Source organism: Primulina tabacum, chromosome 2, assembly GCF_025594145.1.
Source record: "Primulina tabacum isolate GXHZ01 chromosome 2, ASM2559414v2, whole genome shotgun sequence".
Classification (NCBI taxonomy): Eukaryota; Viridiplantae; Streptophyta; class Magnoliopsida; order Lamiales; family Gesneriaceae; genus Primulina; species Primulina tabacum.
This window is the reverse complement of record NC_134551.1, coordinates 49,743,620-49,812,221: the sequence shown is the minus strand read 5'-3', so window position 1 is coordinate 49,812,221 and position 68,602 is coordinate 49,743,620. Positions and strand designations below refer to the sequence as shown.

The 68,602-nt window shown below is 34.8% G+C and overlaps 9 protein-coding genes and 1 pseudogene across 19 annotated transcripts; 6 read left to right on the top strand and 4 right to left on the bottom strand.

Annotated features, from left to right (window-relative positions):
- Window positions 1-4,108: 4,108 nt before the first annotated feature.
- LOC142535067 (E3 ubiquitin-protein ligase BOI-like) lies at window positions 4,109-5,549 on the top strand. The gene is made up of 3 exons (XM_075641669.1): window positions 4,109-4,294; window positions 4,373-4,742; window positions 4,867-5,549. The coding sequence occupies exons 1-3, from the start codon at window positions 4,239-4,241 to the stop codon at window positions 5,404-5,406; spliced, it is 966 nt and encodes a 321-aa protein (XP_075497784.1). The 5' UTR covers window positions 4,109-4,238; the 3' UTR covers window positions 5,407-5,549.
- An 11,901-nt stretch (window positions 5,550-17,450) lies between these two features.
- On the top strand, window positions 17,451-19,065 carry LOC142535040 (fe(2+) transport protein 1-like). Of its 2 annotated transcripts, none has more exons than XM_075641667.1 (3): window positions 17,451-18,304; window positions 18,390-18,539; window positions 18,635-19,065. In XM_075641667.1, exons 1-3 carry the CDS (start codon window positions 17,693-17,695, stop codon window positions 18,938-18,940), a joined length of 1,068 nt encoding a protein of 355 aa, XP_075497782.1. In that variant the 5' UTR covers window positions 17,451-17,692; the 3' UTR covers window positions 18,941-19,065. The 2 variants fall into 2 exon arrangements, with proteins under 2 accessions (XP_075497782.1, XP_075497783.1); XM_075641668.1 differs by having other exon boundaries at window positions 18,390-18,510; window positions 18,635-19,029.
- A 2,714-nt stretch (window positions 19,066-21,779) lies between these two features.
- LOC142537833 (uncharacterized) lies at window positions 21,780-26,192 on the top strand. Its single transcript, XM_075643319.1, has 5 exons — window positions 21,780-21,995; window positions 22,042-22,097; window positions 22,392-23,815; window positions 24,867-25,078; window positions 25,482-26,192. Exons 1-5 carry the CDS (start codon window positions 21,780-21,782, stop codon window positions 26,190-26,192), a joined length of 2,619 nt encoding a protein of 872 aa, XP_075499434.1.
- Window positions 26,193-28,789: 2,597 nt separating this feature from the next.
- On the top strand, window positions 28,790-30,178 carry LOC142535024 (protein argonaute 2-like; annotated as a pseudogene).
- A 1,247-nt stretch (window positions 30,179-31,425) lies between these two features.
- On the bottom strand, window positions 31,426-35,491 carry LOC142535008 (putative E3 ubiquitin-protein ligase LIN). 2 transcript variants are annotated; one of them, XM_075641662.1, is made up of 7 exons: window positions 34,069-35,491; window positions 33,863-33,983; window positions 32,791-33,767; window positions 32,561-32,705; window positions 32,233-32,484; window positions 31,839-32,148; window positions 31,426-31,739 (listed from the first exon to the last, which is right to left on the bottom strand). In XM_075641662.1, the coding sequence occupies exons 1-7, from the start codon at window positions 35,133-35,135 to the stop codon at window positions 31,606-31,608; spliced, it is 3,006 nt and encodes a 1,001-aa protein (XP_075497777.1). In that variant the 5' UTR covers window positions 35,136-35,491; the 3' UTR covers window positions 31,426-31,605. The 2 variants fall into 2 exon arrangements, with proteins under 2 accessions (XP_075497777.1, XP_075497774.1); XM_075641659.1 differs by having other exon boundaries at window positions 31,427-31,739; window positions 32,561-32,708; window positions 34,069-35,490.
- Window positions 35,492-44,327: 8,836 nt separating this feature from the next.
- LOC142534984 (BTB/POZ domain and ankyrin repeat-containing protein NPR1-like) lies at window positions 44,328-47,537 on the top strand. Of its 4 annotated transcripts, none has more exons than XM_075641648.1 (5): window positions 44,328-44,556; window positions 44,779-45,444; window positions 45,663-46,416; window positions 46,523-46,717; window positions 47,018-47,537. In XM_075641648.1, the coding sequence occupies exons 2-5, from the start codon at window positions 44,917-44,919 to the stop codon at window positions 47,260-47,262; spliced, it is 1,722 nt and encodes a 573-aa protein (XP_075497763.1). In that variant the 5' UTR covers window positions 44,328-44,556; window positions 44,779-44,916; the 3' UTR covers window positions 47,263-47,537. The 4 variants fall into 4 exon arrangements, with proteins under 4 accessions (XP_075497763.1, XP_075497768.1, XP_075497758.1 ...); XM_075641653.1 differs by having other exon boundaries at window positions 44,336-44,560; XM_075641643.1 differs by having other exon boundaries at window positions 44,336-44,625.
- On the bottom strand, window positions 47,357-49,823 carry LOC142534975 (transcription termination factor MTEF18, mitochondrial-like). Its single transcript, XM_075641627.1, has 2 exons — window positions 49,633-49,823; window positions 47,357-49,507 (listed from the first exon to the last, which is right to left on the bottom strand). Exon 2 carries the CDS (start codon window positions 49,477-49,479, stop codon window positions 47,695-47,697), a length of 1,785 nt encoding a protein of 594 aa, XP_075497742.1. The 5' UTR covers window positions 49,480-49,507; window positions 49,633-49,823; the 3' UTR covers window positions 47,357-47,694.
- Window positions 49,824-53,231: 3,408 nt separating this feature from the next.
- LOC142534939 (uncharacterized) lies at window positions 53,232-57,155 on the top strand. Of its 3 annotated transcripts, none has more exons than XM_075641590.1 (9): window positions 53,232-53,335; window positions 54,442-54,640; window positions 54,920-55,008; window positions 55,169-55,307; window positions 55,817-55,891; window positions 56,202-56,323; window positions 56,412-56,487; window positions 56,588-56,647; window positions 56,841-57,155. In XM_075641590.1, the coding sequence occupies exons 2-9, from the start codon at window positions 54,503-54,505 to the stop codon at window positions 56,967-56,969; spliced, it is 828 nt and encodes a 275-aa protein (XP_075497705.1). In that variant the 5' UTR covers window positions 53,232-53,335; window positions 54,442-54,502; the 3' UTR covers window positions 56,970-57,155. The 3 variants fall into 3 exon arrangements, with proteins under 3 accessions (XP_075497705.1, XP_075497697.1, XP_075497711.1); XM_075641582.1 differs by having other exon boundaries at window positions 53,256-53,734; XM_075641596.1 differs by lacking the exon at window positions 53,232-53,335 and adding an exon at window positions 53,747-54,110.
- A 163-nt stretch (window positions 57,156-57,318) lies between these two features.
- LOC142534961 (ras-related protein RABF2b-like) lies at window positions 57,319-60,850 on the bottom strand. Of its 4 annotated transcripts, XM_075641617.1 has the most exons (8): window positions 60,586-60,850; window positions 59,511-59,588; window positions 59,241-59,408; window positions 58,736-58,784; window positions 58,516-58,589; window positions 58,085-58,178; window positions 57,722-57,729; window positions 57,353-57,573 (listed from the first exon to the last, which is right to left on the bottom strand). In XM_075641617.1, the coding sequence occupies exons 1-8, from the start codon at window positions 60,622-60,624 to the stop codon at window positions 57,481-57,483; spliced, it is 603 nt and encodes a 200-aa protein (XP_075497732.1). In that variant the 5' UTR covers window positions 60,625-60,850; the 3' UTR covers window positions 57,353-57,480. The 4 variants fall into 4 exon arrangements, 2 of the variants coding, with proteins under 2 accessions (XP_075497723.1, XP_075497732.1); XM_075641608.1 differs by lacking the exon at window positions 57,722-57,729 and having other exon boundaries at window positions 57,319-57,580; window positions 59,293-60,850; XR_012817302.1 differs by lacking the exons at window positions 57,353-57,573; window positions 57,722-57,729 and having other exon boundaries at window positions 58,162-58,178; window positions 58,901-60,850.
- Window positions 60,851-63,505: 2,655 nt separating this feature from the next.
- Window positions 63,506-65,207, bottom strand: LOC142538010 (uncharacterized). The gene is made up of 2 exons (XM_075643457.1): window positions 64,305-65,207; window positions 63,506-64,110 (listed from the first exon to the last, which is right to left on the bottom strand). Exons 1-2 carry the CDS (start codon window positions 64,960-64,962, stop codon window positions 63,758-63,760), a joined length of 1,011 nt encoding a protein of 336 aa, XP_075499572.1. The 5' UTR covers window positions 64,963-65,207; the 3' UTR covers window positions 63,506-63,757.
- Window positions 65,208-68,602: the final 3,395 nt, after the last annotated feature.

Sequence of the window (68,602 nt, the reverse complement as noted above, 5' to 3'; positions counted from 1 at the left end):
AAATTATTAAACAATTATGAGTCATTGAGAGATGGATCTATCGAATTAAAATATTGCCTGCCACATTAGAATCAAAGCTTAGCGAGAATTAGATGTAGATGAACGTGTAAAGATGCGCACAAGGGAGTGCACACGTACCACGATCTCTTTTTATTCTTTAAATATAAAAGTTGTTCTAAAAAAAATTGGTACTGTTATAATTATTTTATTCTATTATTGTTGATTTGTTCTTAACATAAACACAAATTTATTTTTGAAGTAAATTTAGTAAATACACAGATAAATCGTTTAATTAGAAAAATGAATACACAAGCGCGTACAAAAGATGATTAAATTTTAAAATAAAACTAGTTTAATTAATACCAATATAACATCACAAAAGATCAAACTCCGAACCGAATCAATTTATGAAGAAGTATTATTTATCATAGCAGATATGTATCGATTTGACCCGTAAAATCGTTTCAAAAAAACCCTATTTTTATATATAAGCTCGCAATATTTTATTTCGACAGGGAGAAGTTCCTTAATAAGGGATATAATTTTATATGACTGACAGGTTTCCCTTTTGCTTATCATGCATGTATATAAATAATTGAATGGATCCTATATATGAAAATGTAAATTAAAAAAAAGTAAGGCGCCTGTCGGCAATTCATTGGCAAACATGTGAATATTGTAGAGAGAACAAAGGTTGCAAAAACTAAAAGCCAACTTGATATATACATAAATATAAATATATATATATATATATATATATAAAAGATATATGTAATATGCTTATAATTATTAATAAAAAAATCGGGAATCCAGAAAATTTACATTATGAAAATATTAAAGTCAGATAAAAAAAAATACATAGATAAAATCATAATGTTGTAATTACTTATTTCTTATTATAAACAGATTGTGAATTTTCTGTATAAAATTGATTTGATTTTAGTTGTATGCTCATTATTAAATTTTGTCGCATTTTGCTTTCCTAGTGGGGACTGTGTGGACAAAAACCATCAGTCTTGATCAATTTATTCTCATCGCGCTGTATGTATAGACAGGTACATATAGACAAAAATTGTGTGAGACGGTCTCACGTGTTGTATTTTGTGAGACGGGTCTCTTATCTGGGTAATTCACGAAAAAATATTATTTTTTATACTAAATTATTACTTTTTATTGTGAATATTCGGCTACAACAAATGTTACTTAATGTTTCTGATGCCTATTTGTTATTATATGCAAACATTTACAATTCCCATGCTATTAATTTCACCGAGAATCGCATTTTCCGGTGCTCTGTCATTATTTATCGAAATCATGTCAGCATTTCAGTAAAAAATAATTAAATTAATAAATTAAAATCGTGAATCGACGGATAACATCGTAGTCTAAAAAAGAGACAGATAAATGACATATGGCCTACTCAGATAAACAGACAAATTGTCGTCGAATAAGCTGGAGTCTCCGGAGCTAGCTATGCGTCACACATAATATTGCCGATTTACGAGAATTGTTGAAGCGGTTGAGTTTGTCCATGATCTGAAAGCTTTTCGTTGAAAAATAAAACCAAACTTTGTTTTGATCCGTAAATTACTTTATATTTTATATACGAAGAATTGATAGGTGGAGAGCGACGAGAGGCGTAGGCGTGACACACAGCACAAGAGGGTCACGTAATTTTATGTTTATTTATTTCTAATCTCCCCTCTCTCTCTCTCTCTCTCTCTCTCTCTCTCTCTCTCTCTCTCTCTCTCTCTCTCTCTCTCGGAACAGAACAAATCAGTGTAGTTTTCACACAAGGAGAATAGGCAACTTGTTAGCATCATCTATTTGGCTGCTTGCAATTTGCATGCCAAATATTAGATATATAATATCCACGCTGCTAATTAAAGGATCAATCCTAATTAATTATTATAATAACAATAGTTGATATTATTATTTGATTTTTTCTATGTAATATATTAATTATAAGAAATGTTTTTGGCCAAATATTCCCCACAAATCAAGGAAAAAGAAAAAGGAACCAAACCATGATGTAAATTTCCTAGTGTTTTCCTTAAAAGGGCAGGGCTAAACTTGGGGCGTGGATAAAAAAGTAAGCAAAAGGAGATTTTGATTGTGACTTGGGAGGGAAGGTTTGATTGATTAACGTTGAATTAAATCAAGGAATGATAATTAAAATTAAAGCCTCAAATCATGGGACTTAGGGATAAGCATGCCACCATTATTTTACTCTAATTATTGAGCTGCGGTGTCATTAATATACTTTAAATCATCCATGCTTCAGGATTTGCGCTTTAATCACCGCATCGTATGATGAAGATTCCCAAAATTAATTGGGTGATTTTCTTTAATTAATTAAAATATTTTATATATATTAACCTTTTTTTGAGAATATATGCGATTAATATATAATGCAACCAAAATTGCTTTTAATTGTATATGGCACACCCATTTTTATGGTACCAAAATACAATATATAATTATGTGGCACGTACGGTTTTTTGGGAAAGAAACAAATCATATACACGGTAACTTCACTCATTAATGGTTTAACATGAAATTTTTGGGAAACAATTTCAATGTTAATTTTGTGAGATAAATCTATAATTTGATTTAACTTATGAAATAAAATTACTTTTAATTTTAAATATCAATTGGATTAACTCATCTCACAAAAATATATCAGAAGATCAACCAATCCATCGAAAATTGGAAAATTTAAATTCAGAATATACAAGTTTTGCGAGGTAGAGTGTCACATAAGTTTTGGCCAATTGACGGTGAAAAAAAGAGGGAAAAAAAGAAAAAAAAAAAAGGGCAAAAAAAGTATATTGAAGATAGGTGTACAGGTAAATAATATAGAGCAGCGTAACATGAGATAACTGCCCATGTGATGGGAGGTTGTCCGTGGCCAGACCCACCAGTTAAGGAATGGGGACAAGGAAGCAAAACCGGGAAAACCGCATATGAAAAGAAAAGAAGTGAGAGGGCCCCACGTATTTGTGAAGAAGAGCGGGGCCCAGAACCTTAAAATAATCGAGCGTCAACACACCTCACACGTGCTGCGCGTGGGTCCCTTCGCGGAATACCAACCACAACTCGTAACAATTTATGATGGGGTGGTTTTCCATTTCATCTTTTAAGTTAAAAAAACTAAACTATTTAAAAGGTACCTTTGAATTGACCCAACTGTCGCGTACGGTGGGCTCCACTAACCTGCTGATGCAACGTGGCCCAGACCCACCCTGTCAGTTATTGTATCAAAACTCTATGCCACGTCACCCTCACATATAATAATAAAATTAAATACTAGTAATAATTATTAAGGAATAAATCAAATTGAAAAAGGATTACTTGGCGTAAGTGCGGATATGTTTTATTTTTTATTTATTTTTCTATGTTGATCTCTCAAGATTGAATTTTTTATTTTTATTTTGTAAAAAAGAGATAATTTGATTTTTAAAAAAAGCGAGTTTAATTCGGCAAAAATAAAGTAGAGAATAAATTGCAAGAGAAAATTAAAAAAAATTATTTAAAAAGTACCATAAAAGCTTGTTGAAGAAATTACAGTCCCTTCTACCTTAACATACCAAATCAAAAGTGTTTTTAAAAAAAGGTAATTGCATAAAAAAAGGGTAAAATATAAGTATTATGTCATCGAAAACCAAAATAGATTAATTAAGGATATCATTATTCTTTTACTTTCTTTTTTAATTATTATTTTATTTATTTATTTTTTATCACCAACATATATAGTATTATTTGTTTTTTGATTTTTAGATTAATTATACTCTTTCCGAATTAGTGGTAGAAGCCAGGCCGTTACGCAATGGGAAACCGCGAATCGTGCTTTAATTAGACTGACTTAGGTGTCATTATATGCCGGAGGACTTGAAAATCGTAACAAATGTCAATTAAATCACCATTTTTATCTCCAGAATTTAATCGCCAAAATTTACTTTATAAAATCACCAATCCGTATTTCGCTTTAACTCAATGCAAAATATCCAACTTCTCGCGTTAGACTCTCTCTTTTTCTCTCGAATTTTGGTATTGATTTGACTTTCCCAATTTATTTATGTTAAATTAAAACGCTTAATATATATATATATATATATAAACTCAATCGCCACCTCTCTATTGTATAATTCTGTTCCTTTACTTTCAAACCTATTCCCTCTCCACCCTTTTCTCTCCTCCATTTCCCTGCCCTTTCCATATTCTATCCGTTCATCCTAATGTCAGTTGAAGCAAGCAATCTCAAGATTTTCCCTTCGCAGCTAGTACAAGACAGGTACTGATCTTTCTCTTTGCAATCGGTTTTCTTCGTTTGTTTTGCTTGACGCTCACGTTTGAGAATTCATATTTGCAGGGGTTTGGTGATGCCATGTGTTAATCAATCGGGGATGGCTGGTTCTTTGTACAACTCGCAGCCGATGGGTTTTTCCGGGATCCCTTTTTCAGCAACATTGCCAACCAATAATTCCTTTTATCCACAGCCGGTGTGCGATTCGGCGCAGGCCAAAACCTCCATGAATACGGATAGTGGGCTCACCTACAATATTTCCACCACAAGAAAGCGCTCCAGGGACCCCGTTAATCAAATGTACAGTGCTGCACCGCGTTTCACGGTAGCCGTGAAGAACGACGGTGCCTCTCAGTTCCCTTCTTTTTTCGGCGATGATATCATGCCTCAAATCCAGCAATACCAGATGGACATCGACACCATTATCTCCCAGCATGTGAGTTTATACTATTCCTTTATATGATATCTGCATGCATGCGGCTGTCGTGTTGATTCGGAGTTGTTTCCTTTCATGTTTAATCTGTAAATTCTGATTTGGTTTCGTTCTGGTTGATTTGTAGACTAAGAGAATTCGGTTGGAGTTAGAAGAGAGGCAAAAGAAACAAGCAAGATTTCTGGTGGCGGCAATTGGAGAAGGGGTGACGAAGAAATTGAAGGAGAAGGACGATCATATTCAGAGAGTGGGCAAATTAAATTTTTTCCTTCAAGAAAGAGTGAAGAGTCTCTACGTAGAAAACCAACTGTGGAGAGAAATGGCCCAGACGAACGAGGCCACAGCCAATTCCCTCCGCAGCGATCTGGAACAAATCCTAGCCCACGTCGGAGGTGAGGACCGGCCGTCCGCCGGAGCGGCCTTTGAAGACGACGTGCAGTCCTGTTGTGGCAGTAGTAATCACAACGAGAAAGATCACGCTGAAGAAGCGTTGTCTCAGAGTAGAAATTGCAAACGATGCGGCGAGAGGGAATCATGCGTGTTGCTTCTTCCTTGCAGACACCTTTGCCTCTGCAACGTATGCGGGAGTGGGTCGCACCAACTCCAAGCATGCCCCGTCTGTAAAGCCGCCATGAACGCCACCCTCCACGTTAACATGTCTTCTTAATCCATCAATCAATAGACACACGGTTTTTACTAGAGAAAGACGGCCAGACATTTTTGTTATACATTTTTTTTTGGGTAAAAAAATTTGTAGCTTTATTGTAAATCCTTCTCTCAGCAAATCAATCGTTTATTCTTTCTTTCTAACCTTGTTCGAATTTTAATTTTAATTTCCCAGTTAATTCCATTTCCAGTTTAGTTTCTTTTAACAGATAACTTTAGTTTCTCGTCACTTGGGAAAAAAATTTGGGTAGCTTCCTGGTATACAATATTCTGCCACTCTTTTTTCTTTATAAACCTTTAGACATGACTTTTTCTTTTTACAGTAGATTAACAGTAAATTGTTGTTGGGTTCCCACAATCCCACTTCCAATCCTTTTAATGGTCAGTGCCACACGGTCAACTTTTGCGTCAAACAAATTTCTCTACTTTTCTTTGAAATTGAAAGAAAATTAAATTTCTCATGGTCCCTATTCTTTTGATTGTCTGGTTAAATTTCATTACGAAGCATGAGCGTTTGTGCTCATTAATTAAGCCATGTCGTATACAATAAAAATCAAACAAGGTGGCCTCAATCTGCCCCTGTATTCATTTATTTCTGATATTATTGATTTGCTTGGACTGGGGAGTACTGCACAGTTGGTGATACGTCAAGAATGCTGATAAAGTTTCATTGTTTTGGTAGTATTTTTTTAATTCTTTGGGAGCATGAACCCACCCTTCACTCGTTAAAGAATTCGGGTGCCAGCTTACACAAAATTCACGATGCGCAGTGGTTTTAATATCTGTCAAATACTTGGTTTTTATCGATTTAATAGAAGACAAAAACTTGGTGTAAGACTGTCATACGGATAATATTTCGACAAAAGAATTTCTTATTTGGGTCATCCATGAAAAAATATTACTTTTTATGCTAAGAGTATTACTTTTTATTGTTAATATCGGTAGGATAGACTCGTCTCATACATAAAAATTTGTGAAATCGTCTCACAAGAGACCTATTCATTAATAGAAAATCAGAGACAATCAAAAGAGAAACGAGTAAATTAAAATTTGACAAGATTGAGACAACAAAATCAATAAATATGTAAAACCAAAAATACTAGCGTCACAATATTTTAAATAAGGTAGAGTTAGATTAGGCCACCTAAAAACTTGACACTGCAATATTTTGTCCGTTGTTTTTTTTTTTGTTTGTACCGTTTCATAAATATTGGTGGTAAAATAGTATTTATCCAATTGCATAGTTTGATGTATTTATCATTTATGTGCGTCGCGTAGGGTTTTGGTTTATTTATTAGAGGCAGGTAACTGATAGCCACGTCACGCACTCCAATTACCAATGAATTCATATGTATGTATCGGAAAATTTCAGGAATGTGGGGGCACTGGGACAAGTTTGTCGTAGTAATTTACACTATTAAAAGAGGAAGTGCGTGCCATAGATATATACCAGATTTTCTTTCTGTTACAATGATTTTCTACCATATCCGATTTTGATTTCGGATGGATTATACTTTATGGATACCATCTCTTCGTAATAAATTAACTAAATAAAGCCGAAAAATTATGGAGGAAAAAATCAAATCCGACCTAATTACATCCATGTATATACAAAAAAAATTCTATTCTCTACGGTATACCAATACCTTATACATGAATCACCGGTATCTAACTCAACACGCAGCTGAAAAGTTGGTGCAATTTCTTTGGGTTCTTGCTGTTTTATCTGGAAATCCGAATATTTTGTTCGAGAGCGGTACATAATATAATATCTATGGAACAAAATTTTTTGACTCATCATATCCCCGTCCCCAACATGTGCTCGTTATTCGTGCTTATTTTTATTAGTTTCGTTCTTTTCAACAATCATTTGATCAAGAGGATCAGATTTCGAGTCTGATTACACATATCAGATCATAGTAAAAATGTCCAGTAGTATCGCCACATGAATCTTTAGGTATCACTGATCGTGCTTACAAAAACATTAAGTTATAATTAACATACAGTACAGTCTCTTAAAATCATATATTCTGATCAAATCTACAATTGTTGATATATCGAGAGTTACGAATGAATTCGATAACGATATGATATATATTTGAGTAATAATAATGACATCATATGTATAACTATGAAACACATTTCCTTAAAGCATATGTCTTGCTCTGGTCAAAAACTCATTGTACTATTAACTTAGAAGATCACATACGATATCTTCACTAGTAGGCGAGCGTTGCATCCCTAACTAGAATGTATTGGCTCATATGTATTTCAAAACTACACTCAATCTCGGCACTTGATTACTCTAAGTAAAGTCGGTAGACATATCAAAGTGTATGCTAATACGAGAGCCTCCACGTTGTCCGAGTCAGATGGCTAATGGTGTACAACCATAAACGCGGCTTATTCCAATTTATAAGTGAAAACCACTTGGAAAGTGTAAGGGAGAGTTGTTCAGTGCATAATCAAATGATCATTTGTTTCCATGAATGGACATCTTCATGCATTTACCATTTAAACGTGACGTTTACATCACATAAAGATAGTCTCAAGCTCAAGCAACATTTATAATTATTTTAGATGGTTGAATCGCCTAGAAACCTACTAAGAATATACGATACGTTTACCTAATGAGTTTCATGATCTTACTTTGCAAGATAGAATTGATGATACTTATTGTATATTCAATAATTTTATCTATGCGGATTGCATAGATATACATATAAAGTGAATGTTATAATTTGATAAAATCATAAAATATAATTAAAATAAAGATTGTCTTTGTCTGAGAATCAATAAAACCCAAATCACAAGTTGACAAAATATAGATTCGCGGAGGCGTATGTTGCTCCACCAGAAAATAAACTTAGATTGGATGTCAATGCAACCTATAATAAGAGTATTAACTGCTATGCAATTGGAGAAGTGATAAATAATCACGAGGGCCCACCGGCAGTGATCTTTGGACGGGATGTCGATAAGCCTTAGTCCATTACGTGTTTCGAGCTTCTTGCAATTGAAAGTGGCTTAAAGACTACTAAAGTGTGTAACCTACGTATTCATCAAGTTACATCAGATTCTCTTCTCGTTTCACGTATATGATCGGAAGAGATCCTTAGTTTTATAGGATCCATTGCTATATATATCAAACTTTTTCTGAATTCTCAGAGTAACATTATCCTTAAACATGTTCGACGATCGGTAAATGCGTCGTTTTTGCTATTTCCTCGCCGTCCCAATTTGTGTGGGAGATTAGGTATTTTCATTCATGATTGATTCGTATTACAACAAAGTACTTCTTGGATTTTCAATAAAATACAATAACTTGGCAATAAAAAAATACTCTGTATAAATATTTATGATACAATTAAAGAGCTATGTTTGCATTTAATACCACATAAAACATCACTGGCTGGTTGTTGATGAATTTACATCAACTCCCTTTTCATTTCCTCGAAATTACCTATATAAAAAAATTAACTATTTTGACCGAAGAAACGAATATGGTATCATAAAACATGAATAAATATAAAATGAAATAAAATCATTTTCCTTTTAGGAGGGAGCGTTTGCTAAAAATAATTTACGACACAAACATATCTGCTAAGGTTTTATGCAATTTTTTTAAATATATATAAATCATGCAAAAATTTCATTTAAAAGGCCTTTAAAACAAAAAAAGAAACTCTACTATCCAATAATTATCTCCCGGACCTCTTTTGCCAATATATATTCTCGAATATGACCAAAAATTGGCATAAAGAGGGGGAAATGGGCATTAATTGCTTTATGGTGTTATCCGAAACAATAAAGACAAAAATGTCAGTAGAAATGTAAGCAAAATTCACAATTTCCCTTGTACCCACCCGTTTCTTCTTCAATTCTGGTGGCTTTTCTTTTCCCAAAAACAATTATGACGGCCACCACAAGTCTAAACTTTTCTTCATGGGAATTAATTTCCTCGTCTCGCATTCGCATATTTCCTTTCCATCTCTCCATCAAACTCCTTTCTGGATTCTTCCTGCTTTTCAAATGCTAATGATAAAGGAACATTGTTCAAAACGACGAGTATTCATAGATGACCTAAATAAAATATCTGTTTCACGAAATACGACATGTCTCACACAAATTTTTGCTTTTATATATATATATATATAGACATATGTAAACGACATAATTGGGGAATCTCTCCTCGAACCTTGCATATGAATTACCTTATCTATACACATACAGATATATAATTTTAATATATTTGTTGAAATCGATGAAAATATATCTTTTAGATTATCTATTTCCTTATAAATATGTTAGGGAAACGTGGATAAAGGTTGGTTTTATTATTAAGAATTTAGTTTATGAAATTGTAACGACACGATTATCATTTATTGTAAAAAATTGGAAAAAAAAATTGTCCTTACTATTTTATTATATTATATGAAAATATAATATCTTTTACCGTAAGATTTGATTATTATTATTATTTTTTATATAAAAAAGCTCATCCTCTGGAAACAATAACACTAGAAAATTATATTATCGTCGCTAATATTAATAAAAGTCGCCTTTTTAAATAAGGAAATGTGGTGGAAAGAGGTATTTGGATTTGTCAAAACCTAGTGGCTGGCGACTTCTTTTAATTATTGAGCTCACGTATCTTAGTTTATTTCTTTTGTTGGCTAATTTAACTTTAATATATTTGGGTTGCTTTATTTGTTGCCCCTTATTTTACGTAATGTCGCAATCGGGCAAGGAAATTAAGTCGATATTGGTATATGCTTTTGATAATGCTGGTTGATTATATACAATTAGAGGGACACTGTAAATTATCTCAATCTTCGGTTTTGTGCACTCATGGATTTTCTCATGCATCCTTGGAAATAGTTTCTTTCGTTTTAACCGACACTCGAACTCAAAATTTTCGATCTTAGTACATAGATTCCTAGAGTGTGACTACCAATTAAAATAACTCATGAGGTCGAGTATTGAAATAACCTATGATTATTAGGAATAGTTTGGTACACTGGATAAGAGATGGATTGATAAATAATCCTTCTTATCTCACGTTTGGTACCTTTTTAGAAAGTCCATGATAATATCATGGGTCCGTGATAAATAATTTTATATAATGACAAATTATCCCTTTTATAAGATGTGATAATTTTAATTTAATGATAAAAAACACAACAAATGACTTGATTGCCCTCAATATATAATCAAATTCTAAATTAATATCACTAGATGATAATTATATAAATGATTTTTATAAATATCTGCTAGTATGTAGAAATTAAAATCAAATGAATATTTTTATTTATTTTTATATATTATATAATATGATAATTATATAAATGAACTCGAGATAATTATATAAATGATTTTTATAAATCTAAATAAAATTATTAGTATCACTAGATTAACCTTAAAAATTGATATTTGACTTTACTCACAAAATCAATAGTTCAATTATTATATTATATAATATATAAAATTAGGTAAAAATAAATAAATAATGCAAGCACTGTCGGTGCATGGACACATAAAAAATATGAATTCAAGCAACAACTTTGAAATTATAAAATTTATTATGATAAGGTTAATTTTGTCATTACAATCTAATATATAAATTTAATCACTCTTATTAAAATCATACCAAACATTAAATATAATATCTTACATCTTATTTATCATTAACTTATCCTTATATTATATATATCACATGTTTATCCTATCATGTGTACTAAATTATGTCTTAGTACTCTCTGTCACATGCGATGTACATTGTCCATAGTAGAAAAAAAGGAGGATGAACCGAGGGGTTTTTAATTTTAAAATGAAAAATCATTTGTTTTTTCTAATTAAAATGGTTGGAGATAAATTACAATGGTGTATGAAGTTTGGATGGTTAAAATGTATACTTGAAATTATTTTTAAAAAAAATTCTTCAACATATCAAAACTTTAACGTATAAATTATATAACATAATTGAAAATATGAAATCTTATACGACAAAGTTTCAGTAAAAAATTAATAGAAAGATATTAAATATTTTATTGTAAGAGAGCTGAATGGAATGCGCATTGTGGGTCCCGCAATTATTTATCTATATCAAATTCGGAATAATTTTATATTTTTATCAAAAATTATATAAATAATAATAAACTTGACAAGAATAATTCCTCGGTCCCCACTCATCATTTTCTGTCTACTTGATTCAGTAATTGGACCCCGACGAAATTTTTCGTTGACTTATTCATTTTGTATTTCTCTTCCTTTTCCTTTATTTTTTTCAATAATATTAAAATCATCCCTTCCTAAATTTGTATCAAATCAAGAAATCAAACTAGAACCTTCTATGTAGATTTTCTAAAGAAAATTGAATAATTTCCCAATAAATAACCATCTCTTATTGTTGATTTTTCTTTTTTCTTTCTTTTTTTAAATTTTTTTTTTAAAAAAAATCTATACTAAAGAGAAAAAAACTAGCAAGACTAGTTGGATTCAATATTTCCGGTCGGACTCGAACTTCAAAATGAGTTCAGGCGAACCGATTTAATTCGAAAAATTGATTTGATCTCGAATAATCGAATAAACATAACAATCCTCGATTTGTTGGATTCATTATTTCCAAAAGAAAAGATAAAATAATTGAGCGATTGATATGAGAGGATGTACAAGAAGATCATTATCAAAATGCCAACCTAATAATAAATATTTAAAATTAAAAAAAAAAAGTATACATAGATTATCCCCACTGCCCAATGATTTTGACAGCCAAACCTCATTTATTGTACTACTATTATACGTATTCCCACTAACGGGCCCCATGAATTGACCAGAGGAAGAATCCATTATTTCGGCCCATGTTTCTGTACTGCAAGGGGCCGTGGGCCCGTTCTCCAAAAGGAATCAAATGTCACCTAAAGTAATTCACTTCTCTTTTGACTGTTTTCGCCCAAGAATATTACAAATATATATATATATTATTTGGAGAGAATATTTATTTATAATGAAATTTTAAATAGAATTTGTTCTTAAATATTTTTTTCTCTTTTAAAACAAAATTAAAGTATTAGTTGTTTTTTTTTTTTATGTAATGTTTTCTTATTCCATGATTGATTTCGAAATGTGGCTCAAGATTTAAACCGTAGAATTTTTTGGTCATCGTGTTTCGGGGACAACCATTTCATATCTTAGTCCCATCATCCTTAAATTCGTGTCTTAATTTCTCAATCTTTATTTTTAAAGAGTAGATATTTTGTGAGACGGTCTCACGAATCTTTATCTGTGAGACGGGTCAACCCTATCAATATTCACAATAAAAAGTAATACTCTTAGTATAAAAAGTAATACTTTTTCGTAGATGACCCAAATAAGATATCCGTCTTATAAAATACGACTCATGAGACCATCTCACATAAGTTTTTGTCGTTTTAAAATTTAATTCACGGAAATGAATAAAAAATATTAAATAAATAAACCCTGTCATTTTTTTAGCAGTTGGAGTTCCACAGGCATATGGGGTATATATGCTGAATATAGATCACAATTTGAACTTCGACATTCATATATATCGAAGAGGGACTAGTTCATCTTGTCACTCTCTCTTTTCCTCTCTAAAAAGTAAAAACATGCGAAAATGATAGTAAATTATTATTATTATTTTTTACTCTCTCTCGTCTTATCGAAAAAAAAGAAGAAAAAGAAAGAAACTCGAAATTTTCAACATTTCAATGATTTTTCTCATGTCCTATCTCGCGAAAATCATAAAGTGTATTATGTATAGTAGTACATCGTGCATGTGGGAATATAAAGAAAAAGTAGAACTTGCAAGATTGTTGGTTAGCTTTGTTTCCAAGAATATATCAAGTGTAGGAAGAGAAGTTTGTTTAATGGCTTTGCATATTCTTCAAGTATAAATAAAAACAGACGACCCCTCCATGAGTTCACTTTTGAATTTTTTATGTATTTGGTCATCAGTACCAAAAGTTGATGCAACTAATAGTTTAATAAAAATTGAAACATGTTATTGTAAAAATTGATTGTTTTAATAAAGACTTACTACACAGAACTTCTCCCAGTACCAGGTGTCAAATACCTCCACGACCAGCCGGGATCACATGTCTGCAGTTTGAACTGTCTCGATATGTATCTCGATACACTGCTATTATCTGGGTAAAATCTATAACCAAGAATACATGTAATTGTAATCTTTTTCCTAAAAATATTAAATAAGTAGAACGAAATTTTGTCGAACAATTATTTTAAGATTAAAAAAAAATTTACTTACATCCCATCGAAGATGGTAAGCTCAAGCCTTTGATCAGGCGGTGGAGGAGGCCGATGTCCAGACATATTATGTAAACTGCAAACCCAAAAATTTTGTTATTACAAATGTCTCAACACCAACACAAAATTCACCACTTAATAACCTATTTTTCAACATACGATATATCCAACTTCTATTTCATGTATTATATTTTGAAGCCTACAAGTGCTTAAATATTTATATTTAATTAAATTATATTATAAAAAACTATACAACGAAAAATTAAATAAGTATCTACAATTCTAACATAAAATTAATGTTACAATTAAAAAAAAATCATGCATGATTTATTAATAATATTACGCTAAAATTGATAAATAACATGCATAAAATTTATAAACAACATATTAATAACGCTAAAATTCATAACTAAACTACTATGCAAAAATAAATTATCTACTACGCTAAACTTCTTAAATAACATATTACACTAAAATTCATAACTACACTACTACGCAAAAATAATACATAAATATTAAATTTTCAATAGAGAAAACGCTTTAAAAATCTGATGTGCTTGAAGGTATGCAGATCCACGTAACGCTGGAAGATCACACGAACGAGCAAATCTACGAAATGAAAACGAAAAGATGTTAGTACAAATAAAAAAAACGAAACTGCATGCGAAAAAAATGATAGAGTGTCGACACTACCAGAGAAAGGCGATAATCGCTGAAGAAAATGTGTGCGAACCTCGGTATATATAGAAATCATAGCGACGGTTTATGAAAACCCGTCGCCATTAGCGACAGATTTTGTTATAATCGTCGCTAATAGCGACGGTATTTGTCAAAGTGTCGCCGATCTATATTTTTAAAACTGTTTCCATTAGCGACGGTTTAACAAAACCGTCGCTAATTGTTTTTTTTTCTAAATGTGTTAATTTTTATAAGAATAAATTTAAAATTAAATTAACCAAATTTTAGTTTTAAATAATATCTGGAAAAACAATTGAAATAAAATTTAGTTTTATTTAGAGTCGGTTTAGTTTTGTTGTTATTATGACGTAAAATTAAAATTTTATAACAATAATTTAGAATGTTAATTAAGTAATTGAAATAAAAGTCTAATATAACAAAACTTACAATGAACTCATCTCAATAGGCGACGGTTTAACTTTTACCGTCGCTAAAGGTAACGACGGTTTTTTTAAACCGTTGCTATTTTAAATTTTAGCGACGGTTTAAGTAAACCGTCGTTAATGATAGCTACGGTCTGCTTTTCGACCGTTGCTATTGTAGCGACAGGTTTCAGTAAACCGTCGTTTATTAAATTAAGCGACGGTTTAATAAAAACTGTTGTTAATTATAGCGACGATTTTCAAAAAATCGTCGCTGTTATAGAGACGGTTGACTTTAAACCGTCGTTATTATAACGACGGTTTTTATTAAACCGTCGTCGAATTTGATAAGCGACGGTTTTTAATAGCTACGGTTTATCAAAACTCGTCGCTATAATAGCGACAATTTTACAAAAGTCGTCGCTAAGTTGACCGTTTTTTTTAGTGACTTTTCCTTTTATAATAATATATAGTATAAACAAACATAAAAGTTTATTTTTTAAAAAATAAGGAAAGATTTAAGCCAACTTTGCCGATGGAACCAAATCATCTTCCACCTTTTCTTTCGGTTGGTGCAAACATCACATTCTCCCTTAAAAGAACAATATCCAATTTTATACTAAAATCACACAGTGGATTCCCCCAATTTCTGTTCAACGACATTGGAATAAGTACCCAATCTTGATTTGTATCAGTGGATTGAATCACCTTTGTTTTTATTTTTCTTTCTTTGAACCAATTAGCGAAACTATACGTTATGTAAACACACATTTTTCCTTTATGGAGCAAAAAGATATTCCCAAGAAAAGAATGTCTAATGGACACCACCACTCATCTGCAGTGCACTCGTGCATGTATAGTTTCATAATCTCATTTGATTTGATTTGGAGGAACATATTTGATGGTTGCATTTGATCACATTACACTGATCTTGCGATACTGTATGTGAAATCCATCACAATTACCACTTAAATTGCTCAATCTGATATGAATTGAATTTGAAATTCTCTTCGATTTTATCCATCCAAGTATTAAGAATTTGAAATCCATCGTATCATATTTATCGATCCAAGTACAACATTGGATTTATGTAGCGCGCTTATTTTTTCATCTCGAAGCAAGTGTTTGGCAGACGCCAATTTACCCAACAATTTATCGAGAATTCGTGTGTGCGTATAACGGTACAAGTGGTATTTTGCAATTAGCCACAATTACAGCCAGAAATTTCCAATAAACAAATAATAATAATAAATCTTGCAATTATATATGCAAGAGCCTGATTGCATTAAATATATTTTTCCGATTGTATCAAATTTAACGGGCCAAGCATCATATCCTTTTACCTATTTTCTGTGGCCACATTAATTGTCGAACGTGTGAATTTAGACGGATCGAAGGTTTCAAAAGTCTCCCTCGTGGGATCCATCTTATTTATTAAGGCTGGAAGCCCATATTCTAATATGGCCCCCGTTTCAATAAAAAAAACCTCATAACTGGCCTGTAGTAGATGGATTTCAGTATATATATATCATTCTATTGTTTGACGGTTTTACGAATCTTTATCTGTGAGACGGGTCAATCCTACCGATATTCAAAATATAAAATAATACTCTTAGCATAAAAAATAATATTTATTCATGGATGATCCAAATAAGAGATATGTCTCACAAAATACGACCCATGAGACCGTCCCACACAAGTTTTTGTTTATATATATAGTTTTGATATGCTGTCTATTTTCATGTCTGTTAATTAGGTGTCACTTATTTATTGAATATGATGAAATATATCAAAATTATACGTTCAATATGCAAGTATCATCTCATTGGTGGACATGGATGTGAGTAACACCACACACACACACACACATATATATATAATTTTAATATATTGTTTACTAGCCGTATATATCTCTGTGTTCAACATTGAGTGACGACTCTATTAAACGTGACTAAACCATGTAAAAATTATACATCAATTAGGTGAGTGTTATCGCAGTACTGAACACCAACGTATAGTATTTTTTTATATGTATGACCGATATACCCTTAATTACTTTTCTTGAATAATTAATTAATTAAATTTGTTAAAATTTTAACTATATTTACTCTACCCCTTGTATAAAATTGTATCACTTTGTCCCTCTTGAACCACTTTTTACGTTATATATATATTTATAAAAAAACACGCTAATAGTCAAATTCTTAAAAATATATTCACTGATAATTATAATACGACAACAATATTTATAATAAAAAAATTAAAAAACCCATTTAAATTAAAATCACAGAACAATGAAAACACATGGATAAATTTATTTAATCGAATATGTACATTTAATATTTATTTACATTAGTTTAAATATGATTCCACGATCATTTTTATTCATTGATCTTTTTATTAAGAAATGATAACAACGTGAACTATTTTCTTAAATTTTTAAATCAATCAAATTAATTTAATTTTTTTAAACAAAACGAACAAATTAATAGACGGGAATCGAGTGAATAATATATTAATACACGTAATAAAATCAACCCATTATGTTATATAAAAATGTGATGACATGGCAGCATGAAAGTTTGAATTTACACGTGGGTGACACGTCATTATAGGCGAACGAAATCTTCTTCCTTAAGTTGACCTTAACGAGGTTAAAATAAGGTGGGACACACGCCACCCTCCGCCAAATGCAAGCCGACAAAAAGTAAGCCATTTCTCCCAACACACCCTGACTCTTGATTTGAAATCTCAATTATTTCCACTTCTATATAAGGACAAAAGTGACTTTTGATCCAAGAATCACGATTCACAAAATCTTAGATTTAACAGAAATCCTAGGCCCATAAATCAGTCCTCGTGACTCAACATTTTCACTCCATCCTCCTACCACAACAATCAATGGCTGAAATTCCCACAAAATTCCTGTTAATATTATTCTTTCTCTTCCTATCGCTCTCGCCGCATGCTTCCGCCGCAGCAGATTCGCCGCTGGAATGCAGCTCAGGACCGACCGGTGAATGCCGCGACAAAGGGAAGGCGTTGGTTCTAAAACTAGTCGCCATCGCTGCAATTTTCGCCACCAGTATGATCGGTGTTTGCCTCCCATTCCTTTCTCGGAAGATCCCGGCTCTTCAACCTGATAAGGATTTGTTTGTGCTGGTTAAGGCATTCGCATCAGGAGTAATACTCGCCACTGGGTACATGCACGTGATGCCGGACTCATTCGACTGCCTAACATCAGAATGTTTGCCAGAGAATCCATGGAGAAAGTTCCCTTTCACCACATTCGTGGCTATGCTTTCTGCTATATTGACTCTGATGGTGGATTCATACGCCATGAGTTACTACAGAAAGCATAATTTCTCAGGAAATGGAGCTAGGCCGGTTGATGAAAACAATAAAAATGAGGAACTGGAATCTCAGGGTCCTGGGCACTGCCATGGAAACGACATACTCAAAGTCGATGGCGATAATGCATCACAGTTGCTGAGATATCGCGTGGTTGCACAGGTAAACATAACTCTCTAGCGTCCAAGTATGCTGATTGAATGTGATTTGATAATTTCTTCGGGGTTCTCCCCCCTACAAAACGCAGGTTCTGGAACTGGGAATCGTTGTGCATTCTGTAGTGATCGGGCTATCGATGGGGGCGTCTGATAACCCATGCACAATCAGGCCCCTTGTTGCTGCTCTATGCTTTCATCAACTCTTCGAAGGTATGGGTCTAGGTGGATGCATTCTCCAGGTGATCTAATCAACACTTGTAACCCTTGAACATTATTTGATCTATCTCAAGTTCTCGACTATAGCTGATTGATATTATAACATAATAATGCGTAGGCGGAATATGGGTCGAGAATGAAAGCAACAATGGTGGTGTTTTTCTCGGGGACAACTCCACTAGGAATCGCCATGGGGCTGGGACTATCGAATGTTTACAGCGAAAACAGCCCGACGGCTCTAATCGTGGTGGGGTTGCTGAACGCGTGTTCGGCTGGATTGCTGAACTACATGGCATTGGTTGACTTGTTGGCATCTGATTTCATGGGCGTGAAGTTGCAGAAGAGCATGAAGCTTCAAACATGGGCATATGTTGCTGTTTTGTTAGGCGCTGGAGGCATGTCCCTTATGGCTAAATGGGCATAGAAATCTGTCGAACATGGGGCCATAAATAATGATGATTACACATTCCTTTAGGTTTTGAACGATATATTATTACGTGTATGCAAATTTGTTCCTGAACATATTAACATGCTGGGAGAGTGATATAATTTGGATATACGAACACAAAAAACATGATCCGTATATTATGTATACCGTTAATTTTAATAGTTTAGCAGCTATCGAATGATGTTAACAAACGTTTGTTGATTTAGAAAAAATAAATGCAGACGAAATTTAACAAACACATTTGATGTAAGAGTAGGTCTTTTGTGAGATGGTCTCACGAATTTTTATCTGTGATACATGTCAACCCTACCGATATTCACAATAAAAAGTAATACTCTTAACATAAAAAATAATGTTTTTTTTATGGATGACCAAATAAGAAATTCATCTCACAAAATATAATCCGTGAGATCGTCTCACATGAATTTTTGCCTGCTTGTGGATATTTGGCGGAACATGACGCAATCAAATATACGTAATTTTTAAAGATGATTGTTGATTGGAGAATAATCCGATTAAAATATGTGGAGTCAAGATATTAATCATATTCATAAGGCATTTTATTATCATTGGTGAAGCTGGCAGAGTGGCTTATGTAGACAGATTAAATATTAAAAACAAATATATTTTTTATGTGTATAAAAAAGTATTTCCTTTTTTTTTTTTTGGGGAAATGGTATAAAAAAGTATTTCTTGGTGACCTTTTATGGTAAACGACTGAACGGTCTCATAACGGGAAAAAGAAATAACGGACTGTACTTCGATCAAAAGCATACAGTAAACGTACCAATAATGGACAGCAGTGGGAGCAACTATAGACGCGGTGGTGCGCCGGAGGTGGACGCAGTTGTGGTCGAGGTTGTGGTGGTGGTGGACGCGTCCATTAACAGAGCCAAGGCGTCGGAGGAAGAGGATGGGATGCATCGCAGCGCCAGTTTCACGAACGGCCTCCAGCTCAGCAGCAATGGGTTCATCGACCGTCGGTTCAGGGCTATACCGGCTCTAATCAACCCTCGTCTCTGTAAAGAATAGAACAAGAACTCTGTAATCTGGATGAATATAATGATCCTTATTCAATTACTGAACTTGGCTTAAATAGTCATTCCAAAGTAGAAAAGATAAACAACTACGACTCATAACTTATCATTCCCTCCCTCAAACTAAGCACTTTCAAGTATTTAGTTTAACCAAGACCTCACAAACTCCCAGTATCCGTCGCAATCTCTGAAAGAGTTCCAACTTCAAAAGCTTAGTCATTACGTCAGCAACTTGGTTTTTTGTGCCACAAAAATCCATCTTAATAACAGAATCTTTAACTAAATCTATCAGAAAATGGAACAATACATCTATGTGCTTTCTTCTGCCATAGATGACTGGATTTTTTAAGAGTTTAATGGCTGAGCTGGTATCACGCATGATCGTGGTGCTTCCGTTCTACTTGTGGCCCATCTTTTCCGGTATTCTTCTCATCCACACAGCTTAACAAGCACATGCAGCTGCTGCTACAGATTCAGCCTCAGTGGTTGATAGTGTGACCAGCGGTTGCTTCCTTGAAGACTGTGAAACAGCTTCTGAATTCATTAAGCACACAGACCCAGAGGTGCTATTTTGATCATCATCATCTCCTGCATAATCACTATCAGTGAATGCAAGAAGTTCTTCAGCTTCACCCCTTTTGTAAAGTATCACGTAGTTTATTGTCCCTTTCAAGTACCGTAGAGCCCTTTTGGCAGCTTGCAAATGTAACACTGTAGGCTGAGACATGAAACGACTACTTAAACTCACAATGAACATCATATCAGGTCTAGTGGTAGTGATGTATATCATACTACCAATTATTTGCTTAAAATATGTGTCATCCACTGACTCCATCTTCATCTCGATGCAATTTCGAACCTGGAACAATAGGGCTACAAGTATACAACCAGCATTGCTATCCTCCATACCAAATCATTTTAGAACATTCAGCACATATTTTCTTTGATAAATATATACCTCATTAGTACCTTTCAAAACCTCTATGCCAAGAAAAAAACTCATCCCCCCAAATCAGACATATCAAATTCCCTTAACATGGACTCTTTAAATTCATTCATCATAACTTCATCATCACATAAACATTTAAAATAAGAATCTTACCTCCTCCATTGCTTTTAATGACAAGGTTTGTTCACTGCGACACCTCTGAAATTCCTCACTTACAAAATGTGCTTCAATTCGACTGAACCAAGCCCGTGGAACTTGTTTTAATCCGTTCAAAGCTTTCTTCAGTTTATACACCTTCTGCTCATTCTTTTTCTACACATATCCCATTGGTTGTCCTGCATATAATTCTTCACTTAATTCTCCATGAAGAAAAGCAGATTTCACGTCAAGTTGAAAAATCTTCCATCTTTTTTTAGCAGCCAAGGCAATAATCATGCGGATTGTATCCATCTTTGCCACCGGTGCATAAACTTCGGTGTAATCAATTCATTGTTGTTGTGAATAGCCCTTGGCCACCAAACTTGCTTTGTGTTTTACCACCTCTCCAAGTTCATTGAATTTTGTTTTATAAATCCATTTCACTACAATGTTCTCGGCACCTTCAGGTAAATCAGTTAGTTTCCATATTTGAATCCTCTCACTAGCCTCCATTTCACCATCCATTGTCAGCCTCCACTTCTGACATTTTTGGGCTTCGTCAAAGGTAGTTGGATCTATAAACATGATTTGAGCCATGTTAACCTCAATATCTGTTGGACTTATAAAGGCTTATTGGGCTTGTTGGACAAGGCCTAGTAGATGGCAAGTGGAAAATGTCTCACATTGGAAAATGAACATAGCATTGGTGAGTTTATATAGTGTTACACTTTATGGAGGTGTAACAATGATTGGTCAAGAGGGTCTCTCTCACGCGCACAGGCGCAGGGGGGTGCAAATCATGGGCCCGATTTGCAGTGGAAAAAGGCTTGACTTGTGTGTGCAAGCGTACGAGCGCGACCTGGGTGCGTCGAATGTCGGACCGTTCAAGGCAAAATTTCCCACCAAGGTTCACCTGGCTTTGGAATTATGGACCAAGACCTTTGGTGTTTCAGCTGACCCTTGGTGTTGTAACTGAAATGACCTTTGGCCTTTCAGATGGCCAGCTAAGGTACTGCTGGTTACTCTGTCTCGTGATAAGGTTCAGGTACATTTCAGTTCGCCTTTGTGGTGTCTCGTGCTAAGGTACTGCTGGTTGTTCCGTTGTACCCTGGGAAACAGACGTCCAAGTTCATCCTCGAACCACGCCGGGGGGGCGAATCTGTTTTACGGACACTGTATTACATACAGGCCTTGGTTTGCTTTACTTTTGCATTGTGCTCCTGTTTAGTTCGTGATACTAGCTCGCTGTTTTTTAAGTCCCTTTCTGTTTGTGCATACATTTTGTGTAGCAATCTTAAAACAGATTACTTATAACGAGTTTTGTTTCAGATATGGCTACTGAGACTAACGTGCAAAGGGAAACTGTTCATGTTGTCCCTCCTCAAGTTGTCCCTCATGGTACCCCACGTGCTGCTGCGGTCGCTGTTCCAGCAGAAAAAACCGAGAAGTTCACTGGTGTGGACTTCAAAAGGTGGCGGCAGAAGATGCTGTTTTATTTGACAATGCTGAACTTGGCCAGATTCCTCACTGAGGATGCTCCTAAGCTCAACGAGGGTGAGGGAGATGTTGAATCTGTTAGTGCGGTTGAGGCATGGAATCATTCTGATTTCTTATGCCGAAACTATGTACTAAACGGATTGGCAGATTCGCTCTACAACGTGTTTTGCGAAAAGAAAGCGGCTAAAGAGCTGTGGGAATCCCTAGATAGAAAGTACAAAACCGAGGATGCCGGGGCCAAGAAGTTTCTTGTTGGTCGCTTTCTGGACTTTAAAATGGTGGATTCAAAGCCGGTTATCAGTCAAGTTCAAGAACTACAAGTGATTCTTCACGAGATTCACGGTGAGGGGATGCCTTTGAGTGAATCATTCCAAGTGGCTGCTATTGTTCAGAAACTACCACCAGCTTGGAAGGATTTCAAGAATTGCTTGAAGCACAAACGAAAGGAGATGAATGTTGAAGAGCTCATTGTTCGACTTCGTATTGAGGAAGACAACAAGAGTTCGGAAAGAAGATTGTTCTCTCCTGTTGCTGCAAAGGCAAATGTTGTCGAGCATAGTCAAAGCTCGAAAAAGAGACCATTCTCCTCCTCCAACAGAAAGTTGAACATGGGACCCAAAGGAGGCGTGTCAAAGAAGAAGTTCTCGGGAAAATGCTATAATTGTGATGGCATGGGTCACAAGGCATCTGATTGTAAGAAGCCGAAGAGAAACCGAGAGGTGAATGTGGTAGAGAACATATCTCAAGAGGTTTCGAATATGAATCTCTGTGCTGTAATATCAGAGGTTAATCTGGTGGGTTCGAATCCAAGGGAGTGGTGGATCGACACGGGTGCCACTCGCCATGTTTGCTCGGATAAGGAGATGTTTGCAACTCTTGAGGAATCTAAGAATGGGGAAAAGCTGTTCATGGGAAATTCCGTCACTTCTGAAATCAAGGGTCAAGGAAAAGTTGTCCTAAAGATGACATCGGGAAAAGAACTGACTTTGAACAATGTGTTGTATGTACCTGACATCCGCAAGAACTTGGTGTCCGGGTCGCTTCTTAACAAGCATGGTTTCAGCATTGTGTTTGAGTCAGATAAGGTGGTTTTGTCTAAAAGTGGAATGTTTGTTGGCAAAGGTTATGTTTGTAATGGTTTGTTCAAACTAAATGTAATGGCTATTAAGCCCGTGATGAATAAAGTTAATACTTTTGCTTATTTGCTTGAGTCTTCTTGTTTATGGCATGGTAGACTTGGACACGTTAATTACGATACAATTCGTAGACTAATTAACATGAAAAGCATTCCTGCATTCCAAATTGATAAACAACACAAATGTGAAACTTGTGTTGAGGCAAAACTAACAAGATCATATTTTCGAACTATTGAACGAAATAGTGAACCACTTGATATAATTCACAGTGATGTATGTGATTTAAAAGGTGTACAAACTCGTGGTGGAAATAAATACTTCATTACTTTTGTTGACGATAGCACAAAATTTTGTTATGTGTATCTCCTCAAAAGTAAGGATGAAGCTATTGACAAATTTATCCAATATAAGAGTGAAGTTGAGAATCAACTTAGCAAGAAAATTAAGGTGTTAAGAAGTGATCGTTGAGGTGAATATGAATCACCGTTTGCTGAGTTTTGTGCTCAACATAGTATCAAACACGAAAGAACTGCACCTTATTCTCCTCAGCAAAATGGCATTGCAGAGAGAAAGAATCGCACATTGAAGGAAATGATGAATGCGTTGTTATTAAGTTCTGGTTTACCACAGAACTTGTGGGGGGAAGCTGTTCTAACAGCTAATTACCTTTTAAATAAGGTACCCCGAAAGAAGTTAGATAAAAGTCCATATGAGTTATGAAAAGGTAGAAGTCCTTCCTACCAATATCTGCGAGCGTGGGGGTGTCTTGCCAAAGTAGCAGTACCCACTCCAAAGAAGGTAAAGATAGGAAAAAAAACTGTTGATTGCATTTTCATTGGATATGCTCAAAACAGTAGCGCTTATCGTTTTCTTGTACACGAATCTCAAATACCTGATATTCCCAAGAATACGATAATGGAATCAAGAAATGCTTCGTTCTTTGAACACATGTTTCCATGCAAATCTAAGGAAGAACCAAGTTCATCCAAAAGATTATATGAAACAATGGATGAAGAACAAGAGCTTGATCAAGACATTGAACCTAGACGTAGCAAGAGAGCTAGGACTGAGAAATCCTTTGGTCCGGATTTCATCACTTTCATAATGGAAAGTGAACCTGTATAAAGCCAGATTGGTAATTAAAGGATACCATCAACGTGAAGGGCTTGATTACTTTGACACATATTCTCCTGTATCGAGAATAACCTCTATTCGTGTGATACTTGCGATTGCCGCATTGCGGAATCTTGAAGTACACCAAATGGACGTAAAGACAGCCTTTCTAAATGGAGATTTAGAAGAGGAAGTTTACATGGAACAACCTGATGGATTTTCTGCGACTGGGCAAGAAAATAAGGTATGTAAATTGGTGAAGTCTCTGTATGGCTTAAAACAAGCACCAAAGCAATGGCACTGAAAAATTTGATAAGGCCATGATGGAAAGTTGATTTAAATTCAGTGAATGTGACAAATGTGTATACATAAAGAACACTGAAATGGGATATGTCATTTTATGTCTTTACGTAGATGACATACTTATCATTGGAAGTAATGATAAGATGATCAAATCCACCAAGAAGTTATTGAACTCAAGATTTGACATGAAAGATTTGGGCTTAGCCGATGTAATCCTTGGAATTAAAATCCATAGAACATCAGAAGGGCTAATCCTAAGTCAGTCACATTATGTTGACAAAATACTTGAGAAATTCAATAACAATGACTCTGCATTAGCTAAAACCCCGATAGATACCAATCAGCATCTATCAAAGAATCGAGGTGAAAGTATGTCTCAATTAGAATACTCTCGAGTCATTGGAAGTCTGATGTACTTAATGAGTTGTACAAGACCAGATATAGCCTATGCAGTAAGCAAATTGAGTAGATTCACGAGTAATCAAGGAGTTGAACACTGGAAAGCAATTATCAGATTGCTAAGATACTTAAGGTACACTCGTGATCATGGGCTGTACTATACAAGATATCCTGCTGTTATTGAAGGATACAGTGATGCGAATTGGATATCTGATATGAAAGATTCAAAATCTACAAGTGGATTTATATTCACTTTAGGAGGTGCAGCAATTGCGTGGAAGTCTTCTAAACAAACTGTAATAGCCAGATCCACGATGCAATCTGAGTTCATAGCCCTTGACAAGTGTGGTGAAAAGGCTGAATGGCTGCGTCATTTTTTAGAAGATGTTCCAGGATGGGAAAAACCTGTGCCGGCTATATGCATACATTGTGACAGCCAATCTGCGATTGGTAGGGCACAAAATAATATGTATAATGGTAAGTCTAGGCATATACGTCGTAGACATAATACCATTAGACAACTACTCTCAACTGGAGTTATCTCTGTTGACTATGTAAAGTCAAAGGATAATATAGCGGATCCGCTAACCAAAGGGTTAAACAGAGAGTTAGTTGCGAAAAAGTCAAGGGGAATGGGGCTCAAGCCTATAGAATAAATTGGTGTGAAGGAAAACCCAACCTACGCTGACTGGAGATCCCAAGAACTAGGTTCAATGGGACAACCTAATCGCACTAATTTGGAGAATCACTGTGGGGGTTATCCCTAGTCCATTCCTGCTATGAAACAGTGAATGTTGAGGATAAGCTTACGGCTTTTAATGATTCTGACGAGAAGCAATATAGAATCACCTATGTGAGAGAGAAGTGGGGCCGCTTCGAAAGAATTGCAGGGCTCAATTCTAGACCCTCTTGCAGAACCAGGAATGTGTTCATGGCCAAAACGAACACAATCATGAGAACTGAATAGTATTAGGAAGAGTCTTGTGTGAAGTATATCTTAACTCACACAAACGGCTGTACAGTTCAAAGACATCATGTCTACTGTCAACCAGTGAATTATTATGCTTTCACAAGGGAAGGTTCAAAGGGTAATACCTACCTATCCTATGCAAGATTCAACTGTTGAACTTTATCACGAAAATCGTTGAATATCTTTCAATTTTCATTCATGTGGGGGATTGTTGGACTTATAAAGGCTTATTGGGCTTGTTCTTTGAATGAGAAATTGGACAAGGCCTAGTAGATGGCAAGTGGGAAATGTCCCACATTGGAAAATGAACTTAGCATTGGTGAGTTTATATAGTGTTACACTTTATGGAGGTGTAACAATGATTGATCAAGAGGCTCTCTCTCGCGCGCACAGGCGCAGGGGGGTGCAAATCATGGGTCCGATTTGCAGTGGAAAAAGGCTTGACTTGTGTGCAAGCGTACGAGCGCGACCTGGGTGCGTCGATATAAGTGCCTATAAATAGAGGCAGCCTCGAGTCTTTCAGAAATACCAACACACTCTCCTACTTTCTGTTATTTCGACGCTTTGCTTGTTCTGTTGTCTCGGCTGCTGCTCCTTCCACCGGCTGCTGCTCTTTTCTCGTTCTGTCTCGTGATAAAGTTCAGGTACATTTCAGTTCGCCTTTGTGGTATCTCGTGCTAAGGTACTGCTGGTTGTTCCGTTGTATCCTGGGAAACAGACGTCCAAGTTCATCCTCGAAGCACGCCGGAGGAGACGAATCTGTTTTAAGGACACTGTATTACATACAGACCTCGGTTTGCTTTACTTTTGCATTGTGCTCCTGTTTAGTTCGTGATACTAGCTCGCTGTTTTTTAAGTCCCTTTCTGTTTGTGCATACATTTTGTGTGACAATATCTTCATCCGAAAGTCCCTCACCAGTTACATAATCTCTCAAGTAAGCTGGAGCTTGTCGAATTCGTCCTCCCCTTTCATTAGTTTCTGTTGATGCACTTGTAGAGGCTGAACTCGATTCATCATTTTCTCCAACACTGGTTCCTTCAACATTATATTCAACAGAACAATTGTCATCATCTCCCTATTCCAAACCCACCAAGCTCTGTTTATCAAACTCCTTATCTCAGTCCCATTGTTTCAGCTCTTCAAAAATGACATCTCGACTTAAGTTAATCCTTTTTAAGGTAGGATCATATAGTTGTATGCCTTTGATTATTCAAAGGCTCCTAATAAAGCACAAGAAAAACTCTTGATGCCCAACTTTGTCCTTGGTTCATCACGAATATGCACTTGTGAGACGCATCCAAAAACTCGGAAATGATCCACATAAGGTTTTATTCCACATGTAGTATAACATCTTTTACTGCTAACATAGGACTTTTATTCAGAACATAAATAGCCCCATTTACAGCTTCAGGTAAAAAAAAATTGGCATTTTTTTCTCGGACCACATCTCACCAAATTCATCGCCATTCAGTGTTCTCGTTCCGCCACTCGGTTTTGTTGAGGAGTATATGTTGCTGTCATTTGTCTCTTAATACCATGCTCCTTGCAGAACTCATTAAATTTTTTAGAATTAAATTCCCTACCACTATCAGTACATAAGCATTTAATAGATGAACTATTTTCATTTTCAACAAGTTTCTCAAGACATTTGAACATGTTGAATGCTTCAGACTTCTCATTCAAGAAATATATTCATTCTTCCTACTAAAATCATCTATGAAGCATATTGAGTACATTTTCTTACTGTTTGAAGTTGGATAGATTGGACCGCAAATATCTACGTGGAGTAATTTTCTGTAGCTCTCCATGTGCCTTTTATGGAAATAGGGTCTCTATATTGTTTCCGCATCATGCAATCAGTACAAGTCACATCTGATGTAGGAAGTAGTGGAAGACCATGAACCATTTTCTTTGTATGTAGTGTTTTTAAGCATTTTTGGCTTAACCTGCAGTGCCAAAGCTGAGCTAAATCTGACGTACTTGTGTGAAAGCATATCCCCTTTCTTCTTTTCAAACTGAGAGGTAGCCATTAAAATGAACATTCGAGTGGCTGTTATCTTGGGAAAGAAAAGAGAATCTCTCAAATGTTGCGAGTTAACGATGGGCCTTGTGAAGTGGACTTTTATGCGCTTCTAAATAAAGAAGTAGTTATTGTAGCAAAATATGTCTGTATACCTTAGTAAGATTAAAATTTGGAAAGATCCCCAATTGTTGCATATATGCACTGTGGCTACCTTATTGTTTCTAATTTACACACTATCCCATCCTTTTAGAAATGTGGACAGGTTCATGGATATGGAACCATTCAGCATCAGTCATCTTTGATGTGTTTAATTGTTTTTACCTGTTTGTTGCAGGGAATTGACCAAGTTTTTCTATATTGAGGGGGATAGTAACATGACAAAGGTTGTGGGGCGTCTTATTGGTACACCTGACTTGAAACTAGGCTCTGATTTTGTAAAAGTGGCACCTGAAAAATGCCAGTGGAATCTTGTTGGAAGAAGGTCTCTAGTGGATGGAGTAGCTGTTGAACGTTGGGCTTTGTTAGATTTTACCAAAGGTGATCGATTTAATATCCTTCACACGGATGCTTTTTTCAATAGTTCGAGGAGTCGTAGTAAAACCTTGGTATGCGAATGGTAGAGCCTCATTTGTGCCATGCTACTCATATGAATGAATTATCTGATGCTAATCTGCTTGAGAAGCTCCTTCGGAATGATGTTGCGGAAGATAGTGGAATCGGGAAAGGAAACTTACAAATGATTGTTTGTGTTATGGCTAGAAAAGATCCCGGGTAACAGAGACACAGATCGGTGTGGTGACCCATTGTTGCTTGTCCTCTAATTTCTATATGGGAAAGGAACAAGAACTGGCAAATCTTTGTCTCAAAATCAATGCTAAACTCGGGGGCAGTAATTTTGAACTAAAGGGAGCTTCCTCCTTTTGGTGTTGAAAATCATGTGATGTTCTTAAACGGAGCCGATGTAAATCATCCAACCCCATGAACTCATCATACCCCTCAATAGCTGCAGTCGTTGGTACTGTTAACTGGCCCGCCGTGAATCGATGTCTTGCTATGGTGATCCCCCAGACCCACCGCCAGGAAAAGATTTCGAAATTTGGTGACATTTGCCGTGATTTGGTCGATATCTACGCTCTTCACAACAATGTTAAGCCTAACAAGCTCGTGGTCTTTCGTGATGATGTTAGTGAGGGGCAATTTGGAATGGTGCTCGCTGAGGAGCTATTTGATCTTAAGAAGGCCATTTATGATGACGAGTACCAGCCAAGGATCACTCTCATTGTTGCTCAAAAACGCCACCAGACTAGTCTTTTTCCTGAAAATGCAAGTGTTGGAGCTTCTGGCAATATCCCGCCAGGAACTGTGCTGGATGCAAAAATTGTTCACCCTTTTGATTTCGACTTCTATCTCTACAGCCATTATGACAGTATGGAGACGAGCAAGCCGTCACACTACTATGTGCTTTGGGATGAGAATGGCTTTTCATCTGATGACTTGCAGGAACTGATATACGATATGTGCGTCACCTTTGTTCGGTGCACAAAGCCCGTGTCACTTGTGCCGCCTGTGTACTATGCTGATCTTGTGGCATACAGAGGGCGTATGTTTCAAGAATCTGTTACGGAGACTCAGTTTATCTTTGTTTGAGGGAAAGCTACGTCCAATCTCCTCCTCTGATACTGATGGTGGAGTTTGTGCGTGAATCTAATGGAGTCTGCTTTATTTTTTACTGCTTTATCGTGTGGTGTTGTTTGTAGGTATGAGTGAGCTGCGCTGTTTGCTTTCGGTTGTCAACTTTGTTTATTTATTTTGGATTTTGAACTGTTATATCTCTGCTTTGGGATAAGCAATCAAATCAACTAATTGCCAATTGCTGGAGAAATAAATGAACACAGGGTTGGTAGAAGAAAACAAAAACTTGTGTGAGACGATCTTATTAGTTGTATTTTGTGAGTCAGATCATCCATGAAAAAGTATTATTTTTATGTTAAGAATATTATTTTTTATTGTTACTCGTCTTTCATGAGACCGTCTCACAAGAGACCAACTCAAAAAGAAAATGAAAAGGGAAGTATGGTAATTTAATTTGATGGGCCAAGTAGGCTACCAAAATGGCTCGATAATACCCACACACACAAAAAATCTCCATAAAATTTTAAAAATATTCACGTTTTCAATCGGAATTTATTTAAAAACAACCAGCATTTAATTCTGGCTAAATCGATAGTTTACATAATTTTAATATCAAATTATCAAACAAATAAAAAATATACTTAAATTGAATCAATTAAATATAATTTTTCGAAATTTTGTTGGCCCTACCTAAGTATTCGTGGTTCTTTAAGTCAACGGAAATTTAAAAAAAATAAAAAATTGGCCGATTTTTATTTTTATTTTTTTTCAAATTATTCTCTGGGTTTTGGGTTTGAGCACCACAAAAAAAAAAATACTTAATAACGATGTTCGTTGAATAGTTAAAACCGAAAAATCTATTGAACCGTAAATTTCGATTTATTTAGTTCGATTTTGAATTTTGGGAATTTGGTTTTTAAATTTGAAAAATCACAAAATCGAATTGACCATTTTACATATAGCATATACTAAAATAGTTAAAAGTTTTATATATAATTTATTAAAATAGATAAAAGGGTAGCATTTCTCCATTCAAAAGGTCATCTACTTTAATACAAAATATTTACTTGATGTTTATTTAATCATTTTGTTATATTTTTGTTATGCTTATTTTAAATTGTTAGTTTTATTTTAATTATCGAATCTTGATATTTTTAGATATTTTAAAACAATATTTAATTTGTACTAATAATTTATTCTCCAACATAAAATTAATCTATTAATTAAACCATATAAATCGAGTCGAATTAACCGAATCGTAATACAAGAAAATCGAACCAAACAGAAATTAAATGGTTGGGTAATTCGGATTACAAAAATCAATTGAGGCTCAATACCAGCACAAGCTGCTAATTGCTGTACAACAAACACAAAAGCACTGCATATAATAAAATGACAGGGACTTTACTATATTTTACGTTGAAATAAAAAGTGATTTTCGATTCAAGAAAATGGATCCATTGAACTTGAAGTGGAGGTGATATGTGAAATAAGCTCCTCAGCCGTCCATGTTACATCGGAAAGCCGGCCTAGGCAACCAAGAACTCCTTTATCCAAAGGCGACGTAGCAAAATAATCTGATACAAAAAAGAAAAAAATCGAATCCCACTAATATGTGTAGTCTGTTATTTAGACCATATGAAAAAAGTGGAAAGAAAAGGGATTTATGAGGTAACCTGTGCCCTTTGTAAGAGTTAGCAGAGAAAATGAAACAAGAACCCTTTCCTCAAGAGCACTGTCGTGATTCAAGAACTGTATCAACTGTGGCACAAGGATTGAGCATGCTGCATATTGAAGCTCTTTGTCTTCTAGGAGACGGAAGCCACAGCTCATCCAGCAGACAGTCACCAGGCTTGCTCTTGCAAGACATGGGATTCCGCTGCCTATTGAATTCGAGAGTGAAGAAATTAATCTTGTGTTTCCCTTGCTAAGCAACACCATTGCTGCTTTGCTTTGCAAATTTTCCGTCGTTTTATCCTCTTCACCCTGATAATTTGAAGGATTAGATTAGACAAGACTCATTTGCTTAAAAAATAAAGGAAAGAACAAAAAAATGTTGCGGATAGATACCAGGTTTAGGAATCCATGTATATCAGAATCCATTCCATAACATGAAGTTTCACTGTTCTCGTCGAAGCCTGCTGTTCTTAACAGCCATTTCTCCACCTCTGGCTCGCCGGTGTAAGAAAAGTGCCCGCCCAGAATCAACAGTGCCCTTGCTGTCTTCTCCTGCACCCTCTCGTCGAACACCCTACAATCTAGTGCTTTTACAATGGCATCTATTGCCTCTTCTCTGTATATACTACATTCCAAAGGATCACCCTGGAACCATACAAGCAGTTTGCATAAAATAATACTTTACATTCTAATTTTTTTATTAAGATTACCGTGAGCTCACCATAAGATCTAGCTGTAGCAATATCACTGCAATGATGGCACACTCTTGCAGTCGAGCCTTTTGGAGGCATAGCAACAAAATATGCAGTGTGTTTAAGCAGTCCCACCCTTTTGTTAGCGCGCTTAAGGACTCCATTCTTTGTTTTCTCCTGGTATTTCAAAAAATTATGTAAAAGCTGCCCACCACTAAAAAAATAACAACAAAAGGATTTGAGATTTTGACAAACATACCTGTTAAGGCAAAGTGACTCTGTCAGCAACTCAAGAGCACGCCCTTGAGATTTTGTGTGCTTCCCTTGAACTAAGAGTGATAAAATTGTGTCTTTTCTCGAGTTTTTCGCTAAATAGTGTCGACAACTTCCATTGGCTTGAATGCAATAATAAATAACAGAAGCAGCTTCGCTTTTCTCAAAAGTTTTCCCTTCATCCATCCTCCTTACTAATAAACCTAATCCACCAAGTGAAATTAACTGTCTAGCATTCTCGAGATTTTTATCTTCGTTAAAACCGGTTAAGAGTTGGTCTAGGAAGTAATATGCTGCTTCATGAGGGCGGCATTTAACAGCGAATAATGTCTGCACATGGTCACCGAATTCCAAAACTCGAAGAACTAATGGAATCCACTCCGAAGATATCATCTGTTTTGCCTTTGGTTTCACTAGATAAAGCAAAACTGCAGCTTTTAGGAATAGGCTGCCACTTCTCAATAGTCTCAGGGAAACATCAAGCTGTGGATCCGAATTCAATATGAATTGTCTAATTGTTTCACTCTTTGTAGCTAACTCTGCCAAAATTGATATAGCCAGCTCCAATATTTCATCTTCATCGGAAACAAACAGAACTTCCATTATTCCTTGTATAACAGATGGCTGTGACAACGAATTTTCGATTCTAGGATCTCCATGAGAATTTAACCAGTATTTGCTAATAGAGCGAATGGCCATTTCACAATCACTCAAGCTCTCTGAAGAGCAAATAGTGGCAATAACTCGAGTCATGTCACCTGACTCAATATGATTCACAGTTCCATCATTCTTAAATTTCTCATAATTCTTCGGCAAATTAACTCCCTTTAAAAAACACACTACTGGTTCAGTCCGGCAAGCCAAAAACCGGAAATAATCTTTTTTCTTTCTGTCAGACCGTAGCTCAACTTCCTGCATTCGATAACTTGGACTTGAAGACTTTAGCTGAACCATGGCTTTCTTCTGCCAATATGAAGAAGATAGTTATGCACTATATAACTAAGTAACCAAAAGTATCTTCCTAAAATTCAAATATTGTGATGACAGTCATTACTCACATCGTCTTCTAGGCTAATAATATTTTCTTCCTCCGTATCCCAATCGTTTTTCAAAGCTCCATTCCTATTGTCAATGTCAATCGACCTCTCCTTTGGAATGGGGCCAAAGACTTCTTGATATCTATGAGGATTAAAGAAATGGTAAATGCATGCTAATGGACGAAAAAAATTTACTTTAAAAATGGATACAATTGGTGCAAACTCACAGTGATTTATCGCTCAAAGGGAAATGAGAATTAACCGAATCTGCAGATCTCCTTCTTGAACTCGCATTGCTCAGTTTTGAAGGCAAAGGGATTGAAGGAATAGATGGGGCTTGAGCGCCAATTTTGAGCCACTCTTTGTAGTACAGAGCAAACTTCATTGTCCCAGTATCCATCTGATCATTGTATAGCTCGTTCAAAGCTTTAATCTTTTTGTCATTTTGGTCGTAATCGGAAACAGAAAGAAACTCAAGCTCTTTAGTGTACCAAATCTTGAGATGGAGAAGGTGGGGAAGAAAGAAATGCTCCCAAAGTTCCGGAAGCAAGCGTGTTCGAGCAAGAAACGGCGAATCGCAGAAAACCTGCAGCAGGTGCCGAGCTGAAATTCTGTCATTTCTTACGATTTTGTAGACTATCGATAAGTAAAGCTGCGCACAAGCAGAGAGACAAGAATTGGGTGTTCCACAAGTTGAAGCATTATTTCTTGAATTCTTGGGATTCAGCGACGCTACAAAATCAAAAAGTTTGATCGATTTTTGCAAAGAATCTAAATCCATTCCCTTCTTGGCGTCGTATTTCTCAACCAATCTTTCGATGCTCTGAATTCCCAACTCCATGTGAGCAAAAATGTCGTTATCCGAATGTTTCTTCCTCCTCGCGAAGCAAGAATAACACTTTTCTCGTACGCTCTCACGGAAATTCTTGTCTCTCAAATACTGGCCAACGTATCCATTCAAAATTGATATCATAGCTTTAATCGCAACATCATCAATGGCGGGCTCATCTCTCCGAGGAACATTCCCTTCAGATACCGATCTCGTGTAGTTCGATCTTTCGGAACCCGACCCTCCTCTTCTTGACGATAAAACAGAAGAACTCTTGTGTGAAAGTGCCCTCTCAGCTCTCTGTAACGAGGAATCAAAGCTTCTCCTGTCATGGCAGATGTATATAGGCAGTGCAATGGACTCTTCTTGAGCATTAACATCCTTAAACTTCACCTTTTTCGGCGGTTTCCGCAATTTTTGGCGCTGGAACCCCTCTTCGGACAGAAGTTTATGGAGGGATGCCATGGTTTTTGTGACTATTGCAGTGAATATGGGCCTGAAACAATTAGATAACAAAACGACAGAGCTATAGACGAACTCCGTGAGCTGATCGAATGTCGAATAAATAGGACAAGAATGAATTCGCCACGAAAACACACATGTCCAATAGTGTTACTCTTCGCCACCATATCCGAATTTGTTTCATTAGTCGGAACTTCCATTTCAATGAAAATACCAATAACCCGGGATTTTATCCCTTTTAATCATACATTCTCCCGAACTCCAGTGTTTGTGTTGGCGATAACTTGCGCAAGTTCTTGTTTAAAACTCTCAGTTTCTTGCGCGCTCCACCTTCTCTAATATCACTCGAAATCATTTAGGTAGTGTCGGAAGAATTTCAAATCTAGTTTTGTTATTTAAAAAATTAAGACAATAAACTTTAAATTCGACTTCAACATTTTCATGCAGTATTTCGTGTTAATAAATATGAATTTTAAGTTATTATGTTATTTGAAATCTATTTTATTTTATATTACCAACTTGTAAATAAGTGATGTGAAAATTTAATATTTGTAAACAATAAAATTAATCGAAATTTCTTGAATTTCAAATTAATTTATCCAAATATACCCTGAATTATAATCATAATGATTTTAGGTGCGCTTCTAATTATAGTTCAAAGTTTAATCTTTTATGATTTAACATGATAAATTCCGGATGTATATTGATTTTTCCCGCAAACTTTGTCGGGCAAAAAGTGACTTCTCAAATCATGTTTTTTGTGAGGCCTGAGGCCGAAGAGGGCGGGGGGTGATCGCTGGTAATGGATTGTACAGTTGAAGAAGACTTAAAAGATTTGATTGGTACTACTCATATCAAGAAGGTGCATCTTCTTTTCGGTAGCTTATCACATAAGAACTCCAAAATTAAGCGTGCTTGACTTGGGGGAATTTTGGGATGGGTGACCTCCTAGGAAGAAAATTTATTCCCAGGATGCGTGTGAGTGAGGACATAAGCACGCTGAGGAATTTTGGAATGGGTGACCTCCTGGGAAGTTTCTTCTCAAGATGCGTGTGAGTGAAAACATAAGTACGCTGGAAAGATCCGTCTTGATACAGTGAGGATACTCGCCGAATCTGGGGCGTTACATTTTTCATTCATACATTTTCACCATCAACAAAGAAGAAAAACCAACCATCAAAATTGTTTATGGGAAGAGAGGAAATAAATCAATACAAGGGTGAGAAAAATAGTGCGATATTGAGCAAGTGGTGGGTGAAGTATTTGGACAAAGGTAAGTGAATGCGTGGCTGGATATAAAGCTGTGGAGCTCTCAAACTAGTTGGCCATGGGGAAAAAAAATGTAATACCAAAACCAAAATTTGTCTTCAACCTTAATACACTTGAACTGCTAACTCAGTGGAGGGGCCCCGCTTCTTCATTCATCAGATTCCCCATTTCCAAAGTAATCTTCCCTTTCCATGAAAATTCAACACAATTGACTCTTCCAATTTCCATGCTTCTACAATAATTCGATTCTTTCTTTTTCAAGAAAATAATCATTCAAATCGATTGCCCATATTGAGAACTGTAAATGTTTTTCATACTTTTGTTTTGTAATAATCGATTTTCATGCTATTTCTGTGAATAACAATTGGAATGTTACTCTAAATATAGCATAGACTCGAGTCACTCGATCATTACGGTGGTATTATTATTTCCCTGATTTTCGTTGTCCTTTTTTTGTCCCTTCCTCTTGTTTTTTACAGTCCTCTTACCTATTCTCATACATGCATGCATACGTCTAGGTAAGGAAACATGACCTTTCATTGTCCTATCTTATCTAGTAATGAAAAATTGGCTGAAATCAAGCCGAATATGTATAATTTAATGAAATCTCTAACGCAGGCCCAATATTTCAAGCAATGGAGCCGAGCCTTCCACGGCCCACTTATATTGCAATTTTGGACTTGGGTGGCAGCGGCTAAAAAAATTTAAAGTAACATTTTTTAAAAGAGGTATTAGTATCCACCGTATAGAAATATACCTAGTCAAAGGTTAGGTATGATCCCGACCCAAACTGGAGCTGACCGACCCGTTAACGGGTTAACGGGTTTGACTCGGAACCGCGACCGAAACAGTCCGAAGACGGACTGAGGCGGTTTGTTTCAACCTACCCGTGCAGGCAGTGCCTGCACGGGCTATGAACGGCCCGGATCACTCATGTGCTATGAACGGCCCGGATCACTCCACATGAGTGATCCGGGCCCACCTCCCTGTAAAAAAAAAAATAAAAATTGGCTCGAAAAAATCCGAGCCGTTGGATCGACCCCTGCAGGCAGTGCCCGCAGGGGTAGGATCGACCGAACCAACTGAGGCAATCTGATTCCGATTTACGGTTAAAAAAAAAAAAAAGAACTGTGACCCGTCTGGTTGGATGGGTCTACATAGCGGGTCATGTAATAATTTTTTTTAAGCAAATTTATTTTTTTCTATTTTTCTCTTATAAAGACCCCTCATCCTTTCATTTTTTTCATACAATTTTCTCTGAATCTATAATTCACAATTCTTTATTGATTCTCAAAATATCATGTCTATGTTATTAGTTTATGTAAATTGTAGTTTTATTTTTATTATTACTTCAATTTCATATTTATACGATCACAAATGGCTGGAGCGGGATCATGTTGTAGGAGTGGAAAAAGAAAAGGAAAAAAAAAGTGTATCATTTCACTCGAGCTCGAGCATTGCTATAATCTTTCATTCAATGTCGATGGCTATAATCTTTATTTTTCCGATGAAAACATCAAGAAAGAGAAAAAGAGGCTCAACAAACACATCAGCATCGATCAAAGTAAAGAAAGTATGAGCAATGTGATGATGCCTAAAAGTAAAACTCGAACGGTGCATCGCCCAAAATATAATATATTCACCAAACATTTCAAAAAGGTGATGCTTTCCTCTGCTGATATGGAAGCCAAATGAAAATATTGTTCGAAAACTTACAAATTTCAACAAAGATGTGGTTATGAAACTTTAACGCGATATGTCGAGAAAAATAATCCCGTGAAAATTGGTATTGATCGTTCTCAAACTCGAATTCCGACATTTACTTCTCATCCGGGTAACATTTTTTTTTATTTTCCGAGACTAAATTTAAAGAAGAAACAACTAAGTTTTGTGCATTTGAACAATTTTCTTTTAGTTTAGTGATAAATTATTTTCTGAAAATCGACTTTCTATAAGTACAGATCTTTCTATTAGAAGTATCCCACGAAATACACTCAACGCATATTTAAAAACTTAGTCGTTGAACAAAAAAATTATTAAAAATTTTTTTGGTTTAAATAATAAAGTTCCTTCGTGTGTCGCATAATTTGAGTTATAATTGGCAAAATTATTCATATATGGGTACTTTCATGTCATTGGATTGACAATTCTTAAGACAATAAAAAATATTGCTTACCTATATATATATGTTTGAAAGAAACACACATGACACAAAATATTTATCAACTTATATTTATTATTTCAGAGGAATATGATCTAACTTCTTTTTTCAAATTTTTTAATAATACTAGTCAAATGCTTCTAGTATTAACGAGTTTATTGAAATATGTAAACATCACTAGATGGTAAACTTTTTGTAACGTCCCGAGAATTTGAAGGGTCACGTAAACCACATGCATGCAAATTGTTAAATTTCTTTGGTATTTTATTAAATTATTTTTAAAGTTTTGAATGCATTTTTATTTCGTTAATTTGTGTTTAAATATTTTTATGCATTTTATGCATAATTCATGCATGGTAGAATTTAATTCATGAAATTTTAAAGGTTCATTCATTAAAAATTTTTAAGTTTCATTTCGCGCTCGAACGAGGACGGAGACCGGAGAATTTTCAGGAAAAATTATTTTATTACATGATTAATTTTTATTAACTAATATAAGGTGTTTTAAATGTATTTTTTCAAGAAATGGGATTTTATTGGGTATTTTTACCCGTGGGATTTTTTTTTATCCGGTACGTAAATTTTATCGTATCGGCGGATTTTTTGAAGGTTCGGAGAATAATTTCAAAATTTTTCCAAAACGAAATATTTTTCGGGAGTATGTTTGGATTTAATGGGCCTACTTTTAATCTTATTGGGCTTAAAACTTTTTTTATTTTAATTGAGGCCTATTAGTGTATAATTTAATTAACCTAAACTACACTTAAACTAAACCTAAACCTACCCTGCACCAATTATTCTATATCAACCGGACACCCCTCTTTCTCCTTCAGCATTTCATGTGGGTTTTCAGCATCTCCATGGATGCAACTCTCGGCCACTTCAATTCTTGCAACGGATAATTCTACCGGCGCTCGTTCTTCAATCTCCTCGCTTCTATAACATCTAAGGCACGCATTGTATCATTATTTCTGCATCATTCACGTCGTAATATGCTGTCATGTGTGTATTATTTATGCTTGGCTCGGTATTTTCATGACAAATTCTCATGGCTTTGGTTTTCATGATTTAAGTTTGCATCTTCTTGGCATCTCACGTTTTTTTTAAGGGTTGCAAGGGGACTGCCGATCTGTGGTTTTGTGGGTGATCTTGCTGTGTTTAAGGTGAAATGTTGAAGGAAGTCTATGGAACACTCGGCTATGGGTGAAGGCCGATGGCTTCATGCGTGTGGCTAGGGAAGGGCACGGTTTTGGGGTAGATTAAGTGCAAGGGCTGAACCAGCAACTCGAGGACTGATCTGAGCCATGGACTCGACTCTTGAGGGTCTGAGTCAAGACCTGGAGAGGTTCAAGACCTACTGGAACGATCCACAAAGTCGATCGAGCTGCGGGTAGGAGGTTTGGTCGCATGGTGCGCTTGAGGTGATAGGCGATCGTGCGAGTTGTGCTTCTTGCATGAGGGTGTAGCCGTGGTTCCTTTGGGTTCAGTAGAGTCCTGGTGTGGTCTAGGAGAGGTGAGTCAAGAGCTGGAAGGGCGTGGTGGGCTAGGAACGAAACAATGGGTAGTTAGCTCACTAAGGATGAGGCGCCTTGTGCTGTGATTTTCAGCAGCATACAGCAGGGTTCTTAGAGTTCTAAGGGGTTTGAATTGGGTGGATTCATGTCTGGTATGATGTTAGTAGTGGACCATAGGCACTTGGACGAGGGATAAGCTTGGTCCTTGGAGATATAGCTTCATTGGGAGAAGGTGCGATTTCGTTCGGGTTCTACGTATTGGGTTGTATAGAAGCATCACGCTTTGGTGTGGCTTAGTTTAGAAGGTCCCTTACGGTCTTAAAGATGAGATTTAAAGTTTGGACATGGATGATAGGAGGTGGACCGAATTATTAAGGGTGGGAGCCATGTGTGGTTTGTTGATTGCACCAAAAAAAGGGGTGGTGGCTGAGGTTTTAAATGATAGGGGGTAGTGGCCGAAAGCTTATGGATTTAAGGACATAAGTTTTGTAGTAAATGGTTGGTTTAAGTTATGTTTCAAGATGGGGAAATTTTGGTTAAATTTCGAGTCGATTCGGGTTAAAACCGGGACACCGGTCCAAGTTTTAAAACAATTAGGTTAAGTTATGAAATGAACTCGAGTTTACGTCTAGAGATACTTTTAAATATGTTTTGGGATATTTTAAGGAGTTTGGTAAGCTTCGGGTCAATTTTAGAGGTCCAGGGGTGAAATGATAATTTTTGGGTTCCCAAAGGCAAAATGGTCATTTTGCACCTGGGGTGAGATGTTGATCCTGGCAGCGCCCTGAGCACAAATTCATGATATTTTAAATGTTCACGCATCATGATTCACGATTTTTAAGATTTTATAAAAATATACGTTGCATGCTTGAATTTAAAGGAAATTGCATTTATACATGAATTTTATAAGTGATGAAAATGATAATGTTTTGAATGACGGGAATTAGTTGTGGCTATCGAAGTATATCTAAATGTTTAAGACGTATATGTAAATGCTGATGATGATGATGAGGCCTAGGCACAGTGGATGGGTAATCCTGTCACTGATGTCCGACAGCTGCCGGGTACCACGGTTCTATGTATGATGGATCCATCGTAAATGATGAATGATGTACGATAGTCACCTCTAATGAACTGAATTCACCAATGATAAATGATGAAAGATAAATGATGAACGATGAATGATAAATGATGAATGATGAACGATGAATGATGAATGATTAATGATAAACGATGAATGATGAATGATGATTAACGATGAGCTGTTTTGACACGTCATGATTTTACACGACACGTTTATGTTCATGTTTTAAAGTTCATGAAAGGTATGTTGGCATATGATTTTACACGACACGTTTATGTTCATGTTCTAAAGTTCATGAAAGGTATATTGGCATATGATTTTACACGACACGTTTACGTATATGATGACATGACATGTTTTAATACGATATTATTTTACACGACACGTTTATGTATATGATAACATGAGATGACATGTTTTGACACGTATATGATGATATGAGATGACATGATTTGACACGACATGATTTTATACGACATGTTTTAAAGTTCATGAAAGGTATGTTGGCATTATGATTTTACACAACACGTTTACGTTATGCTTTTAAGTTCATGAAAGTTATGTTGAGTATGATATTTTTCACTGCTGTGTGCTATGTATATGTACTTGTTATTCCTGGTACAGGCGTGTTGAGTTTATAGACTCACTAGGCGTGTGTGATGCAGGTGAGCTAAATGGTGAGGAAACTGGAGGTGCCGAACTCTGAGTAGGCAGACTTGGTGGGGTGACACGACCCGAGGACCACATGTTTTCCGCATTACGATTTATGAGATTTAGAGGAAATGAATATTTTCATACGTTGATGAGTTTAAGATTTTTACTCGTTTATATTTACGTATGATTTTGGATGAGTTTGATTAATTTAAAATGCACTATTTTTACGGTAAGATAATTACAATTATTTTAAATGTTATTTCGAAAATGTGAGCTTTAAAAAAATATATATTTCCGCATTTTTAAAAATGAGCGAGACGTTTCATTTTTCATATTAGATGTAAATGTCATATTTTAAATTTGTGTGTTCAAGATGAACTAAAAAACATATTCAATCAATTAAGACCGCAATTCATTATTTATGGATACATCCCTTTTTATGAAACAATGGGGAAAATTTTGCAAAATAAATCGTACGAGGCCTAAACGGTTTGCAAGAGACGTTCCAATGCGTTAGAATTTAGCATATAAATTGTTATTACCATCTATTGAATATATATATTTATTATATATATTTTTTCATCAACATGTTTAAACTTGTGATATTTAATTTTTTTCGAATCAATGGAACATATGCACTAATATTTGTAAAATTTCGAAAAAATTTAATAATGTTAAAAACCAATTATCTAATACTTATTTTCTTACTTATCGTTTAGTTTTAATACATTGTTGCAACATTGTATGTATTTTTAGTGAACAATTTAAATATAGCGATGTTATTTTAGTTCAATGTATTTATTTCATGCAACAAAATAAGAAAAATATTTAAAAAATCCCTAAAATATTTTTATGTGCTTTTGTTTTAGATCATATACTTAAATTAGATGATTTACAAGAAATGTTAACATTATATTATGATTCTTTAGACCTTATTATGGAAGCCTTTCATAATATTTCATTGATTTTTTTTATATTAAAACTCATTTCGCGATATTCTTTAGACCCTAATATGGAAACGTTCAATGGTTGCATTGCAGTGGAACAAGTTCTAAGTATTGGAGAAAATATATTGGATGAGAGACTTTCTAGCTTAAGACCAAAAAATTTGGAAGATGATATTTGTTCAATGATTGGTCAAAATCCGCTAGCCGAACGCAACATATTAAAAGTGATGAAGAATATCAAGATGAAACTGAGAGAATATTCGGAACGACGACAGAAAATGCGAGCGAATGTGATTGAGTATAATGAAATGTAATATATTTTTTTATATAAGATGTTAAAAGTTGATGGGCGCAAATAAAGAAGATTTTAGATTTACGTGAAGGACGCGTTAGGGCGGTATATTTTACCTACCCAGTGCTACCCTCTTTAGGTATGCAGACTGCAACACCAAGGACCTCGCAACAGGATAATAAAAATTGATCGTCCTAATACCATCATAGTGCGACCAGATATTTTTTTAAAAAAAGGTTGGTCTGGACCTCGACCCGGACTCAGACTTGGACCAAAAATAAGTGCCCTGATTTTTGTTAACCCAAACATTATTAATATTATTACTGATACCAATTACCAATTATAGTCTATAGAAGTACAAAGCTTAAGAATGATTCAAGATAAAAATATTTAAAATCTCTAAATTTATATGTAGTAATATATTGTTTATAAATATTTTTGTGAAATTGTCTTATATGTCTATTTATGTGAGACGTGGATCTTTTATCCAATCAGATTTATGAAAAATATTTTTTTTGCTAAAAAAAATTATTTATATAATAAATATGAATCAGATCGATTAGTCCGACTTAATATTGATACGTAAGTAAACATTAATAAGAGACGTACTCTGTATTATCGATATGCGATTAGCCACAAAAGGTATGAATAGACGTAGAAAATTAAAAAAGACAACAAAAATTTCAAAGTTATAGACATGTTTCAAGAATTGATTGCACAATAAACATTGACGTCCTTACAAAATAATTAATATATATATATATGTATGTATATGTATAAGGACATTTTGACGGCCACTTTTTTGACCCAATAAAAGTCGTGAAATAATTTTTTTTAAAAAAAATAGCCTAAAATATACGCAGGAAATGGAATAATAACAAAATAATACGATGATAATGGATGACGTGAGCAAAGCAATCAGTGAGGCATGATATCATCGAAAACGTCACCCAAACTACTTCATCTGCACACCGTCACGCGGCCGACGACGTTTTCGTCCTTGCCCAAAATCCAAGAAATATATATTATTATGATAATAATTATTGCTTCCAAATTGAAAGTCTCTGTTTTCTTACCAAGACTAAATTCTCGGTATTTACGCCCTTGAACGTGAATATTTTAGACTCACTGTGTGCAATTCTGGAACAATTTTCATGTAAAATTAAGAAAAATAGCTCTTAAATCTGAACAAATATTTTTTTTAAAAAAAAATTGTCACGTGAATAATTTAATGTGCCGTATATATATATATATATATATATATATATTATATAAAGGTAACATTGGTAAAAAAACGAACTTTCGTTTCGATTGATTCCATCAAGAAACTTCAATTAAGCTAACGTGGGACCATCTTCGCTCAACTGTGTTTTTTCTTCGATCCGACGCCTCTTCTTCTCTTCGGTGTTGTTTGGATCCAGTTCAATTATCAGCTTCTGACTTTAAAATTCCAGGAATTTCTCTTGGACTTATTGTTGGTTAATCCGTTTACTCTTCATAGAGGTAGGTGGTGACGCTTGGAAAAACGAGCAGTTCCGCACGTTTTGATGGCGTATTTGTTGTTATTATGAGGTTATTTACTTGGAATTTTAATGGGTTAGTTATGTTTTTGATATGAGAGGCCGGGAACCCTGAATATTAAATCATTTACTGTTGTGTTATTTACTTTAGAAAAGCTTCTGCATGATTTCTTGACAAGACTAAGCAAGATTTTGTTGTAATTAGGTGTTAACAGTTTGCTTAGCTGATCTCCATGGGGTATTTCATCAGAACTTTGCACGCTTTTGATCTTTCTTCTGGTACGTGATGGTACATATAATTAAGGAAGATTAAACTTCACCTCTGAGAAAAGATTCTGTTGTGATGGAGAATTTTGCTGAACCATCATCATCCATCAGTTTTACATCATCTTCTCATCTATCCAGTGCGTCTGTAACTAATAAAGTGTATACCTCTGGTGGATCGGAGACTGGGCCGAATCCTGATGTCATCAGTTTGAGTAAGCTAAGTTGTAACTTGGAGCCACTTTTAGGCGATTTCGGTAGCCATTACAGCGACGCGGATATTGTGGTAGAAGGCAATAGTGTTGCCATTCACAAATGTATATTAGCTGCTAGGAGTAAGTTCTTTGATGATCTTTTAAGAAAAGAAAAGAAGTCCAAGTATTGCATGACCGATTTCTTGCCTTATGGCAAGGTGGGATATGAGGCTTTTATAATCTTCTTGAGCTATTTGTATACGGGTAAGCTTAAGCCCTCACCTCTAGAGGTATCAACTTGTGTTGAAAAGACATGCTTGCACGATGCCTGCAGACCTGCTATCGACTTTGCTGTTGAATTGATGTACGCCTCATCTATTTTTCAGGTTTCGGAACTTGTCTCACTGTTTCAGGTATAACTATTAGCTCTATGCTTCAACTCCTTTAAATTTTTGTTGTGTATATGGAATGATAACTGAAATGTGACCTTAGCATTTTTAAAAATATATGAGTTGTCTCGTTATAATCAGCAAAACGTTAAATCGTATATTTTTATTATTGAATGATGGAGCACACAGGAGAAATTTTCTTCATGGTGGACTATAAGATAGTTTCTAAAACTTGATTGCAGCGTCGACTTCTTAACTTGGTTGGCAAGGCTGTAGTAGAAGATGTCATCCCAATTCTTGTGGTGGCCTTCCATTGTCAAATAAGTCAACTCCTCTCTCAGTGTGTCCATAGAGTAGCTCGATCCAACCTCGGAACTATACAAATCGAGAAACAGATCCCATCCAAAATTGCAGAAGATATTATATCGATGCGCCGTAGTTCTCTTTCTAAAAAGGAAAATAATGTGGCAAACGGGGATGCATTGCGGGAGAAGAGTGTTAAGAGAATACACAAGGCATTGGACTCGGATGATATTGAACTCGTCAGACTTCTCCTTACAGAGTCGGATATAACCCTAGATGAGTCTTACGCTCTCCACTATGCTGTTGCTTACTGTGATCCCAAGATAGTATCGGAGGTTCTTAGCCTTGGTCTTGCTGATGTCAACCTACGGAATGCGCATGGGAATACGGTACTTCATGTCGCTGCTAGGCGAAAAGAACCATCAATCATAGTGTCCCTTCTGAACAAGGGGGCAAGTATATCAGACTTGACGATAGAGGGACAAGATGCTGTTAGTATTTGTAGGAGACGGACACGCCCAAAGGATTACGAGATGAAAAGAGAGCAAGGACAGGAAGCGAATAAAGATTGGATGTGCATAGATATTTTGGAGAGGGAAATGCGGAGGAATCCGATATCTGGGGATGCATGGGTCTTCTCTCTAGAAATGGTTGATGATCTCCATATGAAATTGCTCTGCCTTGAAGACAGAGGTAACTTTTGACGAGTTATTTTTTGTTCAAAACCACTGCATTGATTTATTAATGTCCCATTCTTTTGCTTTGTGTCTCACAGTGTTCTTTGCTTTGTACTTGACAGTGGCGTTTGCACGAATGTTTTTCCCGACCGAAGCTAAGCTAGCTATGGAAATAGCACATGCTGAGACATCTGAGCTTGCTGGTCTTTTGTCATCAAGAGGTTCGAATGGGAACTTGGTGGAAGTCGATTTGAATGAGACACCCATTAACCAGAACAAGAGGATCCTTTCGAGAATAGATACTCTCTCCAGAACAGGTATAAATTGCTTGATTTTTTCTCATCTCGAGGTGATTTGGTACAGGCATGATAGATTTTAGCTGCTGAAAGTTTTCTTGAATTTGATAATATCTTTACCGCGGAGAAGTGCAGCGAGGTAGGCAGTTTATACAACTGTTTGAATTCTTGAAGACGATTTTCCTCGGATTCCTGCAACTGTAATTTAGTTTAGTTGTATATGTTGGTCTTTAGGATCAATAATACAATGAAGCAATGCCGCCCTCAACCTATCTCTAGAGAGCTCATGTATGGGTTTTTGCTAACAAAATTTAGCGTCAGTTCAATTGGGCAGGCGCTATTTTCCTCATTGCTCCCAGGTACTGGATAAGTTTATGGAGGATGACTTACCGGACATAGTCTACCTCGAAAAGGGCACCTCGGAGGAGCAAAGAACGAAGCGCATGCGTTTCATGGAACTCAAAGATGAAGTGCATAGAGCATTCAGCAAGGACAAAGCTGACCTGCACCGCTCTGGCTTTTGTTCGTCATCATCTTCATTACGTTACAAAGCCCGTAAACACTAAAGGATGCCTCTTTGCCAAGCCTCCAAAGATCATTGAAATAATGCTAGGGTCTTATTGCGTATCTGTTTTCGAAACTTTTTTTTTGTCTCCAGTTCAACGCAGCAAGAGGGGGCTCTATCACAAACTTACAAAATTTGTGTTTGAATAATTGTAATTTCTGATGTATCCTTGTTTAAATTTAGGAATGAAATTCTAGAATCTTTGGGGAAATTTTCTATAAAAGTTCTCATCCGTAGAGAATAAATTTCTCTTGTAATAAATAGACAAGTAATGTATTTCTTTAGTTCAGCAACAACGTGAAATATGTAAGAAGGATCCAAGACTTGATTCAACATGAATTTTTAAAATGGAGGAATAAGTGGAAAAAATTGACTGCTGGATTATTTCAGAAGATTTTAAGCGCTGTAGAACTGGGAACAACCACCAATAATCTCAGCTAGAGGCCAAAGATTTTTTCAAATTTTCCCACATACAAGGACCTTCTGGATGTACAATCACAAAATATTTTACAAATCGTGCCTCTGAACTAGCAAGAAGTGTTCCCACAGATAAAGTGGGCTTTGCAGCACCTTTTTCCCTAAGCCATGCATACATAGAAAATCTCATAATAATTCTCTCCATATCATAGCACAGGTATGACGGAAAAGTCACAATAGAATCCACTGGGTACCCCAAGTAGTTTTTCAAACAGTTGATCTTTTTCTCTAGAACATCTTTGGTCTGGTTTAGAAGTGTCGGGGCCTGTTTCACCATTGATGATACGGCGTTGAAGTCCAAACCAGCTTGCACCAAGCAATCAAATCTCTCCTGCAACTGGTCTCCCCTGCCTCGGAACCGTTTAAGAGCTTTCACCATCTCATCGGAATTTTCTGCATAACCAATTCTGAGTAAAAAGTCTTTCTTCTCAAAATAGTTGTTTGGATTTCTGGCACTCACTTGCTCAGCACTGGGGATCTTTGACTTGAGAGCATAATTGAAAAATGTTGAAGGGTCCTCCCTTAAAGTTTGACATAAAGTATACTTATCACCATCGAAAATCCTCAATACGGTCTTTGGTCCTTTCAGAGACTGTGAACCCAATAGTTTCATGTGCTTGGATAAAATCAGGGAAATGTTTTCTGGTTCCATCCCAATCTCAAAAAGGAAATGCAATACCTTCCAGAAATTCTTGGCACGCTTTCTAGACAGCATCTGAGGATTCTTCAGGAATAAAGCATAAACCTCGTTCATGTTAAGGCCTAATTTAAGCAGTGCACCAACGAATACGTAGACTTGTTTCCCAGATCCTTCAACTAGTAGGTAAGTATTTTCACTTAAAAGGACTCCCAATTGGGCATCACCATAACCTACTTCACTAAGAAAACACATTGTGTCAAGAAATCGATTCCAATTGTATTTATTCTTGCTTGATAAATACCCTCCAATCCAGTCTTCCTCAAAGCCCAGCGCTTTTAATTTCTCAATAGTTCCAATAAATGCATTGTTATCATTGCCCAGCAAAAGCACAGGACTACAACTAACAAGCTTTATGACAGTTGATCTACACAACCCCAATTGCTCGAAAGTTCGCAATTTCATATCTAACACGCCATGTTCAAACCTCAAGATCTCATCTGCTTCCTTGCACATCCTTCCTATGTTAATCCGAGGGATCCCGTAATTACAAAGTGCATGATAGTTATCAAGCAGGACTTGATCATCACTCAGAAATATCAAGCCCCGAGGAAGAAGGGGTGTATATTCTGTCTGTCTCAAGCCCAGACTCTCAAAGAAAGGCTCAAACTCGTTAATGGGGTGGTACCTGAAAAATTTTAACAATGCTCTTGAGACATCTTGATCCCTTTCAACACGGGTGATAAGTTCTTGAAGGAACTGAGGAGAATTCTTGCTAATGTGCTCAGCATCCAGGAAGCCGTATCCCCGGGTGCAATGCAAGTAATCAAAAAGTGCAGCCTGAGCATCAGTAACAGCAAACCTTGGAGTTCGTTCAACAGAAACATATTTTCGAGACCGCACTACGGCTTTGTTAATAGGAAACTCGAGACCTTTTAAGGTAGGTTTCAAAGCATGGAATTGATGGATTCTTGCTAACTTATGAGATAATGGGATGTGCAAAAAAGAATGATTTTTTTCAGTTAAATCAGGGGACAGGAAGCGATTATCAGAGAGGGAAATCATTTCTGAAAAAACCCTTCTGCCAGTTCTTCGAACTAACATGGATATTCAAGACCTCAGCCAGCGATACCTTGAACGATGATTGGATTAATTCAAAATAAGCAGAAGAAACCCGAATCACAAAAACAAAAATCTAAAATAACAACTGAGATATAGAAATCTGCAACTTTACGCTCAAAAGAGAAACATATAAACCTGATACGACCAGAAACATAAATTTAGAGCATTTGATTTGAATGAACACCAATCCGTCAGATTAAGTGAGTTCGGTTGTGCGATTTGATGGTATTCCCCATTGATAATTCATGTTCCAATAGGTTGATGTTCAATTAGGGTTTTGCTGTTATGATCTCAAACCTTAGGAATGGGGTTTTAGCTCTCTCCTGTAAGGCCGTATGGACTGCAGTATATACAAATAGTACACCACTCAATTATCCATCCATGGGCTTATAAGGCCCAATACGACTGCCTATCCCTGTGAGGCCCAATTTGAATCCAACAAGTCTGTTAGATGTCGGTCCGAATAATGTGATTTGCATTCCGCTACACTTCATTTATTTGACACTCGTATTTTTTGAAATGTATTGATTTTTGGCAAAAACTTGTGTGAGACAGTTTCACGGGTCATATTTTATGAGACACATCTCTTATTTGGATCATTCATGAAAAAGTATTACTTTTTATGCTAAAAATATTACTTTTTATTGTGAATATCGGTAGGGTTGACCCGTCTCACAGATAAAGATTCGTGAGATCATCTCACAACAGATCTACCCTTGATTTTACACTTGATAACAGAGGTAAATGGATATGAATGTAAATAATCAATTGATTAATTATCTTGTTTCGGCCCCACCATGTAAAAAATCGAAAAATTCTGAGTAAATTTATTTATATTTAAATTTGTGTGTTTTTAAAAATCAGACATAAAATTCGTTATAACTAAAGTAAATATGCTTGAGTTTTTTTTTATTACATGAGTTAAATATACTTGATTTATGAAAATTAAATTATTCTAAACATTTGTAGTGGCATGTGCAATCAGCCCCACTTATTGAGTTAGCTTTGCATTTAAAAGCGTGCATTATTAACTTCACAAGTAGTTTGTGTTGGTGGGGTTTGTTAGATTGGCACATCACGATTTGTTGATGACGTTGACAGATGTTTGAGAAGGAAAACACGCTTCTAAGTTTAAGTTATTCCTAAAGCTAAATGTTATAATAAAAACATGATTGGTCGATTTTGTTTCGATCAAATTCCAACTAATTTGAAAAAAAAATATATATATATATATATTACTTGTGCAGCATACATATATTATGGCAAAAATTTTTGTGAGACGGTCTCACGAGTCGTATTTTGTGATACGGATATCTTATTTGGGTCATCCATGAAAAATATTACTTTTTATACTAAGAGTATTACTTTTTATTGTGAATATCGGTAGAATCGACTCGTCTCACAGATAAAGATTCATGAGACCGTCTCATAAAAAACATATTCTTATTATATACTAACGCATTGAATTACACAACGTTATGTGAAAGATGAGAAGGAAATGCTTTTTTTTTTTATTTTAAAATTAAAGTTATCAATTTTTTTTTTTTTAAATTGAAATGATATGATAGAAGCGATATGATGAAAATATAGAGTGGTCAAATAAAAAAATCTGAATTATGAAATAACTTCACCAACATACCAAAATTTAGTTAATATAGAGAGTTTAGCGTTAATTATTACTACTTATTATGCATACGCGATGCGTGTGTGCAAATTTTTTTTATCATTATCGATGGACTAAAGTTTAATTTGACAATTTATGGAGTGACTTAATTGATATTTAAATGGTTGAAATAACAAAAATAAAAAATAAAAGTGTGTGTTAAAATTTAAAAAAAAAACACAAAATAACAAAAAACAAAAGTGTAATATTAGTATCATATAAAGGTAAATTTGGAAGAAAAAGTTGGTGTCCTTCTAAATAGTTACTATCATGTGCTCAATCTTAATAAAATAGAATAGATTAGTATTTCGCGGTAAGCAATGTATGTCATGTTAATTTTTTTAAAAAAATATTTATTATTTTATTATGATACGATGCTTATAGATTATTGATTAAACAATATTACTGTGATAGTTTGAAATTTAGATAAATTAGAGATAAATTGGATAAAAAAATTAGAAAAAGATAGAAAAAGGTACAAAAATCGCTAATAAACTTACAACGGCAAAGTTAGATAAGACATAGGAAGGATAAAATTGTAAAAAAAAAAAAAAAATTTGGTGTCATATTGACATATCAAAGTTAGTACACGGTGCTCAACATTAGTCATTTAATCTAAAATTTTAGAAGTATAGATAAAGATGATACTTTTAAATAATTCATAAGGTTTTGACAAATGATAAGATACTTAATCATATATAACTTAATTTACTAAAATAACTTTTAACAATATTTTTTATTAAAGAAAAATGGAACAGTTTTAATAAATGAGATTTTTTTGAGTAGGTCTCTTGTGAGACCGTCTCATGGATCTTTATTTGTGTGACGGGTCAACCCTACCGATATTCACAATAAAAAGTAATACTCTTAGCATAAATAGTAATATTTTTTTATGGATGACCCAAATAAGATATATGTCTCATAAGATACGACCCGTGAGACCGTCTCACACAAATTTTTGTCTTTTTTTATATTTTCAAAATTTACCATGACATAAACTTTAGTTAATTTAGGCTCGTGAATTAATAATATATTATAGACAATATAAATTATATTATAGATATATAAATTCATGGAAATGGTTTGTGCCTGTGGATGCATGTATACAAGAGGCTTAGATGTGCTTTTCTTTTTGTCATGGTAAGATACCGAAATTATTTTCTTGATATTGGGTTATAAAAAATTATCACCACGTTATTCGTGGAATTTAAGTTTAAAATCTAAATATCGAATCCGAATAATATCAATATGAATATCAGTTTTAATGGATAAAGAGGATGATTTTTAGAATAATTTTTTTAAAAAACAATATTACCCTAAAAGAGACTTGCTTTAAAATCTCAATTATGTATTTGTATTTAGTCCATGTCAGATCAAAAAATGTATACAATATTTGATTCACACAAAAAAATTATGCGCTATGTAGCACACATGTGTTTTTTCGGATGAAATTCGGTATAAAATATTGAAAAATATGAAATTAATATATGATATTTGAAAATTAATTGTTTTATATGTAGTATAAAAGATAAAATTTTGAGTATAAAATTGAAACAATTATATTAGTATCAACACTTGTTACACTTGTTTTTCGCCTCAAATATCATATGCTAGTACAAGCTCCGAAACAAGTTATATTAAAATATCATATATTATTACCGTATTTTTAATGTTTTGTATCGATTTTCATCGGAAAAAGCACACGTGTCATTAATATCAATACTTATTATGCATGTTTAGGTACTAAAAATCATATATAATATCATATCTGAAATATTTTCTACTTGAATATCATATATTAGTACCGTATTTTAAATATTTCGTATCAATTTTCATCTTAGAAAAGACGTGTAATTGACATTAATACTTCATATATTTGTTCGAGTATTCAAAAATCATATATTAATATAATATCTGAAACATTTTATACTCAACTATCATATATTTAAGGTTTTGTATCGAATTTGATGCGAGAAAATAATTAAAATCCCGAGGAGTGCATAATATTTTTCATATGAATAAAGGATTGCCAAAAAAAAATTGGATCTAACAAAGATGAACACAAATACAACTTTGACCTTGTAAATTTATTAATCATTCTCTATATCCAGAAAAAATTCACGCGATCCGCTCACCAGAACACGAGCATTGCCAAGCGAAGTGCACGTTAAAAGAGTTTGTTCCTCTAACAACCTGTACCAAGATTAGTTTTTTTCCTTTCTTTTGCCCCCTTGCATTCAATGCTTGTACTGGAAAACGGAAAAGATATATGTTAAAATACATTTAATTGCACAATTTCTGATGTCCTGCATCGGTTCATTGATTTGAGCAGTCTCATTGTTTATCTCCCGGCTTTTTAAACTATTCCCTTCCCATCTCACCTTATTCATTGTTCCGTTTTCGTTGAGGTTTTCTTGTTCTTCCTAACCGAGAAAGAAAGCACACAATAAACCAACATTTTCATGAGAAGAAAGCAAGAAAATCATTGTTGGTATTGCTATCTATAATGTGATTAGTGGGTTTGTTTGATTTCCCGAATTCTGCTGCTGGGTATTTCGATTTGTGGACTGCTAGGTAAAGTCGACACTTTTTCTGTAACTAACATATTGCAGTCAGTTTTAGATCTCTTGGCTTATATGGGTCTTTTACATTTGGGTGCATTTGCCAAGATTTATGATTTACTCGTGATTTCGAGACAATGAATTATGTGTTCGCACCTTGATATTGAGTAAATGGTGCTGGATAGAACAATTTATGTGTGAATTCAAGATATGATTGCCCCATTGAAATATTCTACGACTTGGGATTTACAGATGTCCCATTTTAACAGAAGGTTCACCTTTGGTTTGTTCATCTTTTGATGATAGGTGTTTTTCCATCCCTAGCTTAGCATACGGAATTGAAGTATGATAATGATGCATGAGATGCAACTGTGGCACTTCATCTAGATGTATAATCATTGGGGATCTTGTAGACGCTTGTTTGATATTTTGAAATGTTGTTGATTTTGAGCCTTTACAGTAATATTTAAATGCATTTACATGAAGCATGAACTACTCAAACTTTTCGTTTTTATTTTCAAAAAAGTCATTAGTTACCCGCAATTTTGTACAGGGTTGTAAACCTGCATCTTAAAATTAACATCCAGTGTTCTTTGCCTCTTTGTTGTTTTCAACTCTTTGTAGGGATCATTCGTGGAAAGCAAAAATTATTTGTGCTCTCCATTCATTTTTTAATAGAGTCCGGGTTACTCTAATATGCTTTTTTGAACATATTTCCAGGAAGGTCGAGAATTATTATGTCCTAGAAGAAAGTCAACACATGGTCCTGTAGCTTGTTATAATGGGAGTATCTCCGAGGAAAGTTTTGGCATTTAAATCTTATCAAAATAAAGCTGAGGGGCTGGTAAAAAATTACTTACTTGCTGATCCTCTTGTTCCATACACTGCTGTTCTTGCTGGCATTTTGGTGTTCAAATTGGTAAGTTTGAGAGTTTTCAGTTCCTTTGTGATTGACTATAGTTGTTTGAAAATATCATACATTTACTTCATTAGTTCCTTAATATAGAGATCCTCACCAGGGTGCTATTTTGACTAACTGCATACATTTGTGAATTTAGATGTACATGTGCAAACTTAATATGTTAGAAGCAATGAAGTTATGGTGATTCAAAAAATGAATTCCCTATTTTCCCAACTAGAGTGTTTCTGCAATGGTCTTGTCCACGGGAGTTTAATAATTGGCTTGGCCCTCCAACAGGTATATGATCTGACTCAGCTCATCAGCTCTTTTTACTTCAGGACCTATAATGGCCTCACAAAGATTCAACGAACAGAGTGGAACAATCGGTGAATACACTAGCTTTTCATTTTTGTTTCTTGTTTTTTATGCTCCTCTTAGTTTGGAGAATTACTATCCATGTATCCGACCCCGCAACTAATGAGAATGTACTATGGTGATGATGTTTTTATGTTCCTCTTACGCTCTTTGTACTTGACTTTCCTGCAGTGGTGTTTCCACTCTTCATGCCATTTTAATATCAACTGCGTCCTTGTATTTTGTGTTCTGGTCCGATCTCTTCTCTGATGACCTGTCTACGGGTCTTATCATACTCCGGAATTCAACTCTCTCAACTGTTACTCTTGGGGTAAGCATGTCATGTAGCTTATTTTAACTTGCATAGGGATTCTAATTTGGATTCTTTTCTTGATGTTGAATACTATTTGTGGTGATTCTGAGAACATTGCTTGTAAAAGTGGCCTTTGTACGCATTTTCTTTGTATAGAAAGGACAACTGGTGATTGACTTTATCACAAGCAAAAATTATAGTAATACCACCAAAGGCCCAAGGGAGATGAAAAATGAGAAGGTTGGATGCCAAATTTATAAAAAAAAAAATTCCATAATCTTGACTATCAATGAACTCAGTCCATCACATGTTTATGATTGTTATGCATGTATAAGAACATATATTTGACTTCCAATCTTGAAATTTGATGTTGAAGATTTTAAAACAGAATTAATATTATTCCTGCAACAATTAAGGAAAACCAGAAATTGTAGGCGCGTGATTAATATGTAATTTGTTCCAGTGCTTTGTTAATGAGGCATGCCATGATATTCATCTATTTAAGCTTCGTGTGCAACTTTTGGCAGGTATCTGTTGGGTACTTTATTTCAGACCTTGGAATGATTTGTTGGCTGTATCCTTCTTTGGGTGGAGTGGAGTACGTAAGTGCATTTCATGCAAGAAGAGCTATTTAATTTGTTTTGTTGGTGGTATCATGCTCTTTTTTTTAAACTAAACTAAACTATGTGCTGCCCCATGCGGCCAAATTTGGAGATTGAGAGCCAAGTTCGGAGATTTCTCTCGTCATAATGACATCTGAATTTTTCTTCTGTTGTCTTTAGCCACCAGATACATTGTTTCTGAAAATGTATCATAGTAATTAGGCCTATTTTTGTCCGTAGAGCAGTAACTGTGAAATGCCATACAAATGTAGCGTAGACCATGACAGTTGTGTTGCTTTTGTGATTTCAGATAGTCCATCACTCTCTTTCAGGGATTGCCGTAGCATATTCCATGTTTACTGGAGAGGGGCAGCTTTACACGTTCATGGTGCTGATATCTGAGGTGACAACCCCAGAGATCAACATGAGATGGTTGGTTTTTAGGATGTCATAAAGAAGACCCTTGATTTTTTGCCTGTCTGATTCTTTTGTTGATGCATTTATGGGCTTCTTGCTGCAGGTATCTAGATATTGCTGGGTTGAAGAAATCCAACGCATATCTGATCAATGGCATTGTGATATTTTTTGCTTGGTTGGTACGTTGTCCTACCTAACCCTGCAACTGCTATTTCTTTATAATGGAGACCTTTTCATTTCAAGTATATGTAAGAGTAATCATATTTTTTTGAACTGCAGGTGGCGAGAATTCTTTTGTTTGTTTTTATGTTTTACCATGTTTACCTCCACCATGATCAGGTAACGGTTTTGCCTTCTTAAGACTCTAAATTCATATTTGCCTAAATGCTTTCTTTTTCTTTGTAGTTTCGATGACATATGAATCGGTCCATCTGTAATTTGGCATGCAATTATTTTCCAAGTTATGTGGCACGCATGAGCTAGTTTTTCAGTGAGTTTCTTAAATTGTTGAATCATCCACACTCTTTTGCAGGTTATGCAGATGCACATAATTGGTTTTCTTTTGGTACACGGGGTACCCTCTACACTTGCAATCATGAACTTGATGTGGTTCGGGAAGATTATCAATGGGTTGAAAAAGACCATAGCAAAGAAAATGTGACCATTTATTTAGAAGATAGACCGTGTCTCAGATTTTCTTCATTTCTCTCGTGGACTCGGAGCAAATGCAGAAAACAGGAAATGACATACAGACAGATTCCAACGTTTGTTGGAACTCGATATACTGTAAATGGTTACATTTCTCCAACAATATATAGATCAATTTTAAAACTAGTTTCATTAAGTACATCTGCCGCATGAAGTGTCTTCTCATTGCTTTATATTTATCCAAGGGCCACAAGAAACTAGATTTGGAAACTTCCCTCGGCAAAAAATAGGTGATTTCAAGGTGCCAAGCCATATCGGAAGCACCACTAACACATCATCTGAATTATGGACAAATAATGGCGTGGGAAATCAAATAATATTATAGTTAATAAAAATTACTTCAATAAATCTTGGAACACGGTAAACAAGAAATGCCATATGCACAACAAAAGTTGAATTCATGCGCAAACCACAAGAAAAATGAAATAAGTTGATGACATATTTTGACTTGAATACATTCCGTTTCATGAGCAACAAGAAGCACTAGTAGCCCTGTCTGCAGGTCGATCCACCAGAACCATGCCTGTTGGGTTTGGGGCCGGCTGCAAAAGAGGTATCTTTTTGCTGTAGATACATAACAAGAGATTTTATTAAAAGCCTAGGGAACACGAATCCACCAACATCGAACAAATAAAGTACAGGAATTATGGTGCTTTAAAGTACCCTCGATCAATCATATCTCAGATTCTCAAAACCAACTTGGACGCTGTTAGCTTGTTTGATTTCTCAATCTTGTCAAAGGAAGATAAAATGAGAATACCAAGGCGTATGCTTCTCATTCCAAGAAACGAATACCAAGGCGTATGCTTCTCATTCTCAGAAATCTAATTTCCGGTATTGTTATACAAAGATTAAAAGTAAACATTAACAACCTGATTATACACATAGCGAGAAGCAATTTTTCTGAGAACATAAATTTAAGGAAAGCAGATAGAATAAACCCTCAAAACTCATGATGAACTGATGATCTTAGTCTTGCGTGACATCTAACAAGCAGTTTTCAAATTCTACAATTAAATAGCGATTTTCCGTTGCTTCAGCCTCAAGTAAATGTTCAACAATTCTTACCTATTTCATAAAACAGGTCATTGACATTATTTGCAGTCTTGGCAGAGGTTTCCATGGAAAAAAGGTTGTTCTCTTTTGCGTAAGTTCGTGCTTGCTGCGATAAATTATTAGATTCAAATAATAATGCTAAAAAGCAAAAGCAAAAGCAAGTCTGCTGCAAGACCAGAAATTTAATCTCTCAAGTCTCAAGTAATAAACTCCATCTGCAATTTTCTCACATTGGTTTTATAGTCTAACTATTCCAGGAAAGCAGAGATTGATAACAATGATATAAAAATTATTATTATCAAACACCAGTTACTCTTCGGTGAGTGATAAAAATGACATTGAATTCAAGAGTAAGCAAGACATTTTACAAAGTATTTCACGTAAATTAAAATATACGTAAGAATACGAAAGATTTGCAAAAAGAGACGACAGATTATTCTCACCTCTGCTGCCACCTTTCTTGCATCCAACATATCTGATTTATTCCTGGCAAGTGCCATAATCATATTAGGGTTCCCTTGTGCCACAGAAACGCAAACACTAGTGAAAGGAATATTTAGATAAAGTCAAACAACCTCACACATGGACATCAGAAAATTGGATAAATGAAAAGCAAATTGCAAATAAATTGCAGTGAACTTTACAGGGTAGGTTGAAATTCACCTTGTGCTTGAAGCTCTTGAACCCATTTTTTGGCTCGATCAAAGGATGTCTATAAAGTAAAGGAATTAAATGACAAGAATAAATCAGCAAGCACAAATTAAGTTTCATCATAAGTCGTCTCTCAATCATTTCATTAATCCATCAAAAAATATTAAGCTATACCACCTGAAAAACATATTGCTGGACCACATATTGATTCAGTGCACACCAACATTATTATTGAGAGCATTCTTTATGTCTCAGCTTGACAAATAGATATCAGAAAGCCTAAATAGATAGTTGTCATTATTTTGATATATATTGTGACGACATAAATCGGTATGCACCATCAAACGTCACTATAAACCCCCGGCTTGCTGCAGCACTAAAAATAACAGTTACTTTTGGTTTTTGATTTGTAGATTATATCACAGAGCTGCGGCTCAAGTTGATCCCCATGGCATGAAAAGGATTGTTTGACCACTAGCTTATGTCTCTGCTGGACAGCTGGTCAAACTATTAGCACTTGATCAGTGATGTCATAGACAATTATGGCAGCTGCAGCTCCTCTATAATACATTGGAGCTAAGATGTGGTATCTCTCCTGACCAGCGGTATCCCATATTTCAAATTTTACAATGGCATCATTTACAGCAACTGTTTGTAAAAAAAATGCAGCACCAATAGTTGATTCCTACAACACCAGATTTTTTTTCCAGTCAATATCAGTATTCAGGCGGGGAAATCAGAATGAAACATGCATCAATATTAAACCCCATAACCATAATACAGCAACCTGAAATTCAATGAATTGCCCTTTTACAAATCGCAATACTAAACTAAATTTTCCAGCTCCTACATCTCCAAGAAGAACCTAGAGAAAAAAGAAAACCTCATTCAAGTGAGTGAAAAGGAAAGCGAAGGTCACAAACATGAGATGAAATCCAAGACGGTTTTATACCATAAAAACAGAAAGAAAAACAAATTAAAATTTAGACCCTTCTCAAAAGGGAACTAACGCAAATTTCTTAAATATCAATGCCATCAAATATGTGACACAAGTTTACTTCAACTGTAGGAGACTAGAATCTGACTTGATGCAATGCTCTTCTATCATGCGCACAAAATATGTATAAGAAGCCTCATGTAGAAGCATATCGAACATGATATCAGATACACACAAACTGCTGCCTAAAATATGGAAGGCTGCTTTTGGATAAACAAATTTTTAGTTTGACCTAAACTCTAAATGAGTGAAACTGTGATTGAATCACAACGAAATGATTCTTCGACTGTAATGCTTAGTCATTATTTTATAAATTTCGAAACTATTTCCAAATCACATAATCAGATTTACCATTTGTCACCTAATGGTCTGTGTCTGTAAACTGAATGAAATTACTAATGATAAGACAACTATAAACGACATGCAAGAAAGTCGTTCAAAACCCAATTAAAATTGGGAAACGGTAGGATACTTTTTTCACTAATCTTATTCGTTAATGCCTTGAGTTTAGTCTGTTTAAGCTGCTCAAAACAAAAGAAGGTGAATAAATGCATGAAGTAAACAGCTATAGATTGACATCTGGTAATGGAATAGACAGCCCAAATTTTGCAAATCAAGAACGACCCAGGAATAATCAAATGATTAAGAACTAGTCGCATCCTATGCAATCAAAATCGACACGTTTTTCGTCGGCTATCACCATAATCAACAACCCAACAGAGACAAAAGAATGAAATGAAAATCACAAAGAAACAAGCAAAACCATGGCCATAGCGAGGAATCAAAGCAACCCACGTGAAAAAATCGTTAAAAAAATCGTTACATCCAGGTACCAAATAAAAAAACGATCGGGTAAAACCCAGACCAACTTAGCATTGATGTTATTGTTCCCGCTGGATGCCATGAATCAAATTCAGGCGGAAATCAACAAATATATTTGGGTTCGGCGAATAGAAAGATTGGAATCCATGGTATAATTTGATTTAGAAAATAACAAAATTAAAAGGAAATAATCAAGGGTCGTGACTTCTGGAGGTTTTGTAACGAGGCTATGAGTTGACGAGAAGGAAGAAGAAAGTGTGACGTAATTGAGAGGCAAAAGCGAAGGAGATACAAAACTATCTTCACAGTTCCTGGAAGGCATAATTACAACTATCTCCCTCAGATTCACGGTAATATTTAAATATTGACAAAAACTTATGCGATACGATCTTACGAATCATATTGTGTGAGACAGATCTCTTATTTGGGTCATCAATTAAAAATTATTACTTTGTATGCTAAGAGTATTACTTTTTATTGCTAATATCGTTAGGGTTGACCCGTCTCAGAGATAAAAATTCGTGATACTTTCTCACAAGAGACCTATTCTATAATATTTTATTTATTTATTTTTATTTGTGAAAAATCACAAGTAAATGTAATAAATTTTAAAATTATAGACACATTCAACAAATTTGTATTTATATTATATTTTACACTATTTTATATTTATCATATATTTTCAGGAGTTAAATATGAGAAACATACAAATATTAATGAATGTCTGTAATATTAAAAATTATCGTTTTTATTTTTTTTATTTCCACAAACCTCGAAAGAAGTACATATAATATTGAATATAGTTGAGTTTTTTTTTGTTACGACAAACCTAGGAAAAAAAATAAATATAATTAAGCTTAAATTTTATAAATAATTATTATTCATATATTGATTTATCACATTTGTATCATATATCATTTATCATTTAGATAGACGGTGCTGAACTAAATAGCTCGATTGGAATCCAACTTTTATTTCATCAATCAAGTATTTATTTGTAATTATTAATTATTTATTTATCATTATATAAAAAACTATAAGATCGTCCTAATATATAACTTTTTATTTATATGTGTTAATTATTAAAATAATAAAACTATAATTTACTATTTTATTTCAAATTAAATTAGTTGATTTAAACATATTAATTATTTATCACTATTCTATATCTCACTCATATATTTTAATAAGAGTATGTCTCTTGTGAGACGGTCTCAGGAATCTTTATCTGTGAGACTGATCAATCCTATCGATACTCAAAATTAAAAGTAATACTCTTAACATAAAAAATAATATTTTTCATTAATGATCCAAATAAGATATCTTTCTCACAAAATACGACTCGCGAGACCGTCTCACACAAGTTTTTGTCTTTTAATAATCACATGAAACAATCGCATTCATTCGAGTAAATATACGTGCACACGGTTATTGATATTGCTCTCATGTTTTTTTATATAATAGTATAAGACATCGTGTTTATATATTTAGCAAATTAGTGGTATTTTGAAAATAAAATTGTATTTAGAGAAATCTTGAATAAAGCACTTAAATTGTGCATGTGTCAATATATTATTAATTTGATTTTACAATAAACAGTAATTTTGTTTTTTTAAGCATAAACAGTAATCTATTTTATTAATGTTTGTAATATACATATGTGTACCAAAAGAGATCAGAATTCTATATATCTATATATATATATATATATGTCGTGAATGGGGATGTTTGGTGTGGGTGATAAGTAAAGGATAGATTGTTAAATCCATGTTTGTTTCATTTTTTATGGGCCCAATTAATTAAGAAGCCCGTGTAAAAAAAAAACTCTACTTGGTTGACAAGACATCCATTTGTTTTGGGTGGATTGACAATCTGCTTCTTAAAATATAACATAAATTACAAATTGATACAAATATATTTTATATACCAAATTGTCATCGATGCTAGTTTAGGGTATTTTTGTCTCAACAACAAAAAATGTAAAATTTATCATACTCATTGAAATCTTACCAAACAAAACATATTTTATCACAACACATTATATATCTTTACTTTGAGTTTTTTTTTCATCAATCCAATTAGTTATCATATCTTACACACCAGACATACCATATGTGTTTGCATTCCCTGTTTTATAACAAAATATATGTGCATTTATTGAGTTCACATATTTTTTTCTTGGATAAAAATTGATACAAAATATTATAAATATAATATTAATATATGATATTTGAATACTAACTTTTCCGAATATGATATTAATACATGAATTATTGAGTACATAAACATGTATAATAAATATTGATATTAGTGACATATTTGTCTTTTGGATGAAAATCGATACAAAACACTAAAAATATGATACTAATATATGATATTTGAGTACCAAATATTGCATTTATGATATTTGAGTACTAAAACATGATAGATGTTGATATTAATAAAATTGTTCCAATTTTATACTCAAAATCTATTTTTTTATACCAAATCTACAACAGTTAATACTCAGATATCATATATTAATATCATAATTTTAATGTTTTGTACTGATTTTCTCTCGAAAAATCAAATATATCATTGATACCAATATTTTCTAGACACGTTTTTGGTACTAAAAAAATCATATATCAATACTAGATCTGATACAAGTATTACTCAAATATCACATATTAATACCAAATTTTTAATATTTTGTGTCGATTTTGATCCAAGAAAAGAAATATTTGTAAGAGATTTTAAAATATGAAAAATAATTATATACTAAATAAACATTTATAAAATAATTATATTCTAAAATAAACAAAATGTCAATTTTAAAATCTTCAATTTACCTACTATGACAATTATTCCAACTAATGAAAATTTCAGAAAATTATACTCTAAAAAAAAAAAAAAACTAATGAAAATTTCAGAAAATATTCAAAAACTCATTCTGTTTAATTTTCAGCCACTTAATTTATTTAAAATTTTATAAAATAAAAGAGATCAACTTGGCACTTTCAAGTCTTCCGCTTTCGTCAGGAAATTTAATGCTTCTGAAACACGGAGGAATGGAGTCAATTCTTGTTAGTTTAATCATATATATAAATTCATCTACAGCCAATGATAGTAATTAATTCATTGGGACCAAATGTAATTAAAGTGTAAGAATCAATACTAATAATCCTTAATGACTCGGGTTAATTTTCATAAGAATGATGATCCATTGCTGCAGATTATTTGAAGCTTTCTTGATTTTTCTTATTATTCGCAGCCAGAGCATGAATGGAGTCGGCGAGCTTGTTGATGGCTTCCACCAGATTACTCATGCCTTGTCTTTTGATTTCAGCCTTCGATTCCTCGATTTGCAGTCTCCTCTCATGCAGGCTCAATGCTTCTCTGTGTCTTCTTCCTTCTGCTTCGTCGCGGTGCTGTATCGTCTTCGCCATTATTGAAGCACCCTTCGAGATGGCAGTCCCTATTTCTCCCAATGCGGCGGCGCCGCTGGTGCCTTCTCTCCCGCTTCCTCCGTCTCCTTTCTTCCTTCTTTTCGCCGGTGAGTCTGAATACTCACTCGTATCTTCGGAATCTGCGCCGTTGATTACAGTAGATTATATTTGGAACGAACGTCATTATTTAAATGTCAATTTATTCTACAAAAATCAATGTGTTTAACAGCCACATCGCAAGAAAACACCAACATTAATTATGTGCGTAACCATGTAAAGTTTAGTTTCAAATCCCTTTTGCATCTATAAATGAGAGACCATATAGAGAGAGTACCTACTGTGGGCAACGGCTGAGAGAACGGAAAATTCGGTGGGTCAGCCGGCGGAGAAAGCTGCAACAGCATTGTCGTCGGAGCTTGTTGTTGAACCGGCAAAGGCATTGAAGGCTGACCCAAATCCACAGCGGACGATTTTGCGAAACCAGCATAAGGCACATTGGCACTCGAACTTGCAGTGCCACCACTTGCGCCCACCAGTACCGTTTGATCTTTCTTGTCCACCACGTCCACCAATGCTTCATATATCTGATTTAACATATTGGAAGGCAAATTGTTCTCTCTCCTCTCATTCTTCTCCATTTTCCAGTAAGATTTATCTTCTACTTCTCCCATCCCCGCAGCTTCTACTTTTCTCTCGTACTCCCTTACTTTCTTGAAATCTCTCATCAAATTATCCCACTTGTCATTACACTGGTTCTGGCTTCGAAAACACCCATTTTTCCAGCAATAATCTTCCACCCATTTCCATCTGAGCTCCGCCTGTTTGGCCCTCTGATCAGCACCACCACCAGCACCGCTTCTCTTCATCCTCCTTTCATCGTCCATCTTCTTCGCTTCTATCAGAACCATGGTTTCTTGAATCGTCCAGTTCCCTTTCCTATAATCCCTCCCCAAAATATCCCTACCCTCTTTACCAGAAATCGTGAGATCCATGCAATAACCCACTATTCAAACAGACAACACTTTGTGCGTGTTAATCTTGTGTGTAGATGTGCGTGAGTGGAGCAGATCAGGGGTTAGTGAAACCTGAAAAGTGAAGCCACCTCGTGAGAAAGATGTTCAAATAAAGTACCCTTTTCTTTTCATTCTTTTTTTTCACCACTTATAATTTATATATATATACATATGTTCTCCCTTTATTTAATGATTTCTGCACAATTTCGTCACAAATATGATGAAGTTTTAGAAGGCTGGATCAAAATTTGATGCCTTTCAACTCAACCGGCTGATATATTATGGGATGAATGCAACAGCACCCGATTACTCGCACTACTCGTTACACACAAAAAAACTATATAATATAATTTATTATTTCGTGGTTTTGTTATTGCATGTTTTTAAATTGATGATATAGCATGTAAATTGTGTATAATTACAATATTCGTATAGTGTAATTATTTGTGGATATCCTTGTTTTAGATTAGATGTCTGTTTAAAGGTATTACTTTAATATTGAACCTATGTTTTTATCCATTCTTATTTGGACAAAAACTTGTGTGAGACAGTCTCACGGGTCATATTCTGTGAGACATATATTTTATTTGGGTCATTCTTGAAAAAATAATACTTTGCTAAGAGTATTATTTTTTATTATGAATATTGGTATTATTGACATGTCTCACATATAAAAAATTGTGAGACCGTCTCACAAAAGACCTAACATCCTCACGAATAAAATAAATAGCTGTTAATCTATACCTACGCTAGATTATTTATCAATTTATTTCAATATCATTAATTTACGCGATTTCTACTTCCATCAAATTTTGAATAATCCTTAAAGCAGATTATCCATGTGACAGGTCATTAAACTTTTTAACACCTTTTCAACTTGCCAGCGAGGACAGCAGAGCGGGCCAGGGATGCTTTGACCGACTCTGGGCCTTGACCGGCGGAGGACGGTCCATTGAAACAGGTGATCCATGCGCCACTTCATTGAACATTTCCCCACTTTTTCATATTGCCAGTAAGGACAGCAGAGTGGGCCATCTTGCTTTGACTACGTTTGGGCTTTGACCGGTGGAAGATGGGTCGATTGGGTTCATCTCATTCTTCAATGGCCTTCTTCGTTTATTGGACTTTGGCCTCATCCTAACTCCGAACGAGGCAGCCAATTACATTACGAAATTTATTTCACCCTACTTATATTTTTAGTAAAAACATGTATTTTTCCATTTCAATTTATCAAAATTCAAGAAATATAATTTAAATAAATTCTCCTTTCTAAATAATTAAAACGTTATTTCTTATTGTTTGATGCTAACTGAAAATTCAGAGTCCGATTCCAGCAAGTGACACTAGTCCAGACACAAGTTTAGAATTTGCCATATGCCTGAAATCACGAAGAAAACCGTTAGAAGGGGGTCGGAAGAGTGTCCCGGCGTAGCCCCTCCGACGCTCAAGTCAGAGATTAAAGATATAAAGAGGGGTTTTGGGCTTGATCTTAATGGGCTCATCCACGTGGTTCACTGTTATAACGAATAAATGAGAGACTGACGACCCAAATGTAAGAACTAATGAGATGTTGGTCTTATCCTCGTATTGTGTCCAATTATCTTTATTCATTTTCATATATAAGATCCACAATTTAAACCGAGACCTATAAGTCTATTTGCAAATCGTACGGAGCTTCGTTTTCTTTTCATTTGAATTTAGCTAATGAGTCTATTAGAAGAGATGCAGGAATAGCCCAATGAATCTCGAATGCCTAGCAGTTCCACATTTATTTTATATAAAAAGTCTATAATTTTGAAGATATGAAAATATTTAATTTCATGATTAAGTTTTTTTATATTTATCTCATTAAACCTTAATTCACTCCACATTTTAATTAGAAAAAAAAATTCTAAACAAAACCTCCCTTATAAATTGAACAAATCTTCTATATTGAAAACAATTTTTTGTTAATTGTTTAGTATTATTTGGTTAATTTTTAAAAATAATAACACACACAACGTATGTACATTTTAGTATATCTAAATAAGGCAAAAACTTGTGTGAGACGGTCTCACGGATCGTATTTTGTGAGACAGATCTCTTATTTGGGTCATTCATGAAAAAGTATTACTTTTTATGCTAAGAGTATTATTTTTATTGTGAATATCGGTAGGATTGACATGTCTCACAGATAAAGATTCGTGAGACAGTCTCACAAGATACCTGCTCTCTAAATAATATATATTGCTGATTCTAAATCCTGAATCTTTCTTGTGTGTACTCATTTTCAACAAATTTTTTTTAAACTTTTCTGGAGTTTTATAAATCACATAAAGAAAGTTGGCTCATCACATGAAATTCATGAATTTTTTGAGAAAATAAAACCAAATGTTACTCTGTTTTTTGCGGGGATCAACTGACGAATAAATGTCGCATCTATACATATTTCCATGCAATTGATTGATTAGGGCTAAACTAATTTCTTGTTTAAAAGACAAACAGAGATTTCATTACTAGATAATAAGATCAAGTTTTACAATATTTTTCAGGAATAAGGAATAGCATCGGGAAAAACAACATTGTCGCGTCTTGCAAAACAACTTGGTGCAAGTTCATGAGCTACTCGGTTAGTGTCCCGGCGGCAATGAAGAAAAGAGACCTCTGAAGCTTGGGAACACAAACTGATTTTGTCTTTTACGAGCAAGAAATACACAGAGAAAGCAGAAGGATGGAGAATAGCTTGAATTACATTAAGAGCATCAGCTTCTACTACCAGTTTACTCCATCCGAGTTTTTAATGCCTTCCTTCACTGCTAAATTTAAATTTTTAAACAATGTGATTTAAATTATTATGAACCAATCGATAAGGATTTGGTTAAGTGGTTAAAATTGAGGCCCAGAGATTTGTTGGTCTTAGTTTTGAGTTTCGCTGATTACAGGTAGTTTTTTTAATTTATTTAAGTAGATTTAGTTGTTTCTTTGTATTTTTTTTATACGAAATAAACAAGTCTCGGGTCCTCACTCCAGTTCCGTCAGTGGTGCAGACATTTAGATTATTTGTATTCTAAACAAAAAATATATTATAAATTATGAATAACCTAGTTGGCACTGAATATCGACGGTAAAATTAGGATGTAAATGAACCAAACTGTTTGCGAGCTATTTGGAGCTCGGCTCGATAAAAAATTCGTTTGAATTTGTTTGTTAATCATATCAAGCCAAGTTCAAGCTCAATTTCGAGTTTGAAAATTTAATCAAACAAAGATCAAATCTAAAGATATTCAGCTCATGAGCTCGCAAATATATTTGTTAATAGGCTCGCGAGCTCGAGCTCGACTTGTTTAGGTGGCTCATAAGCTCGAGCTTTACTCGTTTAGATGGCTCGTAAGCTCCAGCTTGGCTCATTTGTTGATTTGACAAATTATAAAATTAGTACTAATGTCAATGGAAGGAATTGAACACAAGATCTAATTGAAAAAAAAAAAAAAACAGATGAATTCACACCACTTATCCACTCCCATATCTAATTTAATTATGTATTTATTAATTATGTGTTAAATATTTAATTTATCGTGTCTCATTAAATTTGGTTATTTATGTCTAACATATTGAATTTTTGTACTTGTATGCAAAAGGA

Bases quoted from the DNA above. Each gene is read 5' to 3' on its own strand.
- LOC142535067 (XM_075641669.1), top strand. From the start codon at position 4,239: ATGTCAGTTGAAGCAAGCAATCTCAAGATTTTCCCTTCGCAGCTAGTA. The intron at 4,295-4,372 runs GTACTGATCTTT...TCATATTTGCAG, and splicing joins TCGCAGCTAGTACAAGACAG to GGGTTTGGTGATGCCATGTG. The intron at 4,743-4,866 runs GTGAGTTTATAC...GTTGATTTGTAG, and splicing joins ACACCATTATCTCCCAGCAT to ACTAAGAGAATTCGGTTGGA.
- LOC142535040 (XM_075641667.1), top strand. From the start codon at position 17,693: ATGGCTGAAATTCCCACAAAATTCCTGTTAATATTATTCTTTCTCTTC. The intron at 18,305-18,389 runs GTAAACATAACT...TACAAAACGCAG, and splicing joins GATATCGCGTGGTTGCACAG to GTTCTGGAACTGGGAATCGT. The intron at 18,540-18,634 runs GTGATCTAATCA...AATAATGCGTAG, and splicing joins TAGGTGGATGCATTCTCCAG to GCGGAATATGGGTCGAGAAT.
- LOC142537833 (XM_075643319.1), top strand. From the start codon at position 21,780: ATGAACATAGCATTGGTGAGTTTATATAGTGTTACACTTTATGGAGGT. The intron at 22,098-22,391 runs GTACTGCTGGTT...ATCTTAAAACAG, and splicing joins CTTTCAGATGGCCAGCTAAG to ATTACTTATAACGAGTTTTG. The intron at 23,816-24,866 runs GTAGACTTGGAC...TGGTAATTAAAG, and splicing joins GTCTTCTTGTTTATGGCATG to GATACCATCAACGTGAAGGG.
- LOC142535008 (XM_075641659.1), bottom strand. From the start codon at position 35,135: ATGGCATCCCTCCATAAACTTCTGTCCGAAGAGGGGTTCCAGCGCCAA. The intron at 32,709-32,790 runs GTATGTTTGTCA...TTGAAATACCAG, and splicing joins GAGTCACTTTGCCTTAACAG to GAGAAAACAAAGAATGGAGT. The intron at 32,485-32,560 runs GTGAGCTCACGG...GTATGGTTCCAG, and splicing joins TGCTACAGCTAGATCTTATG to GGTGATCCTTTGGAATGTAG.
- LOC142534984 (XM_075641648.1), top strand. From the start codon at position 44,917: ATGGAGAATTTTGCTGAACCATCATCATCCATCAGTTTTACATCATCT. The intron at 46,417-46,522 runs GTAACTTTTGAC...TGTACTTGACAG, and splicing joins GCTCTGCCTTGAAGACAGAG to TGGCGTTTGCACGAATGTTT. The intron at 46,718-47,017 runs GTATAAATTGCT...ATTTAGCGTCAG, and splicing joins AGATACTCTCTCCAGAACAG to TTCAATTGGGCAGGCGCTAT.
- LOC142534975 (XM_075641627.1), bottom strand. From the start codon at position 49,479: ATGTTAGTTCGAAGAACTGGCAGAAGGGTTTTTTCAGAAATGATTTCC.
- LOC142534939 (XM_075641590.1), top strand. From the start codon at position 54,503: ATGGGAGTATCTCCGAGGAAAGTTTTGGCATTTAAATCTTATCAAAAT. The intron at 56,488-56,587 runs GTACGTTGTCCT...TTTGAACTGCAG, and splicing joins TGATATTTTTTGCTTGGTTG to GTGGCGAGAATTCTTTTGTT. The intron at 56,648-56,840 runs GTAACGGTTTTG...ACTCTTTTGCAG, and splicing joins TTTACCTCCACCATGATCAG to GTTATGCAGATGCACATAAT.
- LOC142534961 (XM_075641617.1), bottom strand. From the start codon at position 60,624: ATGGCATCCAGCGGGAACAATAACATCAATGCTAAGTTG. The intron at 59,409-59,510 runs GTTGCTGTATTA...CTGGTGTTGTAG, and splicing joins GGCAATTCATTGAATTTCAG to GAATCAACTATTGGTGCTGC. The intron at 58,590-58,735 runs GTGAATTTCAAC...CTGTGGCACAAG, and splicing joins TCAAGAGCTTCAAGCACAAG to GGAACCCTAATATGATTATG.
- LOC142538010 (XM_075643457.1), bottom strand. From the start codon at position 64,962: ATGGATCTCACGATTTCTGGTAAAGAGGGTAGGGATATTTTGGGGAGG. The intron at 64,111-64,304 runs GTACTCTCTCTA...TCAACGGCGCAG, and splicing joins TCAGCCGTTGCCCACAGTAG to ATTCCGAAGATACGAGTGAG.